Source organism: Scatophagus argus, chromosome 12 (assembly GCF_020382885.2).
Source record: "Scatophagus argus isolate fScaArg1 chromosome 12, fScaArg1.pri, whole genome shotgun sequence".
Lineage (NCBI taxonomy): Eukaryota > Metazoa > Chordata > Actinopteri > Scatophagidae > Scatophagus > Scatophagus argus.
This window is the reverse complement of record NC_058504.1, coordinates 16,631,818-16,701,730: the sequence shown is the minus strand read 5'-3', so window position 1 is coordinate 16,701,730 and position 69,913 is coordinate 16,631,818. Positions and strand designations below refer to the sequence as shown.

Sequence of the window (69,913 nt, the reverse complement as noted above, 5' to 3'; positions counted from 1 at the left end):
ATGAGTGTTCCTCTGCATACAAAAGGGGAATCACAGCAGGGAGCAGAAAAATCAACAGCGATGTTGAGTTAAGTGCTGATTAGAAAGAATTAGCATTAAATTAATTGTGGACAGGTTATCTGTTCTGCGGGCAGTTTCTAAAGATGTCATGATGGCTTCTTTGCTGTGTCATATTCAAAGTGAAAAATGTTTTGACTTAACCTCTTGGGATCCCTCCATCCATTGACACTCACCAGTGACTTCAGCATCACTCACTGATCACTGATGACATATGGTTGGACTTTTTGCTCTTGTGGAAGAGGTTCACAAAGGAAAAGATGCACGCAGTATTAGCTCATGGAAAAATTGTTGTACATTTATGTGTGTTTGTTCCCTCAGAGTGGGACCTGCTGACTGAGAGTAATGTAAGTGGGTGAACCTGAGACTGCTGACTGTGGGTATGGAAAAACTTTGGTCAACTCATGAAAGATCGTGTGTTGATAAAATCTCACATTTCCGTTGAGACGACACTTAGGCACACTGAAGTCTTAACTAGTCCCCATAATTACTGAATTTTAAAAGAAATGTACCTGAAACTGTAAATGTGTTGAAGGTGAAACATGATTCCTGTCAAGTCTACTTCACACCTCACTTTTCTGCTATGTCACAAAGTTCATGCAGTTTAAATGCTGACAGTACAATGTGAGTGAATATGCGTGAGCACATACACAGTCACAAAAAATTATTTTTGGGAAAAAATTTGCTTCTTTCCCAGTGATGTCACTCTAAGGTCATTTTAAGTAACTGTGTCAAAGAAGGACCAATTTAATAATTAAAGAGATTTCTTAGTGAAACACACCTCGGTGTCGTTTTATGAGCAATGAGAAGCTGCATGATGTTTCCTCTGCAGGACTATTACCTTCAAAATCAGAATACTAATATCTCAAAGACGAAAGCTGTGTTTAAATTGTTATTTGTTTTTTAAAGCTTGTATGTTTATTTGTTCTATTTAAGTACACATTAAAAGTCACAGTATAGCTAAAAGAACAAGTATACAAATTAAATGAAAAAACTGAATAAAGGAACATAATCAATGCTAATTCATCTGTACAAGGAACAGGTATTGAAAGGATGGTTTCTGGATTATGAAAATTCTGTGAAGTAGCCACAGGATTTCCAGAGCATCGATGCTGTTCTGGAGCCTTATGGTAAACCAACAGAATTCCCATAACTGGACTGCGGTAGTCACTTTATTACAGGGAGAGACAGAAGATCAATAAAGACAATAGATTTGTAGTCCTAAACTGTCTAGCTAAGTTGTACAACCCAGGCCTCTTTGTCTAACGTAACGTGAACACAAGAAGCATATGTGGGAATAGCATGCTAACTGGCTAACATAAGTAATATCAGGTAATTTACCCATACTGACATCATTCCCATTATCAGTGAAACAATGACTCAGTTGATTTGTCAGCGCATTTATTTCAAATGACTGTATATTGGATATATTCATCTTTCATTATCCAAATGTTTGGATCATGTTTTTGGTGTAATACCAAACAGGAAGTGACATTTCACCTCTCATTCATGAGGCTTCTTCAGCTGAAATGTCTTCAAGAATCTATGCCCAAGTCCAGTTGCCTTTACACAAACCCATATGAATAACCATAACCTGGATAAGTGAGACATCAAATACTGTAAACAAACTATATTGTTAAGATTTTTATGTTAAGGCAATTAAAATCTTGATTAGAAATTATTTTTACATGGAAGTGTTTCTTGAGTTGGTGGTTAAGTTTTTCAGGGGACTTCATTGCTGGAATTAGAAGTGGGTTCATTTTGGGTGCAGGCGCTTGCCATTATCTGCTCAACGTCCATGAATCTTATCTTTCTTTTTTTAAAAACCTTTATTTATGCAGGGGAATTTCACTGTGCCTTCCCCAGACAGGTTGGTCAAACTCAAACAACAAAGAAATGAGCTTCTTTAAAGTTGTGGCTGCAACATCCCCTTTTTATTTACTAACTGTTTCCCAATCATATTTTGAGAAGTTGATTATACTTGTTGTATATTAACCACAACCTCACCAAAACCAGTTTGAACTGCTTGCCTTTCTGTTGTGTCTGTTCTGTAAAATACAAGTAAAATATACACAAAATAAAGATTACTCATGCCAAGTGTTTTCTGTCCCTTGCTCCCCTCGCCAGTTGTTTAAAGCTGATGTGTAATCCTTTAATATATACATGAACGTCTTTTCAAGCGTGTAGTTGAACTAACAGCTCAGATAAGGTAGTTTTTTGACTACATTAAAAATAAAATAGACACACAAATGCAGCATGTAAGGACAAATAAAAGTTTTTTTTTTAATCATTTGGATTTATTTTGTTCATTTTAGACAGAACTTTGTAATTAAAGGTCGGAGTACTTGTAGTTTAAGGTTCAGGTTTTTTTTTTTTCGATTCTAAATGCATTTCTCATTCTTGATTTTATCTTATTTATAGCTGCATTATTAGTTATCACAACATCTTTGTGGCAAGCTCCATAAACCACATACTTCCTTTGAAGGCGCATTTGCATGCATAATTATGCTTTTATCGTGATAAAGATAAAAGATAAACCCTGTTTCATTTCAGTAATAAAATACTAGCAAGAAAGACAAGGTTCAGAGAAGACAATACATACAGTAGTGTACATATTAGTATACATGTAATAGATATGAACAAGGTTGAGCATCCAAATGAAACACTGATATCTTTACCTTGAGCATTAAATATCAATATAGATACTGTGTCCTTGTGTTGAATGTAAAATGTATTAAAAATAATTTCTGTTTTAAAAAATGATCCAGTCACTTATGCTGTGCTCATCATTACCATCCATCCTTATGATGCTACTTAGAAACCTCATTCAGTAATATTGTTACCACTGAACAGCCGTACTGACAGCACACACTGACTTGATTTATTTCCTTTGGCCCCAGCAAGTATTTTGAGCATCACCTAGCACTAAATGTGCTGTATGACAGCCATGGCCCCCTAGTGGTTGGATGGTGGTATTACCAATTCCATGAAAACTTAAACGAGACAGTTACTCACACTTCCCTGTTCCAGCTGTCTAAGATCCCTTTATTTCAGTGCAGTGTAAGTGTTTTTAGCCCTTCTCTTTCAGTGCTTTTAGGGTGACAGTCAAACCTCCAGCGTCATGGAGCTGAAACTCCTCCTCTGGTACATCGTCATACTGCTCGCCCTCATAATCTTCTTCCACATCATCTTCCTCAAAGTCATCTGGATATTCAGGTTGTCCTGGGACATCAAGAGCCTCTGGAGACACTGTAAGAGAGAAAGAATCTGCTAAGTGCTTTGCCACTGAGCTATGAAAGAAAAAATGATAGCAGGATTGAAGGCTTTTGTTTTAATCATTCATTTTATCAATCTGTTGTTGTTGTTGTTGTTGCTGTTATTTCCTCAGTTAACTGATTAATTGTGAAAAATGTCAGTCCCATTCAAGTTGCTCATTCTGTTCGTTCAACAGTGGAAAAGTCAAAGGTATTAGAATCTAAAAAAGTGAAAAGTTGTAAGAGGATGAAATCAGTTCATGTTTGGAATTTTTTGCGTAAGAATGACCTTTAGTTGTATCTAATTAAACATTTCTACCATATAAGAAGCAGTTGTGGAAAGTACAGAAACTCAAGTGTTGTGCTTAAATTTGGCACCAGCTTTGGTATAGCTTATACTTCTAACATTTCAGAGACCTGGAGATTATACTTTTTACTGCACTTCATTTATCTAATAGCTATAGTTACTAGTTACTTTCTGAGATTTTACATAGAAATCATTATAGGCTTTCAGTATACAGCTCAGTGTTAAACATTCTCTTTTTGGCTTATGACCTTTTGGAAAAGAGCAGTGCTTGAGGAGGTACTCACACCTTTTACTTAAATCAAAGTACTAATACCACACTGTGAATACACTCCATCAGAAGTTGAAGTCCTGCATCAAACATGTTAATTACCAAGTGCGTGTATGCATAATAAAAAATGTACTTAAAGTATCAAAAGTAAAAGTACTAATTTTATCCTGTGGTTCTTTCACTATTGTTTCATTAGGTTGTTATTGCTGATGTATTAATGCTGTAGTTGGTTTGTTTTAACTGTCATTTAATTACATTAACTGAACAGGACTGCAACTAATGATTATTTTCTTTTATGGATTTACTAAGCAGAGGAGCAAAAGGATATTTACACCGTGGTATAAGTACTTTTACTCAGGTAGACGATCTGAGTCTTCCATCACTGACAAGATGTTTCACTTTATATTTCCACTTGTGCCTTACCAATAGGCTCAGCAGATTCGCTCCTCATCATGGAGTGTTCACTATGATCCTCAAGAGAGGACAAACTTTCATCTTCATCAAAGTCTTCGGGATAGTCGCAGTGAATCTGTCCTCCAACACACACAGCATCACAATCTTCCTCACTGGTGCTGGCCTCCATAGTGTGTTGTATTTCATCCCATGTGTGGGGCTGACTAAGAACATCTGACTGTGGTGTGGCACCTATGTCTGCGACTTTTCCTTTAATACTAGCGTCACAGCTCTCCCCGTTAGATTCAGTCACAGCAACACAGCCGGTCTCTGTGTATTTGAGAGACTTCAGGCGATCTTGCACATAGGCACCGCTGAGTATGCAGGCAGCACTCGGCCTGTTTTCGGGGTTGAGGTGGAGCATTGTGTGAATTAAAGAAGAGATGTTGTCAGAGTAGACATTATCCACAGGATCGTACTCTCCTTTGGTGATCTTGAAGAACAGACTCAGGAGGTTTGTGGCTGCAAACGGAGGTCGGAGAGCACAGATCTCATACAGCAGACAGCCAAGAGCCCAGATATCAGACTTGGAGCTGTATGGGACATCCTGGCAAAGCTCAGGACTGAGGTAGCTGGGTGTCCCAACACATGTGGAAGCCATATCTGCTGTGTAGGTCATCACTCTGGATATCCCAAAGTCCCCTAACTTCACCACGTCTTCTTTTGTTAGCAGTACATTTGAGGTTTTGATGTCCCTGTGTAGTATTTTAGTTGCGTGTATATAATTTACAGCTAAAACGACCTGTACAAACCACCTCATCACTGTATCCTCTGTGAAAAACTCTTTTGGTTTCCTCTCTTTAACTTTGTCATCTATTGTCCCGCCATCGCAGTAGTTCATCACAATGTAAATAAATCCATCATAAGAATTCACAAAGGCGTCGCTGCACTTTACAATGTGAGGGTGCTGCAACTTCCTGATGATGTCAGCTTCTTGGAGAATCGCCCTCTGTGTCTTTGCTGTCCTTGAATCCTCCACCTTTATTCTCTTCACTGCGTGTAGGCTCTTGCTCTCCACGTGTCTCATCAGAAACACGTCTGCTGCCCCTCCTCTGCCAAGACATAAAACCTGTTCATACTTCTCCATATTTCGCCTGGAGCCAACTAAAAGGTGTCTTTTCGACGAGCAAGCACCGCTTCAACACAACACCGCTGTCAACGTTTGTTGACGGCGTCGTTGCCACGGTAACCGCCTCGCTCTTGAGCCGTGGAACTGAAAGGGAAGATAGCCTAGTTTTCTGTTAAATAGTTTTAAATAGTAGTTTCAGCTGTTTCACAGATTTAGCTACACAAGAAAAAAATGTGAGAAATGAGAAAGATGTGTAATTTGAGATTGCATCTTACGATCCATTACCCTAGATGGCAGTATAAACAGTAAGTTAACCATTCGCTAGTTAAAGAAGAAGAGACACTTGAGCTGTTTGCGCATCTTACTGCGCATGTTAGTGTAAACGCATGTTGCTGCATTTATTTCTGTTCAGGATTGCTTGACTTTTGTGACACGTTTATCTAAAATGCCACCCAAGGGAAAAGGTGGAAAGGGTGGTAAAGGTTAGTGGATAATTATTTATCTTCTGTTAACTGTGTGTTATGAACTGTTAGCTCAAAGTCGGCTACATTTACTAGCCTGTAGCATACAGTGGATACAGTGGAGACGTTAGTTGCCTAGACTTGACACCGTCGTTATTGTTGCTGTTTTTCCCCCTTTTTTTCTTTAATGTTGCGGGTGTTTAATGGTGCTGAACTTCGTTACTGTGTAGGAGGTGCTTCTGGGGGTGCAGACGCAGACAAGAAAGAAAAAGCACCCAAGGGAGGCACTTCTGTGAAGGTAACGAATTTACATCCAAAGCTGCACTGCAAAAGTCAAATGAGACAGAAGGAGAATTTTACCAAGCAATGACTGCCCTTGTCATTTCCTGCTACCAGCAAGCCACTATTGGATTAATGAACTGCAATGGAATTGTGTTATAAGTCTTAAACATGATTAACTTTGATACATTAGCTAAAGTTTGTTAAGTATAATTTCCACAATAGTTAAATGTTTCATCATAACCATTGTTTATTTGTTTATGATGTTTATCCCCAGGTTCGACATGTCCTCTGTGAAAAACATGGAAAATGCATGGAGGCGATGGAGAAACTGAAGGCTGGAGTCCGTTTCAGTGAAGTAGCGTCACAATACAGTGAAGACAAAGCTAGACAAGGAGTAAGAACATGCATTTCATCATCATTTGCTCAGTTTTGGTTCCCCCATTTTTACTGATTGTGAGTCCCAAGTGTGATGGCCCTCTGTATTTTGCCTCTAGTGATGTATTATAAAAATATTATTCATGTTATTACATCTGCTTCCTGTGGTGGTAGACATGTTAGCTGATAAATATGACCTCCTTTGTGGATGGTGAATTTCAGGCTAATTTGATAATAGTTCTTTACTTCTCCAGGTCTGTACATTTTCTCACCACCTGCACCCCACACGAAACCTACACAGTTACAGTGCCCATAGAGAGTATTCACCCCCTTGGATGTTTTCTCCTTTTACTGCTTTTATAAAGGGAATTATGATTTATTGTGAAAGTGAAAACAAATTTCTACAAAGTAATGTAAATTATTTAAAAATATATAATGAAAATAAGTGATTGCATAAATATTCACCTCCTTGAAGTCAGTATTTAGTAGATGCACCTTTGACTGCAATCAGAGCACTGAGTCTGTGCAGATTGTTCTCAGTCAGGCTTGTACATCTGGACACTGCAAATTTACTGCATTCTTCTTTGCAAAACTGCTCAAGGTCTGTCAGGTTGAATGGAGATCCAGCGTGAACAGCTCTTTTCAAGTCCAGCTACAAATTCTCTGTTGGACTGAGGTCTGGGCTTTGACTCAGCCACTCCAGAATGTTCACCTTGTTGTCTTTAAACCATTTCTGTGTAGCTCTCACTGTGTGTTTCAGGTCATTGTGTTGTTGGAAAATGAATCCTCTGTTAAGTCGTAGTTCTCCTGCAGACTGAATCAGATTGTCCTCCAGGATTGGACTGCATTCATTGAGAAGCATCCCAAAAGCGGGATGCTGTTACCACCATACTTCACAGTGGGGATGACGCCATCATCATTTGTGTTGATGTGCAGTGTTTTGTGTACGCCAAAGTCTGATGGCCAAAAAGCTCCATTTTGGTCTCATCAGACCAAAGAACCTTCTTGCAGTTGACCTTGGAGTCTCCCTCATGCCTTTAGATGAACTCTAGTTAAGATGTAATATGAGCTTTCTTCAACAGTGGCTTTGTCCCATAACGAACAGTTGTTGTATGCAGAGTCTCTCCCATCTCAGCTGCTGAAGCTTGTAACTCCTTCAGAGTAGTCATAGGTGTCTTTTTGGCCTTCTTTGTTAGTCCCCTTCCTGTTCAGTCACTCGGTTTGTCAGGACCTTAACTGAACTCCAGAGGATGTTCAGTGACTTGGAAAGGTTATCTCTTGACTTATATTTTTCAATACCATTTTGTCAAAGTTACTTTGGATGTTCTTTTGTCTTCATGGTGTAATTGTAGCCAGGAATACTGATTAACCTGTGACTGGACCTTCCAGACACAGGTGTCTTTACGCTACAATCACTTGAGACACATTCACTGCACTCAGGTGATCTCCATTTTATTCCATTACCTGCACCATTTGGATGGACCTCTGCTGAATTAGGTCAGTCACTTTAAAGGGGATGAATATTAATGCAGTCTCTTTTTTACATTATGTATTTTTAATTAATCAAAATTAATTAACTCAAAAAAGCCAAATTATATTGACCAATTAAAAGCAAAAACTTCCAAGGAGGTGAATACTGTATTATAGGCACTGTATGCATTGCAGTTGAAGCCTTTCAAATGAATGTTTCAAATTCATGCAACAAGCACAATTTTCAGAATATCATAGCTCTTATTTTCAGTGAATTCTTTGAACCCATTTACCTTTTTTTGCTCATGTTCACTGACTTTTGTCCTTGTGTGACACCCTTTTGAGGTACATATACTTTGTGTTTTCTTCATTGTGTCCATGACAGGGTGATCTGGGTTGGATGACGCGAGGATCAATGGTTGGACCTTTCCAGGATGCAGCATTTGCCCTGCCTGTCAGTTCCATGGATAAACCTGTCTACACAGACCCTCCCGTCAAGACAAAGTTTGGGTACCACATCATTATGGTAGAGGGGAAAAAGTGATGTGGTACAGCTTAACACTTTCTATTTTATTACAAATTCTACATTGTGCTAATAATTGTTTACTGTGTATTTCCTGATCTTTCATTGCAATGGTTGCTTTCATTTTTCTGGAATGTTTTAAGAACAAAATTAAACAATCCTCATCTGTCTGCTTTGTCCTTGGTTAAATATATTCCACCTTGCTGACAATTCAACCTGAGAGAATATTCTGAGAGAAAGTTTAGTCTGAATGTTCACATAATTCACATGGTTTTTCAGTTTATGGAAATCAAACCACAGATGACCAAATAAATGCATTTTCAAGTCAAGTTGTACAAAATGTGTAAGCTTTGTTTGTGCATGAGAAGGAAGTGTGAGCCTGACTCCTTCAAAGTCTTTCTAAAGTGTTATCTTGTTATCTGTAATATTAATTCTGTATTCTGGAAGTTAGATACAGTTCGATGTTAGTGCAAACTAAGTACTAAATATGAGATAAAGCACCAATAATATGAATAAAATTTACATTTACCAAAGAAAGTCTTGTGACAAATACAGTTAGTGAGTAGGTTTGCTGCAACCTTAATTTGTCATAAATTGTTTGGTCATTTGGTAAAATAGTATTAATCTTTGGGATTGGACATCTCTGACTCATGGACTTGGAGGTAAAAGAGAAGATAGACTTTCATTTTTTTTTTGTCAAGTCCCCTGATTCAGACAGGCTGATTATTTTTACATCTCCGGTAACATTTACTGATCACGGACGATGTATGCAAATCAACTGGACAGATCTTTATTATTATGGTTCATGGTTATAATTATCCCGGCGAGGCGAGCGAAATGGTCACCTCCAGAGAGCTAGGCGGCAGTAGCCCGCACAGATTATGACAGCACAGTCAGCATCAGGAAAAGACAGTTGACGTTGTTACACCTTGCTAGATGATTGGCGAGGTAAGATGGCGGCGCCAGAGGAGCCAGAATTATCTCAGGCGCAGACTGAAAAACTCCTTCAGTTTCAGGTAGACAGCCTAATTTCTGCACTAACGCGTGTCCATTTGAAACCTCATATAGTCATGCGTTATCGTTGATACAAAATCTCCGTGAATTGGTGGAACCGTGTGTGTTTAAACGCCTTTTGCACAGTGAACTTCGTTAACGTTACCCCCAGCCCCCTAACGTTAGCCGTCAACTTGAGTCAGAGCGACCGTTAGCATAGCGAGCTAACATTAGCTGAGCTAGCTAACAAGTTGGCAGACTTTAAGGGCCGTGGGTGAACTTAAATTGCTCAGCGTTTGTTACGTTTTACTGGAAGACATATACCAAACCCAGCTTTGTTTATCAGCGTCATCCATTCCGAGTTTTTATCGTAACATTTTTCGACTTTACGTTACCGTCAACTTGGCTAACGTTCGGTTTCCAGTGACGCTCCACAACACTTGCTGAGTTAACATTAGCACAGTAGTCATGATCAAGCTGTCGCTGAAGTTTTTTCAGTGACATCGTTGTATTAACCTAATCTTGATTCAGTTTTTGGTTTTGTATCTGTGAGTCATGCGGGTTTCCCATACCGTTAATCTGCAGCCTCTTCTAGATTTCTTAGTCCAACTATAATTGTAGCCCTTAACGCCACCCTGTTTGGAGTAAACGATTTTTTTCTCCGTGCATGTTGACGATAAATTAAGTTTACACAGCTGCCTAACTAAGTGGTTTTTAGACAGCTACCATAACTTTAATAATTTCGTTGTGTTTGACTACCAAGCAAATTTAGTTTATCAAATTTATCAATAATTGACATAGCAGAGCAATAGCATGTATGCTACTGAAAGGAGCCCTGCAACCGTGCTTTTCTGCTGTTATGAGCATGTAGAGGTTTTCACTCTGATGTTCTTTGCCTGTCTGACAGGACCTAACAGGCTTGGAGTCAATGGACCAATGTCGTCGCACATTAGAACAACATAATTGGAACATAGAGGTAAAAGACAGATTTTTATGGCTCTGCTTTATTACTATTCAAATGCTGTGAACTGCACTGGCTTGCTTTGATTAATTTGTTATTCTGTCTTTTTTTTTTCTTGGTTTATTGAAGGATTGACTCAAATGTGATGGGCTTAAATATATTTGTTTTCAGGCTGCAGTACAAGACAGGCTCAACGAGCAGGAAGGAGTGCCCAGTGTGTTTAACCCTCCACCATCCAGGCCATTGCAGGTCAATACAGCAGACCATAGAGTATATAGTTACATCGTTTCAAGGCCACAACCCAGGGTAGGTCTGAAGGCTCTTTTAATGTTTATGCTTTAGGATATAATCTCCACGCACTGCACAAAATAAAGTATTGGATCTCTCTTACAAACTCTAAAACTGCTACAGATTCCTGACAGATAGCCAGTTCTACTGAGCCTTTGTCTGTATATTTCTGTCATTAATAGATACCGTTCTAACATAATAATAAATAAGGTCACTGTATGTTACTTAACGGAAAGTTCAGTGTAAGTGGTGTCTTCATTTTAATTGAATTTTATAGCACAAAATGTAGAAACACCATCTTGGAATTTTGTTTTGTATTTATTTTCTGCTGATTAAATGGTAATAGACTGCATTCTTCTTTTCAGGGATTACTAGGATGGAGTTACTACTTGATAATGCTACCTTTCAGATTTACATATTACACACTTCTGGATATATTCAGGTAATTGAAGCACAGTGATTTAAACTTGGAAGGTAAATTTGTAAGTAAAGGAAATTGCCTGAATTCTCCAATTTTTTTCTCTTTAAGGTTTGCCCTGCGGTTCATCAGGCCAGATCCTCGAGGTCGTGTGACAGACCCTGTTGGAGATGTTGTGTCCTTCATTCATAGTTTTGAGGAGAAGTATGGTCGGTCACACCCTGTATTTTACCAGGGAACATACAGCCAGGTGAGACCAGAGAGAGAGTGCCAGCAACCATATAGAAACCCACAATTTTTCAGTTGCAATTGCAGTATGTTTTCACATTGTTTGTGTTCACCCTGAAATGTACAGGCACTGAACGATGCCAAACGGGAACTCCGCTACTTATTAGTGTACCTTCATGGCGAGGATCATCAAGACACTGATGAGTTTTGCCGGTATGGTATTTACTACCTTATTCATCAGCCATCAGAAGTTATTACAAAGAGCCTCACTGTTGCTCTGTTTTAAATAGTTGGTTGAGTTTATATTTTCTGAAGTTGCAATCTGGTTGGTCTTTGCCACTTGTTATGCTGCACATAAGCTTTAGTGTATATAAACTTTGTGTTTTATATCCATGTGTGCATGAAAGGAGTGTTCCATGTTAAATGGTTTGTTTTGTTCTGCTGATCTGTCGCTTCCCAGCTCCACCTTATGTACAGAAGAGGTCATAACCTTCCTCAACACACGAATGCTTTTTTGGGCATGCTCAACCAGCAGGCCTGAGGGTTACAGAGGTATGAGAATTTGTTGTTATTTAATCCACCTATGGGAATATTTAGGAACATAAATTAGAAATGCTTCAAATTGATTCTGTGTCCTGAGTTGACTACCACAGACTTTTTTTTTTTATAGTATGAACGCATGTTGCGTGGGCTCCATGTGAAAGTGTTGACAGTGTTGCACATGTTAATTACTTAAAGTAATAACTGATTGCCTTTAATCTGTCAAAATGACAGACAGCCTTAAGAGTTTTGTTAAAAAATGCTAACGTTACCCTGGGGTTGAGATCTAATTGAATTAATGAAATGTATGGTAGCAGCATATTTAAGTGTACATGGGTGTGTTTCAGTGTCCCAAGCACTGAGGGAGAACACCTACCCATTCCTGGCCATGATAATGCTGAAGGACCGCAGGATGACAGTGGTGGGCAGACTCGAGGGTCTCATTCAGCCAGAGGACTTCATCAATCAGCTCACCTTTATCATGGATGCCAACCAAACACACCTGATGTCAGAGCGCCTTGAACGGTACTGGAAAAGTCGAAAAGTTCACACTAGATTGCTGGAAGAGAGACATGTCATCATCATTTACAATGGTGTTGAGGTGAAGTTACGTTTTGGAATGGTTTTTGTGAATTGTGATAAAGTGACAGCTTGTGGTCAAGGTGTTCACTTTATTTTCAGTTTCACGGTTACAGTCCAAAACATATAAGATGTGACATTTTACACTGATTTTAAAGGTTGACTTACACTTCATGTGGTTTCACTTTGGTACTAAGCTCGATAAGTTGTGAATAAAACTTGGCTTCATTAACCAGGTTAATTTATCTCTATAGTTATTGCTGGTGTACCGCAAAGTTTCAGAGTTTCTAAAAACAGGCACATGCTTGTTTCAGGGAGGAGAGGAACCAAACCCAAGTGCTAAGACAGCAGCAGGATGAGGCCTATCTGGCCTCCCTTCGTGCTGATCAGGAGAAGGAGCGGAAGAAAAGGGAGGAGGAGGAGCAGCTAAGGCAGGAGGAGGAGAAGGTCCGACAGACTGCTCTTGCTGAGGAGCGAAGACGACGAGTGAGTCTTATTTCCACTAGATTTATGTTGGAGACTTTAGGTAATGAATTATTTAAATGAGATGAGTTGTCTCAATGTACCGGTACACAAATTCTTTCTTTTGATTAACGCTGTCCATTTTTGTTGTGTAACTCCAGACGCTGGAAGAGGAGAAGGAGAGGAAGTCAGAATGTCTTCCCCCAGAGCCACCTGCAGATGACCCAGAAAGTGTCAAAATAGTGTTTAAGCTGCCCAATGACACACGAGTAGAGAGACGATTCTTGTTTGGGCAGTCTCTGACGGTGAGCATCACTCTGAATCAAGGCTCTGTGTATGCCGCCACCGGTACATAAGTCTTATCCTGTGGTGTTCAGTAGTAGATTGACCATGATGTCTATCCTATTCAAATGAATCAATAAACTTGTCCCCAATTAATTTGTTCATCCTAGTAACCATAGTAACCTCTTCACTTTGCCATTTCTTTGTTTCACAGGTAATATACGATTTCATTTTCTCTTTGAAAGAATCCCCGGAGAAGTTTCAGATAGTTACAAACTTCCCTCGCCGAGTCTTGCCCTGCCTCCCGACTGAGGAGCAGCCCAACCCTCCCACGCTGAAAGAGACGGGACTCAGCCGCTCTGAGGTTCTTTTTGTTCAGGACCTCACGGACGATTAATAGTTGACATACCTCCTCTACATGGAAACACATTTTCCTCCAATGCCCACCCTCCTCTTTTTCTTTTCTTCTTTTTGCTAAATGGCCATTATGCACAAGGGATCATTGAGATAAAATCCTAACCTGGAAAAACAAACCACCCTGCATCCAGTCTTTGTTTGGTTGTGTTTACGGGGTTCCCAATAGCCTGGAAAGTCTTGAATTTTATCAAATAAATATTTCTTGAAGTCCTTCCTTGAACTCATCTTTGTATACATATGGACAAAGAAGTGTGTTTTCCATTGTCTGTACAAGTTAATCATTGTCCTTCCTCACCACTAAGTGTTACAGCAAAGGATTAATCATCTTCTGAACTGTACTGAAATAGTAGCATAGCTTTGTGCAAAACCAGAAGCATATCCCAGTTCTGTTCATGTCTGGGCAACTGAGGAAGAAAAGTTGTATTAATACTTACTGATACAGACAAAATGCAGCATGGACAAGTATGGATTTCTGTGGTTGTGTGAATGCTTTGGCTAGTTTTATGTCAAAGAATTGATGTTTGGTCCACGTGTCCTAATTCAACTTCCTTTTGCCCTTAAGTTTACACATGCTTCCCCCACAGTGTCTGACACAGAAGTGGTTTAGAATTGGGTTTGCTGGCTACTGCGATTGTTAATCTATGTGGTGTGGAGAGCAAACGTGCTACTTCAGGGATTAGGTTGGTGGATTTGGACATAGAGGAATTATGGGAACCCTGTTTTAAATGAGCCATGATCTGTACATAACTTAGGTATTTAAAAACCCCAAATGTACTTTTTTTTTTTTTGACTCATCCATGTCCTAAAATGACCAAATGCAGGTTGGTTACTATGTAAAGCAGACTGCCTCAAGCTCATGAATTTTAAAACTACAATATTTAACAGGCCACAGCTTTTACATGTGGCTTTATCTAGTATAGTACAAGTCTGCCCATAGTGTGCCTGTGGTTACTCATAGATGCCTGTTTTGCCTGTAACATCTAAATGGGCTCATGTAAAGATGTAATTTTCCAACTATAAATTAAAAACATTTTGAAAATGTGGGTTTACTGAAAATTTACAACACTTGTGGTACCAGTGCATCATATAAGAAGTTTTTTTCTGTCTAGTTTTGAAAAATGACAGAGCTAATTCAACAAGGATGACAATTTAAGTACACTGAGGGCTTAGCATTTTGCATTTTAATCTTTCATCTTCAGTCAGATGAGACAAGTGTGATATTGGTATACATCATACATTTATTAGTGAACAACCCTTTCAAATCAGCCACAACAATTAAAAAAAAATATGATTGCACTACTTGGTAAAGCATAACTAGCAACTTTCATTTAAAAAAAGTACAAATCTTAAAAATTTCAAACAGTATACAGATGTATATATAATACACTAACTAGTTATGTTAAATGCTACAAACAATATGATTCCAATGGAATGAAAAATTATAACATTAATAAGAACCATTTCCTATATATAATATATATTAGTTGTTTTCTCCCCCCCCACCCCCCAATACAAACATGGAAAAAATGAGGTAACTGTAAATGTGCAAGTACCAAAGCAAAATATCTGCCTAACACAGAACACATGCCCCTGGCTCTGTTGGCGGGTGGGTAGTCTGGTGTTCAGGCAAGGACCCCTAGAGGCCAGGGAGAGTAAGAACAGTAAACCACTATCCCACCACAGCAAAATTCATTGGTAAACAATAAATGGCGTCTACGGAGCAATCAATCACAAATCCTAAATAAATTTTAGCTGCTTATTGGAACACATTTTTGCACCACACAAGCTGTGAGATTATTCAATAACTTAACAGAAAGACTACAAGACTCTATTCTCAGTTGTCTTTAAAAATTACCTCATTACCTATGCCTTAAGGGGAGGTTCTCTTTTTATTCAATAGGGTAGCTGGATATTGTCAATTAAATATTTACTCCAAAAAGAATAGTGCTAACCATTAACATGAATTAAGGTATCTATATGTGAACAATACATTTTAAGATATTGATACACTGAGAGCAAGAGCCTGATAGGCAGGTACAGTACTACACTGAAATAAGTATGACAACACTTTATTCTTTTTTTAAAATCCCTTAAACTATATTGATTTTCACTGACATTGTTTAGGGGTATTAGTATAACATGCTTTAAGAATACATGGGATCCATGACAAACTATTGCATTCACGCGAGTGAGTTTTCATACCTAAAAGCAGAACATCTAGCACCTTTTCACTATGGCTTTTGATAAACTACAGTAGTTTCAGAGCATGTAATTTTCAGTCGTTAGGGCATTAACAGTAACACAATGTTATGTAAGAATTTCTGGATCCAAGACCAGTTTTTTATCTGTTTTTTTTTTCTTTTTTTTTGCTTTTGTCCTATAAAATGAAGTTAGCGCAATAAAATCTTGTAGTCATTCAGTTCTATTACAAATGTGTGCAGTACAATGCATGGCAGTTATCAGCTGAGCGTTAAGATCCAAACCCCTTGAACCCAAAGCCAACTAGAGCTAAAAATCAGTTGGGATCTGGTTGACAAGCATGCATATTGTGCACCATTAAATAGGTCCCCACCAGATTTTGAGATATCCTCCACTATAACACACTTGTTTTACTTTTTTTTGTTTATTTTTTTAAAGTCATGCAAACACCTCTGAAGTAGCTTTGGGTGTGAATTAGGTAGAATAGTGCGCACTGCAGTGCATTTAGAAATGGGATCACAACTGCTATGTTGAAAATATGGTTTGAGTAAAAGAACAAAGGTCAAACAGGTTTGAATAATACAACTGTAATGAGCTGCAGTGTACATTGCCTCTTTTCAGTGAATACTAACAATATATTGTACTGATGTCTTTTTTTTTCTTGCATGCCTGTCTTTAAATGATGTAATATCTACTACTTCCGACAAAACTGAATATTATAATTGATTACATTAAATTATTTATGGGCTGAAGAAAACGACTAAATTCAGATATACCCTTTTCATGGCATCCTTTCCATTCAAAATGGACTGTTCTCCTTTATTTTCATATACCGAGAGGCCCTGAGTGATTTTTTTTTTTTTTAAACTTACAATATATGCCAGCGAATAGATATGTACACATACGTTAATTCTCAAAGCTGTGGGTTTAACTCATTTAAATGGCTTCTTTTTTTTTCACTTGAAGGTGGCACACACATCGAAGACTCACATTCACTTAAGAAAAGTAAAGAAAAAGGCAAGATCCCTTTACACATAAAAGCAAAGGTCACAACTGCCTGTTAGTGCTTACTGGGGCAGTTTAAGAGACAAGAGTGAATGCAAAGCAAAAGTCCGTTTTGTTGCTCTTTTCCCCTCCCACCCCAAATGTATGCTGTTTTCGTTGTTGTTGTTTTAGTGTGAACGCAAACGGGGAAATAGGAGTCTAACAGTGTTTCTACACTACTAAACACTCCAACTTTGCGTCATTTTGAACCCTGTCCTGATCAGTGTGGCATACACACAGCTGGTGTATCACGGAGCGTCACCAGTGACTTCTACAAGGGTTTTCAACATTCTTTTGTCTTCAAACATTTTTATCTAAAAGCATTCACACTGAAGCTATACATACAATTGCTCTTTTACAACACCATTACCATGGCCTAAGACTATGACCTGACCAAGTTACCAGAATATAACACATACCATACGCAAACTTCGTTAGTGCTCTAACTGTTTCCTTCAATGCATTTTCTCTAGAAGATAAAACCAATAAATAAACCTTTAAAAAAAAAACATACTTTTAAAACAAGTGGAAATGACAAAGTATTTTCAGGATTAGTAATAGGTTTGTGCTTGTCAAGGTCATAAGAAGGCAGATCTGAAATATTGAACAGTATAGGCTATATCTGTATATTGGATTTGGCTCACAAACAAACAAATAAAATGCCAAGTCTTCCCAAAAGGGGAAGAAAGTTCATTTTAAATTCGCCACCCTCACACATATTGCTTTCTGCACAGGCCTCCAGAGCTCCATGGCATCAGCACAGCCTCCAGATGAGGAATCTCATTCTTAAGCGTAGTCAGGGTGGAACCACATGCTAGTCTTCCCTCTCTCCGATTAAGCAGGCAGTTCGTTTAGTATGCTTCTTTGCCTCTCTTTTTTTTTTTTCTTAAAATTTTATAATTTTGGTGGCAATGCTTAAAATATTGCTAGTCTGAATCAACAGTTCATGCAAATCCTAGCATGCTGCCCTGTATCCAGTGGTTACACAATGCATTGGCTCTGTAAACAGGACAAACACACACACACACGCATGGACGCGCACACACACACACACACACACAAACTATAAGCATACACACTTGCCAGAGGAACAATGCTGACATGGAGGATGGATGTAGCACTTGTGCAGTTATGCCAGCTGACCTCAAAAAGACGCAGTCCATTAATCCACGACTGCCTTTGTACAGATCTGTATTCCAGAGAGGAGAATCTGGGGTAGAATAAGACCCCACAGTCACACGTCCCATCACTTGCAGTCCATGACCTCAGGCTTAACGGAATCTGCATTTAACCACAGCAAGTCACACTTTCACAATAGCATTGGAAAATCTAAAACAAGTAAGGGGTAAAACTGCTGAAAAGTTCAATACATTATTGCAGAACGCACATCGTTAACAAGTCACTTTGCCCAACACCTACACAAACATGCATCTATGATGGTCAGGCGTCGCCTCCAAACACAGATACCCATGTTGAAGTACTCCTATTCTTTTTCTGCTAATTGCACAAGGTGTCCAGCCCAGCATCCTGCAGCCTCCCCCGACTCACCTCTTCCATTGAAGGACCCCCACTATTTAAGAACACCACAACCAAATCCACTAAAAGAAAAATGAAACCCTGTAAACAAAAGCAGCAAATAATGCATTGTAGGGAAAATCTTTGGAATCTGCAACGACAGGGCAGAGATAGAACTGGCTGGCGAGCCCAGAACTCTGGCTAAAGGCTGTGATAGGCAGTGGGTTTCATGAGACTTGGACAATGAAGCACAGCAGAGGTACAACAGGCTCCAGAAACAATCCTGGAAGGGGCAGGAGTAGTGGGTGGTTAAGCTATATTTACTGGAGCACAGGTTGGGTGGCAAGTGTCCCCAGTTTTGGGACAGACACTGGGGTGTGCAGCTTTCCAGTTCAGCACTCAGATAGAGAGCATTCTCACTCCGCTTCCCGGTGTACGTCCGAGGCATCGGCTCGGCAGATAGGACAAGTGCGATTGGTCTGGAAGTCAAGAGGAAACATGAAGCACAAAGATAATAAAAACTGAGTACCAAAACATTCATTCAAAACAATAAGAACACGGAAAATGTTAAAACTGGCATCAACTTACCTTTAGCCATTTATCCACACACTTCGCATGGAATTCGTGGTTGCAAGGTAATACCCGAAGTAGCTGCCTACACTCGAAATCACTAAAGCACACAACACACCTGAGGGAAGAAAAGAAGAAGTTACCAGGATATACATACATCTATTTTGACTGAAAATAAGGGGTTCACTTATTAGAAAAGGTGGGGAAAAGGCTTACAGCGTTTGTTCAGATAGATGATTCTCTGAGTTGAATCTGTAGGACGGAAGTTGCTCTATATCTGCTTTAGTGAGTCCACGTGGTTTCGCTTCACCTAACCTCTCTGCCAGATTCAGTAGTGCCTAGGTAGGGGGGAGAGAAGGAGAGAGGGAGAGAAAGAGAGCAATTCTGATGATGTTTTGGGTGTCTCATACCATGAACCTCACAAGTGCCAACAAATAAGTTTTAGTAATACATACAACCTTGGAGACACAACATAGCGAAACTAGAATTAACACCTTGTGGTCGTATATGCACACTGCACAGATAAAGCAGTATGGAAAATTAATAAATGAAGATGCCTCTATCAACCAATCAAGTCACTGTTTACATTCATTTATAATTTAATAAGCTGGCCGTTGACCTTTTGGATATAACACGTTGTCAGTTAGACACTGTGAAATATTGTCATAATGAAATTCTAATCATTTCATCCTTGAATTTAAGTGAATGTTGGTGCCAACTGTCTGCCAAGAATGGGACACACAAGCAACGACAAAACTACACAGCTCAGGCCACAGCAGGAGTGAAGGCATGAAAGAAGGAAAGAGGCAGACTGTTCTTCAAAGATGTCTGCCTTTACAATTCATGACCACATATAAAAATGTAAATTTCATTAAACTTTTATATGAATTCTACAAGGTCTACAAGTAAAGTAGTACTTCTTGTGCTGTTAACTGTTCCAAATACTTGAATATATATTTTTGTTTTATATCTTTACATGAAATTCATGGTCATTTTCAGTGAATTATCATGAACTAAACACTTATGAGCAAACTGGTGGAGACTTGGTTCTTCTCAGTGAAAGGAGCACTGACACTGTTCAACATGTGAAAACCCCATCACGCTAACCTCATAGTTCTCCATCTCCACATCATCCACGTCCAGGTCTAAACTGATGGCTGGGCCCACAGCTGTTGGAGGCACAGGAAGCATTGACCTGAGCAGACAGAGAGAAGCAGAACTTGCTGAGATAGCATCAACACAATCAGCTTCACTGTGACTGTAAGCAGCACTCAAATCCCATCACTGAGCAGTAAATAGTCAACATTTTCTTTGCTGCTTCCAGACATACAGAAAACTTAGTATAATTGTGCATTTTATAAGTAAACAACAACATGATTAAGACTGCTACACTGGGTACTACTGCAGGTACTCACAAGAAGTAAGGGAGGAAGCCTGGGTAGTAAGATGGAGGAGGCGGAGGAGGAGGGAGAGGTTGCTGCAACCGGTATCTCTGTCCGCTCACTCGCCGTGGCAGCATGTGGGGATATGGCTGAGGAGAAACACACAGCGATTAAGTGTGCGCAAAGCAGAAGACGACAATGGTTAGCAAACAGTGAGAAATTCTAAACAAACAAAGGGAGTAAAAAGCCCTGAAGAAGATCACATTGTTAGTACTTTGATATATTAAAGTAAAGATATCAGTGAGCTAGGCTTTTTGGTATTATTTTATTCAGCAGAGCGTCACCTGCTTTTCCTTTACTTCCTGTTAACGGTTTGTCCACCTTGTATCCCAAAATCAATTTAGCTTCGCGAATAAACCAAAACACTTTCCGCATTGTTCCAAAATTAATTCAATAGCTTCACAAAGCTTTTAAAATGAACATTTCATCCTGTCGCAGCAGGAAAATCACATGCAGAACAAATATCAATAATAATTCATTCAAGCAATGAATGCATTGCAAAACAATGTCAATGGAACTTTAGCTTTACTCATTCTATTACCCGCTGCAAAATACACCCTCTTGGGTAGGAACTACTGCCTATGTGCCTTTCAGCAATTTAAAAAAGCCCAGACTGCTGCAGCGGCCAGCAGTAAGAGAATGCAGTCACACTTCTGATTTCTGCAGGGTTTGGTGAGTTAGACTGAAGACCTTCAGCACAGAATGCAATTTAATTACCATTTTACAGTCATAACAGCAAAAAAACATGATGTAGACAAAAATGAGCTCTAATCATCCCACATTTTTTCAGTACATTCCAGCAATATTTCATAACAACTCCTAACCATATACACTATATGGACAAAAGTATAGGGACACACCTCTTCATATTATTTATTATTCAGGTGTGGTATGGGGCTGTTTATCAGAGGTTGGGCTTGGCCCTTTGCTTCCAGTGAAGGGAAATCCTAATGCTTCCACATACCAAAACATTTTGGACAATGCTATACGGCCAACTTTGTGACAACAGTTTGGTGAAGGCCCTTTTCTATTCCAGCCTGACTGTGCACAAAGCAAAGTCCATAAAGACACTGTTGGATGAGTTTGATGTGGAAGAACTTGACTGGCCCACACAGAGCCCTGACCTCAACCCCATCCAACACCTTTGGGATGAACCGGAACAGAGATTACGAGCCAGGCCTTTTGGTCCAACATCAGTGCCTGAGCACAAACACAAATGCTCTACTGTATGAATGGACCAAAATTCCCACAGAAACACTCAAAATCAAAATCTTGTGGAAAGCCTTCCCAGAAGTGTGAAAGCTGTTATAGCTGCAAAGCTGTCTGTGTTTTTAGAATACAATGTCATTCAAATCCCTGTTGGTGAAATGGTCGGGTGTCCCAATATTTTTGTCTATAGAGTGCTTCATTAAATTAATGTGACATGAAAAATAAGTGCACTGTTAATTTCCCTGGGATGTAAAGATCTGAAAATGTCTCAGATCCTGTCTTACCACTCCAAAGGGAAGCTCCTGATGCAGAGGTTCTTGAGGAAGATACTGTAAGGGCAGAGAAGGAGGCAGCGCTGGTGGGTGATGAGAAGGAGGGTAGGAGAAGGTTCCTAATGGGTGCTGGTCCCCTCTTAGGTCAACTTCATTTTCTATTCTCTGTAGAGGCTGAGACGACAAAGAGATGTGCAGAGAGGGTTGCTGTCATTGGACTCAACATATGCATATATATTAAGAAAACAGTGATTACATTCTACATCCAACGTAATGCGTTTTTATGGATAAACGTGGGATGTGGAACACTCACCATGCGTGGGTGTTGAGGCTGTAAAGGGACAAACTGGCTCAAAGGAGTAAGGTGCGGCGGCTGGTGGGGGGGTACAGATGGGGTTGGGTGCAATACAAAATGTTCGCTGGAGATCAGGGGTGGAAAGGCTTGATAAGACACTGGCATATGCTGCATGGTACATGCCTGTATGAGCTGAGGAGAGGGCGAAAAAAAAAAACACAAGTGCGGACATTAATTCATGACAGTCAATGTTCTTTATTTTTTTATTAGTCAAAAATCTAATTCAACACTTAAAAAAAACCTCAACTTGAGTGAACATAAGTGATGCATAACTTCAAACCACGGCAGTACTGCCACAGCACCACACTAATCATAACACAGAGGTCCTTTTCCACAATTTAATAAATGTACAACAGAATCTGTGATTCACTGTTCATAATATTTGTGCCAACATGAACCACAAACATCCCGCACGGTAACAGCCGCAGCTTATTTGTTGGTTATGAACAGTGATAGATAGTATGGCTTGGTGTGGTGTGCTACATGGTTGCCACTGACATCTGGGCTCTTCCTTTTCAAACTCACAGGAGGAGGAAGGCAGCAGAGCAGAGAGAGCTGTCCACTGAACATTACCGAGCATGCTGGGAGCTGCTGAGTGTTGCACCCTGGAAGGGGCTGCCCAGTGTGGATGGGAAATCCGTGGGTCGTCACCGTCGTAACAGTATATGATATTGGAACTGATCCCTGGTGCATCTTTTAAGGAGAGAAAAGGTTTAAGGAAAACAGAAGCCTGTCTGCCAAGTAGAACTCATATTCCACTGCACACTCTGTCTGTTTCATGTTAAATCTGCATTGAGGAGGAACACACTTTCCATTATGATTAATAAATGTTAAGAGATTATTTACCCATCAAGCAGTTTTTGTTCTATTACCTGGTCATGTAGATCCACCATAATGGGACTCTGCTGGGGCAGGTGAGCAGCAGGGTGAAGCATGCGTGGTGGTGTGCTGGTGTGGCTGTATTGTCTGGACTCATCTAAAGGAACCTGTTGGTGATGTTGGGAGAAAAGCAGATGATGGAAGTTCTCATCCTGGACCAGGGAACTGTGCAGTACAGGTCTGTCTTGTCTGCCCCACTGGCGTCTCACTGGTGGGCTGCAAAATCACACAAAAAAAGTAATAATTGCCATGGAAAACTCCGTACGTTATGCTTATGCTCCGTGTTTCACAGATCAATACATTATTTTAAAATGACCTCTTAACTACATGTTCTACTTTTCCAAACAGATGTATCAATTAAAATATGCCTTTAAGATGTGATATTTTAAAGATATTTATACTGCAGGTATGTCAAAATGAAATATATTATATAAATATAAATCTTGAAAATGTCGTGGGGATATGAGTCAGAGTTTTTGCATTTTGTGTAGAGTGTGCTGATATGTGGGCCTATGGTGCTTGAAAAATAAACAAAACCCTGCCTGTTGTCCACGAGGACCCCTGTTTATCCACTTTACGACAGTGCTACACTACATTCCACATATACGATTGTGTGTATATTCTGTTATTAGTATTTAAGCCTACAGCCTACTTGTAAGAGCATGTGAATAATGGTTTTATTGTATTTTTTGCTTTCAGTATATATTCCTATACTCATTCTGTCCTGAGATGCTGCCACATTCCAATTTCCCCTTAAGGGATTAATAAAGGATCATCTTATCTTATTTTAACGAGTCCAGTGTATAGTTTGGCTGGACAGAGGCTGTAAACATGCCACATGTAATGATGTGAATAACACTGATTTTCTCTGCACAATGAAATGTTCTGCTGGGAAACTTTGGGTGTTGGTATTCTTATGGATGTTCTTTGCCCACCCACCTAAACACTGCTGTACACCAAGTGCAACAACAATGGCAATGGCACTCCTTGATAGCAGTGCCCCACCCCCCTTCAAGACAATAAAGTTCAGGCAATAAATGTTCAGGAATGGCTCAGGGAACATGACAGACAGAACAAGGTGCTGACCTCGTTCCATTTAAGCATCGGTGGCATGTGCCAGAACAAGCCTGATCTACAGAGGACCCACTTTGCAACCCATAGGACCAAAAGGATCTGCCACAAATGCTCTGGAGCCAGGGCCAGCAGAACATTGTATAGTAAGATATGATCAATGTTGTTGATTTCTGTATGCTACTTTTGCATGTGAGGCAATGTGTGTTGTAATGATTACATCTGATGACTAACACAGGCCATCCATCATCAGTTTTAACAAGTGTTTTATTTTCTAATTTACTTTCAAGAAAAAGAATGCTGTTTTTGCCTGTGGGTAAGGCATCATGAGTCACACACATTTGATGTGCTGCTGTTGAATCTTAAGTTTAGTATTTTATTAAGTTAGATATGACAAAATAAATAGAATGTACCTTTTAAAGAAAAAATGTTTTGAGCAAAGAGATTTTACCTTCTCCTGAGATGCACTGGGTTGTTGCAGGGCTCTCCAAGGAACCTCCTCGGGTTTAAGGGGGCTGTTGGGGGCAGCCTATTTACTGCTATTTCCCATGGTCGCATTGGTGACGTCGTGCAGACGAGTCACACTCTGGGAAAGGAAACCACACAGTAGAGGCACTTGTATGTTGCCTCTGATTGTCTTAACCCTGCAAAAGCACACCAAGCGACAAATTAAGAACCCTGCTTCTTATGCCACAAAGCTCCTTTATAGCTTTAAACTATCAACTGAGCACATAATCTGGTCATTACAGAAAGTCATGAGGTAAGAAATGATGTGGTAGGAAATTCACAAAGATTTTTAGATCCATGTTACACCACACACCCAGCATGATTTGATATAATGTTGTAAAACTGAGTTATATACTAAAAATATTGTCAATTTCAATTTGTTGGTCATTTCCTGTGGGATCAATAAAGTTCTTATCTTATTTCTCTGATGAGCACTCATGGGATATGGACTGGACATTGCTGACAACTCTTCCACTTGGTGGTTTAAATTTGATCTCAAGCAATCTAATTTTAAGTTAACTGTAATTAGGAATTACATAGCATAGCACACACTTCATATTTTACTGAAGCACACATTCCTTTTTTTTGTTTAGGGAAACATTTATTTTAGTGACCGGTGATTACATCGGAAGAGTAAATAAACAACTTACATAACTATAACTACATGTGTAATAACTTCACCACAGTAATTATGTGTACAATAAATATGTGCAATAACTTCAACAGGTCATGTGCAATATGGTAACCTTCAGTGCAATTCTTTGCACAAACCGGTAGTCGCTTTATACTGTGCGTTTTTCCTTTGTGTAGTTTTTCTTCCATGGAAAGGAATTTAGTTCAATATAGTTGTAAATATTAAGAATCTACTTTGTACAGTTTTTGAATATTTTTATATAGGTAGATGGATCACACAGTTTCTCTATATTTGAATGATGTCAACATACATACATGAATGCCGAGTCTGTCTACAAGACCAGTTCACTTCCAGATTACTTAAGACAATTACAGCAGCAGTGCAAAAAACTTTGATTGTTCTTGTTATTTATCTGGATAATATTTGCTTTTTCTTTCTTGTGAAGTAACTGCTGGGTGTTTACAAGATTTAAATATTTGAACTGAAATTCATATTTACTTGCTCTAAAATCTCTGCAGGACGATCAGATACTATTTCACTATTGGAAGCTACACTTACATGTACTATATGTGGTAAAAAAAAAAAAGATCGTGCTATCATCAAATGTAAGAAAAATAACAATACGCTGTCTCCTGCAGGTGTCTAATTAGACTTATTAAAGTCTAGGTCACTGACAACAAATGTCATGTCGTTTTTAATTAATAAAAAGAAAAGTTAAAATCGTATCCCACCTCAATTACACACATTACTTAGTTGTATTTTTAATTGTCGAATTCTACAAAGACCGTTAAAGGTTTTGATTTTAACCAAAATGCTAAAATACCGTGACTTCAGAGGTGTTAAAGTTACAGTGTAATTAATAGAGTATGTACGGAGACAGACTAAATAGGGGTCGCTGTAGCTTAGTTGAACAAAAACATGGAAAGCCATGTGCTCAAAAGACAAAGCAACAACAAAAGACGTGGTGGGCAAGCAAGACCGCTAGCTACCATAACTGTTACAATTTAGGAGGTCACTGTGCCGTTACGCCGTATCTTACATGTGTTATGCAAAGCCCTGTACACACTGTTCCTAAAATGACAAATGTTATCCTTATGGCGCCCGTTGGTTTCTCACTGCCAGTGCAAATTCGACGTTTCCTGATGAAGGAGAGCAGCTCACTTTAGCCAAGCTAGGCTAACGCTTTGTCCAAGCATAAAAGGACTCCCCTGGCTAAGCTATTTAGCCAACATGCTAGTACACGTTACATCTGCTCAATTATCACTGCATACTCTAAGCATGTAACATGCTACATCAAAGTCAGAGTCAGAGACCAACGTTGTATGAACAGGTTTAACGTTAGGTATGTGAGTTGGCCAACAACAGAGTCCACATCTTACTTTCTGAGCGAGTTTGCTTGGTCGGTGAGAAGGGGAGACAGCAGGTGTTTCAGCCTCCGCAACGCTGTGTCCCATCAAGTTATCCTTGCATGTAATCTCCTCTAACCGACTATCACCACCCGATGGACGGTAGCGTTAAGTTACCTGACCATCGATCGACTGCCGTTTTCTCCAACAGATTTTTGACAATGTCGAACAGAGCAGCTAACGTTATTAGCCTGCTAACGCCAGCCAGCTAACACACGCTTCCAACTGCTGTACAAGGTGTCCGTTTGCTTCAGAAACCGCTAAATGGCCTGTTCACAAACACCAGCGTTTACTTGAGCAAGGAATACCGTTATACGTGTAAAAGTTTACGTTAGCCAACTAACGATAGGTAACATTCATTGGCGCGTGTGTGTTCGTTGAAATGCATTGTTATGACGAAACCACGCCTCGTTTTCCGAGTGACCAATAAGTACGCAGCAAACACAGACAGCAGACGTCCAGACAGTCTTTGCTACTATGTATCAAAACAAGCAGTTCCTCTTGTGGCTCAGTGAGAGGTTTACAGGTTTACCAAAAGCTTGTTGAAAACATTATGTAACTTAACCAAACATCTATTGAAGGTAAAAAGTAAACCTAATTATAGAACGGAAAAAATACTCTTACACTGTTTCTCGGTTTTATGTTATCTTGCTCTCTGCAGCACAGCTAATTATTACGGGAGTTTTTGAAATAACAGTCACCAATAGTGGAAAGTGGGTGGGCTGCATTTACTCAAGCAGTAAGTGAAATTGTGAGGTACTTGACTTGGGTATTTCCATTTTATACTACTTTATCCATCTACTGTGCTACATTTCTGGGGTATGAGTATGATGTGTTTGTCTGTTAGTTACTTTTCAAGTAAAGATTTTTCCATACCAAATAAGTTTATACAACGTGATGCGCTGTTATAAATTAAACTAAGCAGCGGTATGTAAAGCAATTAAAACTGTAGCACCACATCAACCGACAGTATATAGTCCAGATTAGTAGGTACATATTCGGGCATCAGTTTGCATTAAGTTAGTATTGAGTATTACTGGTATTACTGGTAATACTCAATCATCCTGCGTAATGAGTTTTACTTTGGCTACTTTTAAGAGTATTTTGCTGCTAATACTCTTCTACTTTTACTCAAGAGCACGAATACAGGACGTTACTTCGCGATGTATTGCGTTACGTTTACTTTTAGTAAGCGATCTAAGTTATCCCGCCGCTAAAAGAAAATACACAGTAAGTACAAAATAACCCGAAAACTTCGAGCTCTTTTCAAAAGTGGCTATTTAAACATTTCATCATCACTGACATAAAAAGTTTGGGAATTTCCATGCTAAAGAACTTCACTTGTGGCAGCCTGTCCCTCTTCAAAGACAAAAACATCAGTGGTCAATTTATCAGTTTCGACCAAAAGTAAAATTGCCTTTGAATTAATTATATTTTCAGGACTTATTCCGTGAAATGCACTGACTCTCACTTGAGGCCACAGTGTCCTACTGTAGACTATCCATCTACCCAGTTATGTAATATTGCACTTGCATGATCAAGCAGGAAACATCCTTCTTCGGCTATTATACGACATTCCCCAGCTATGTTTTTGAAGACCAGCGAATGCAACTACAAAATATTGTATATGATGCTGCATCTGTGGACTATCAAGCGTTGTTTGGCCCTTTAATCTACCCATCAGGCCCAATTTGTCAAGTAGGAGTTAATAAATAATGCCTTTGTTTGTGTTGAATGCTCCACTGCATTGGAGCATATACAGTCTGTTGAAAGCATCGCAAAGTGTGCATTTGACGAAATCCCGAGAGCCTCAAATGACAGCAGCGGCGGTATGCAACTAAACAAACTAATTGTAAACATTACAACATCGCTCTCGGTTGCAGGAAAACAAGGAGGGGCTGGAGGTTGAGCAGGATGACAACCCTCATAACCCGTCGAAACGTCTCCCGTATACACGCACCGTAAATCTCCGAAGCTCAACCGAGCAAACAAAGCAATAACAACAGGAGGAGTGTAGTTACCTGATTGTTAATATGCAAACATCTGATCAGTGATATTTTCCTTGAAATGTTCACATCTCGTTAGGCTAAGTGCGGCATCCTCTGGACAGCTGTTCCCGTGTGGAACATTCCGTGGATTTCACCACTGCTGTAAAAAAGGTGCTAAACATTAGACTCTCGCATTATCACCACAATCTGATTGTACATTACACGTATTTATTGCTTTGCAACCCCCGACATTTTGCACGTTATCTCCACTTTTTAGTTCTGGGTGTGAATATCCAGCCGTATGATTGTTTTGGGTTTCAGCAGTTCCCTGTTACACCCCCCATTTCTGCGTATTTCCACAGCAGGGAGGACTCGCCATGCTGCCATGTTTACCGTAATGGACAGAAAAAAGCGTGTCAGTCTGCCTCAGAAGTTCAGGGTCGCCTGTGAAAAGCGTTTATTTGTATTAAGGGAATCTGTTTAAAAAAAAGAGTAAACAAAGCCTTATCAAATTTAAAAACAGATTACAGGCTGTTTTTAAGAATCCTGTCATAATATGAATCCTGAAGTTTTCCTTAAGGAGAGCTGTGATTACTCTGCTTCAAAAAAGTTGGTAAACCAAATAATTGTTTTAGGTAAGATTTTTTGCTAAAGCTTTGAGGGAATAAGACAATAGGAACAGACAGACAAAGACAGACAAAGTTTCCTTAATGTCAGAGGGATTTGAATATATATCCCATTATCAAGGAGGGCGCCAGACGTTACTTTACCGTCACTGGATATTGTTATATCCTTTAGTGGAGTTGAATGGCCCCACATATTTAAAATTCTTGTATATTTTGGCCACAAAGCTTTGCAAAATGGGTACGATTTCTTCACACAAAACCATATGCAGAGATACTGTCCAGTAGTTATATCTCAGAAACTATCAAGAAAAAACAAGGATATAGACAAGGGCATCCTCTGTCCCCCACTGCTATCTATCATGCCAGTTGAACCACTAACAGTTACAGTAAGAGACCAGAATAACATTATAGGAATGACCACAGCAGGATCATCAGGGTTTATATGCAGATAATATCACTATTTTTCTCAAAGCCGCTGGAAAATGTATCTGGAAAGATCTCATGCTATAAGATAAACAAATCTGAAGTCTCAATTAAACTTTCAAATTATGCAGAAAGGAAAAACCAACCTGAAGATTTATTCAAAGTTGTCAATGCTTTCACACAGGCCCCATGCAGTCCTAAGTGTGGACATCATTTGAAGAAATAATTGATTGATACAGCATATCCCATAATTGGTTATCATCACTTACAGTTGACAAACCTCAACAGAACACAACAAAATCAGCAGCCACCCCCAACACCACCACAAACAACAACAAGTTAAAATGTAATGCTGGTGGTCTGTCTTTGAAAGGGCATAATATTCTAGATGCATAAGCTTCTGTATGCAAACCCTGTCACCTGGCATTGTAATCAGATAAAGAAGTTATGAGAAGCTGGAAGAGAGTCTGTTCAGAACACATTATCTAATTATCTTTAGACACTAAACTTTTCATAATAACTTTGAGCTAATTAAAACATTTTTGTGTTGTTTTTTTTTAAATAACACATATAAGCAGGCAGACCTTTGCGACATCCAAATCCGTCAAAGTGTTTTATTTTCAACATTTATACTTAATATTTGTTATATTTGGTAGGAAATTGAGACCCCAAGGAGCAGACACTGAGACCAGAAACACAGTTTACACAAAGTTTACTGAAATAATACTGAAGTGAACAAAGTACTAGAAACTTCAGGCAGGGAAAGTTCACTACAACAGAGTCCAAAAACAAAGAGAACCAGACGGAGACGAGTGTGTGTGGTCTAGCATTAAAAGAAGCAGATAGCCCACGAAGCAGGCTGGCGGAGGACGGAGACTGAGTCCAAGCAGGCAGGTCAGAAGCTGAAGCAGAAACTGGGCGGGAACCTGGACGCAGCAAAGTACAGGATGAGTACAGGAAAAATCTTCAAGCAAAAGATACTGTAAAATGACCTGATGTGATACCACAGGTGAGCAGCGACAATGTGGCGAAGAAGTACAGATGAGCCAGTCCTTTCCAGCAACCAGACGTTAGGAGCTGATTGCGTTTAAATGCAACACAGATGCGTGAAGACAGCAATCGCAGGAGACTTTCCCCAGGAACGCCCAGCTCCGCTCCAGATTGACTCCAATGTCCACATACACACATACGCGCACACACACGCACAGAGGGAGAAAGCAGGGGAGGAGAAAGAAACAGAAAAACTACAATCTGATCCTAATAATATTAAACTGAAGTGTATCACCCTGATATGATCTTCAACCAGTTTTTTTAGTTCATTTTGTTGTAAGTGGGTGGAGGTTGGATTGTGTGTATGGCTACAGATGTTGTAGTGAAATGTTTGTGTCTTGTATTCCCGTGTATAGATATAGTAAATACATACACGTTAAGTTGTTGTTATAATCAGTAAAGACCTTGTTGGAAAAAAAAACAACACACAAAAGAAGAAGTTGTTTGGACCTTTGTTTAGTAAAAGCAGTGTAAAATAAAGGTCTTACATTCAAATGTGTACTTAAGCAGAATGGCTAATTCCACAGTGTCATATCATTACATACAGCATTATTGGCTCATATTATGTGGTAAAATGGAAACAGTGTTGTAATGTTGTAGCCAGTCAAAGTTGAGCTAATTTTACCTCAGGGAAGTTTAAATTAATCCACAAATAGCTACTTAGTATATCTTTCAGATAAATGTCCCATTGGTCAAAATGAAATGAAAGTACATTTCCTCCACAATGAAAAGAAAAGGAAAATATACAGGACAAATAATGCAGAAAATACTGGAACTACAACCACATCTACTAAAAAGGAAGGCAATGAAAAGGAAAAGAGGGAAGGAGACCCTCCCTTCTCCAATGCCGTCAAAATCAGACACAATAACTGTCAACGCCTTCCAATGTCCTGATGTATCGGCACAAGTCAACTGTTCAACTGTTCAATTCTTACTTTTACTTCATTCCTTTTTGCAATTCCTCTTTTATGCATTATCTTCCTCATTACAAAATTAATATGTCGCTTAATTCACGGGCCAGTGTGCGTCATTACTCATCTCAGTGGAAAAGCAAGACCCTGACTGACCCAGGTTCATTTAGCCATTTAGGTTTGTTTATTTGCTGTTGCTGTTTTTTTTTAAAATATACCTGTGTTTCTGTGTACTGGAACTACTTTGGCAGTGTTTTATAATACTCCCTCCCATTTATATATTTTTATTGCTGTGTCAAGAGTGGCAGCATTATGTTCATTCCTGCAAGTCATAAACCAAAGTTTAACTGGATAAGATTTTACTAAAAGATTTCTGAGATGTCTGTCCTTAATAAAGAGTAGTCTTGCTTCTGAGTATGTGAATGATAATATTTATTGGCGTGAACTTTTGGTTTGTTCTTTACCTCCTCATAAAAGGTCAAGTATTCTGCTCAACTAACTGAGATAATAAAGAAAGCCTGGTGTTCATCATTCTGACCCACTTTCATAGTTTTTCTGCCATTCGACACATTAAGGTCAGTTTAGCAAATTAGCAGTATTATCCTGTTTACAGCCTTTACGGGATGGAAATGTCATTTTGTCCGTTGGTCAGTTACATTCAGTCCACCACTTTGGTCCAGACTGAAATATCTGACAACTATTAGTTGGACTGACATGAGACTTTTTATAATGATTCATGATAACATTTGTGGTTTTCTAAACAAATGTTGTATGAACTGCCATGACTTTTGACGTGGGCATTCATGTCACCCTTCAAGATGAATTGCAGTAATTTTGGGGTGATCTCTTGACAGTTCCTGCAGTGCCTCCATTAAAATTTCATTTGAACCAAACCATTGGATTATACCTGTTTAACTAGTGACATTCCAACCAACCTCAGCTGTACTTTGTGTTTTGTGCTAATCAGCAAACAACACCGCATTAAACTAAGATTGATGAACCATGGTGAACACTATATACTCTTTAAACTTTAGCTTGTTAGCATTATCGTTGTCATTAGAATGATGATGTCAGCATTACATCTCAGCTGTCATAAAGTACACCCTCAGCTGCTAGCATGACTCTCAGCTAATAAAAAACACATGAATCCCTTTTAAAAAGGCAACACCCTTTCTTTTAGGTACTGTCACTGTAACAGCTGAACATTTTACAATGAGCAGCAAGTACATTTCACCTATTGTACCAAAAATGTAAATGCATTCTTTCAAAATTTCAACACTTTGCTGTATCAAATAACATCTTTTTTGTTTGACTGGGGAACAAACTTTTCTGAATACACCAAGTGTGTTTTCACATGTACCTTCATTCTACCTTCGCGTGTGCCTCTATTATAAACAGCAGAAATGAAAAACAATATACTGTTGGTATATTGTTTTCTGTCTGAGTGCTTTTGTTTTGAGAAAAATGTTTGAGTACAAATGAATTGAGTGGGTACAAGAGAAGGTAATCCTTTGTGTGATTTTCTTTAATTAGGAGGGCAGACAGAAGGGGAGGGCTTATTGGGAAGAGCTCATTAGGGAGGTGCATGAATCTGTGCTTTCTGAAAAAGGCACTGGTCCAGTGACTGGCTCTGATGAGACATGTTTTAGAAAAGCCACGTTAGGTTTTCTCAATGGAAGCAAAGAGAATACTGCTGTTCCCATGACAACAGAAGCACCCAATCAAACAAAAGAGCAGTTCAGGAGTGCCTGGATTCTGGTATAGACGTTGGTGACCCAGCATGGCACAATGCCATGTGTTACTGGTGTCAGCCAATGATGGCATGAGGAGTTGTCTCTCATTACTAACCCAGGCTTGCACATCCATAATGTGGCCATGTGTGAGAGCAAACAACAGACAGATATTTTGAGTTTTTCAAAATTCATCTATTTCCCATCAGTAAGGTGAGAGAAGGTTTAGTATTGTGTTATTGACTGTGCATTTCATGCGCATGTTAATCATTAATGTTTACAACTGCAAGACGATAATCACTAGGAGGATAAAGAGCCAAAGGTCTCATTTGACTTCAGGAAAGGAGAAGCTCCTCTGTGAATGTCGGTTGGTAAGTTTGACTGCTGTATTTTAAGTTAGATTTACCTTTTTAAAATGTTGTTAGTAATCTCATAGGTTGGTGACTATGACTGTGTAAAAGAAAGAAATGTAAAAAAAAATGTAAAAGAAATGTATTTCTTTTATGTGTGCTGTAATTTACTGACATTGGATAGTCAGGAAGTACATGCTGTACCCTTCAACCTGGCATGGTCAAATTTCTTGTACTTTACAGTATAAATGCATGTATAGCCTATACTCATTTTTTGATTCAGTTCAGTTTTGATGACTACACGTTAGAATTTAATGGAGATAGCAAATGGTTAATTCTCAAGTCACATTATTAAAATCGTTCCACCAAGTAAACAATGTAACTAGTGGCAACATTTGTATTAATATAACTAACATAAACTCCTAAACTTTCCTGAAAACCTCGAAGGTGACAAACCCCGAGACACATGTCAAATTAATACTTACAAGTGAATCATGACTGTAAAATCAGATGGGAACATGCTGTAAAATTTGACTGATTTTGAATCAACATTAACTCAGGAAAATTAAGGAGTTCTGTTCTCAAGTGAAATGACATTCTCAAAATTTTTTTCCCCACATGTTGGTCACATTTCATTAAAATATTTCACAATTCTTGCTTACACTGTAAAACATGATGTAGACACATTTTCCAGTACCATCTGTCTAATTACCTCTAACGTCAGTATTTATGTCACACGGTGCAGGAACTTGGCTCTTCTCAGTTCTCTCTGTAATGAAACTTTCCAAAATATTACTGCACTTTGCTCTGTCATGTCACAGCAGGTGATGTTGCTTATTTGGGTGTGGCCATATACAATGTGCTGTTAAATTTCAGCCCTGGTAGAAATCAGGACAAGAGCAGTTATCTACTTGGTGTGATTCCCTTCAAGTAACTTCAGTATTTTGTCCAGCTGCAAAATGTATCTGGTTTTGACATTGGTGTTAATTAAATTAAATGATGCTGATGTTTTACAATGAGGAATAAAATGTTTTACATTTTGCTACTAAAATGTGTTAAGACAACCTCCTTTTTGGCTACTAAGAATTAAGAAGTCTACTAAGAAGTCTGCCAATTTAACAGCTAAAAGCCATAAATATTCAATTTGCAAATATATAATTGAGAGAAAACAGCAAAGCCTCACCTTTGAGAGATCTGAGGTGATCATAATGTTTAGCCTGGCTATAGGTTGGTCTACCACTTTCAGTCAGACTGAAACACATTATTTAACATCTACAACATAACATAAAAAATATCTATATTTTTGTTTTTTATTGACAGGTTCTAAACTACTACCTAGTTATATACTAGTTATCTACCAACTATTAAAGAGATTGCTGTGAAATTCTACAATACACAGTACCTGCTAATGCTTGAGGTCAGCCTAACGGAGCCACTAGTATTGCACTTTTATAGTCTTGCTTCATATATGATGATTAATTGATTATTAAAATAGTTGCCAAATAATTTTTTGTTAACTGATTAGCAGTGAATCCACTATATGTATCATCTCTCCATATTAATTTTCTTTACAGACAGACATGGGGGGAATCACAGGAAGTGTGTTGTCATTGTGTCTGTTGTGCCTCATCAGTTTAAGTAATGGTGCGTATTGAGTTCATTTTCATGATTTTTGGCATTATGTATTTAGATCACCACTTAACTTGTATTGTTTGCTTCTGCAGCAAACACCAGCCCTACGATCCACACTTTTGTTTATCAAGTGTGTGAGGATATCCCCAAAGGTATGTGTGCGTGTGTGTCGATGCAGTAGTTGTGGGGACAAAAATATGTTCATACAGTTACATTGTGAGGACGTGTCTTACTTATGAGAGAAAAATGCAAGTAACATAAATCCTTAAATATCAGGGTGCAGACTTGCTTTAAGGGTAGGCTGAGGTCAGGGTTAGGGTTAGGATTAGTAATGTTTATTGTTATGGTTAGGTGTTGGTTAGGCCTCCAGGAAATGAATGTAAGTCTATGTAATGTCCCCAAAAGTGATGGAAACAAGAGTGTGTGTGTTTTCACTTAATTCATTATACCTCAGCAAACACTCCTTATGTGTGTTCCATTGACTTTATTTTCACAGGTAGCCTCGCGTTTACTATAGATGCAACAGATGCAGATAATGACAGGCTGACCTATACACTCACTGGGCCCAATGCCGGATTCTTTGCAGTAGACACTTATACTGGGAGGGTATCAGTCGTAAGGAATCTGGATAGAGAGGTATGGAGTGGAGGAAGTAGATGCCCTTTAGGTGTCATCAGTTTCATTTTGATTGTGTTTGTGTATTTGTTTTCTCAATTTCTTGTTTCTCATTCTCATTCTCATTTTTTCTTTCTTTCTTTTTTTATTCAAGGCTGGTGATGTAATGAACCTCGGAGTTACTGTGTCTGATGGTCCCAATCCTGTAAGTGACCATTCAGTCAGTATTAATCATCCATTTCATATCAGTTTGTTCATTACATTCATACATCATGCAATGTCTTCCAGACATCAGCAGAGTTAACTATCATATTACAAGATGCCAACGACAACAAACCTACATTTCAGGAGGCTTCATATGATATCTCGATCCCAGAAGTAAGACAATTATATTTAAGTTAACAATTTTCCTAATCCATTTGTGTATCAGTTTTTTAAAACTCTGTCTAAAAAAAGCATGTTATGTTGTTAGTACGTACTGTAAGGCTCTGTGAGAGAAAAGCATAAGTTTACCAAGTCATTACTAAAATTATCTTACATGTTTGTTAAAGCTGCCAGACCATTGTATGCTAAATTTTCTCTTTTATTCCTTTTGATTTTATCCCCCATCGGATTCATCAGAACACCCCTGTAGGTACATCTCTGTTTAAGGTGCTGGCTACAGATGCAGACACTTCAAGTGCCGGTGTTGTTTTTTACAGCATAGATGGCGTAAGTTTTCTTCTGTAAATCATGTAATTGATTAATATTATATTATGATGTTCCATAAACCTCACTGAAGCATCATTTGCACTGTATTTTCTAGGTTACTCCAGATTCTGGATTCGGCCTGTTCAGCATTGTAGAAGCAACTGGTGAAGTCAGACTAAATGGCCCTCTGAACTATACTTCACAGAGCACTTTCTATCAGCTGAAGATTAACGCAACTGTAAGTATCAAATTTAAAGATGCCTTTATCATTGATGCAAACATTCCTTGGCCTCTCAAAGTTGTTATCTTGTTGAGAGTTAGATGCATACCCCTCATATATTCTAAATATAAAGCTACTGCCATCATAAGGACTGAAAGCAGAGTGGGGAAACAGCTGGCTTGGCTCACTGCTCCTGTCCCAGAACTAGCCCACAGTCAATCCCCATTTTATACAAAACAGGCCAGTATGAGAGCGGCTTCAATCTTCTCATCTAACTCTGTCCAAGAAGTGAAATAGGACTGTGTCCCCGGATGTCCCAGTGGTTCTTCCTATGTGACAGCTCACTTAAATCAACTTGCACGCACGATATGTTGATAATAATTTAATATAAAAAGCATTCTTTAACATTTACAGATTGATTTGGGATTGTGAAGCACGGAATCAAGTTGTTTTTTTATATAGATATTTAACCTTATATCAAGTGCTTCAACCTTATTCTTAACATGAAAACTTTAAGTGAGAGTACAAAATAAAGGGATTCTCTTCACATGAACGTAGGGAAAAGGGATCTCTGAACCAGCCAAATAACATCTTCATGCTGTAATTTAATTTGTCACAGTGATGATACCACTAAATATGTAGATATATTTCTATGATGATTTTAAAATGTGACTTTACTGGTGTATTATCATTCTTTTAGTCTTCTCCCATCAGGCAGAAGATACAAAGCCCCACTGGTCAAAAAATGCAATCTACAAAAAATCATTCATTCCATCTGCAATCACAGCCCTCAACAGAAAAGGAATTTCTATAACCTGATAATGATTTTACTAATGGTCCTTTTAAGTAGCAATGTGTGTGATTTTAGTTCAGGTTTATGTGATCTTAGGTCTTTTAATGCCTTGTATGTGTGTAGTGATGATGTTGAGCCCTGTTGAAGACAAATTTCTGTTGTCTTGTGGTGTCAGACAAATAAAAATTCTATTCTATTCTGTTCTATTAAAAAATTCTCTTGTACAAGCAGAAGAACTTTTTTGAATTTCTACATCCGACTTGTGTGTCCCATAACAGGATGGTGGAGGCCGTTGTTATTTTGATGAAACAGCGTACTTGTCAAACATCGTTTTTTCTTTCATTACGGTTGTGGACATCCCAGACATGGACCCACAGTTCATTAATCTTCCCTACGTAGGGAGTGTTGCAGAGCATTCTCCTGAGGTGAGTGCCAATGGATTTTTAACACTCCTGCAACTAAAAATGTGCCTGGGTTTTTGTTAATTTCCAGTGAATTCAAAGGAAATCAACGTTTTACTATCAGTATACCATCAAATGTATTCAGTCAAAAAACATGCTTTACACATTTTCATTTTTTTTCATATTTTGTTGTGTGACGTCTGCTTTTAATTCTGATGTACATGTAACTACGTGTTCTTGTTTGAGCCCAGGATTTAGCTTATTTGTGTGGTGAAGCTTCTGCAAATCATGATGTGATACGACACAAATTTACAGTCCTCTTTGGCTTTGTGTTTAAATAAGGAGACTTTCAACTGCTTCTGGTTTTAGAAACTCTTGTTTTCTTTGCCAGGGCCAGTCTGTGTTACGAGTATTTGCCATAGATGGGGACACAGGAGTCAACGATGATATCATCTATAGCATTCAAGGTGAGCCACGTCAACTTTTAAAAAAGAAGTTCAAATAATTTGTTGTTTGCACTGAGTGAGTAAATAAGAATTTTCTTGTTTGTGTTTTGGACATCGTTGACAGCTTCCACAGTGGATGGCCTGTTTACAATCTCAAGTGATGACGGAGTCATATCTGTACTTTCAGCAATTGACAGAGAATTAATTGGTGACGCTGTCACCCTGACTGTAAAGGTACACAATCCTCATTTCTGTGTAGTTAATCAAATTTCTCCCTTGTATAAATGTTTTTCTCCTTTAATTCAAGCTTACCTTGATTTAAAAGAATAGTTTAACATTTTGCCAAGAGTGAGAAGAAGATTGATACAACTTCTCACGTCTGTATGCTATCCAGTTAGGGCTATGCAGGTGATTAGATTAGCCTAGCATAAAGACTGGAAGCAAGGGGAAACAGCTAGCCTGGCTCTGTCCAAGGTTTAATAACACCCACCTAGCACAAGTTTGTGCTGGTTGCCTGGCATCCTCATGGTGCCGACAAGACAGCACAGAATCACTGCACCCAGCCAAAAACATTTTCCAACACACAGCTCTTCATTAAACATCAAAAAGTTGTTTTTCCATTTCTGTTTGTGTATGGATTAAACTAATGGGAAACAACATCATAATAACACAGATTTAGAGATGCTGCTAAACAGATCTTCTCATCTAACTCTCTGCAAGAAATCTATTATTCCCATTCAGTACCAAAAAGCGTAGGGAACAATGCTCAGAGAAATACATCAACAGCTTTGCATCAAAATGAGGCAGAAAAGTAGAGATATTTAGTGATAAGTGTTTTCTCTCACCTTAAAGAACACGTTTGAAAGACAGGAAGGACAGTCTGCACCTCTAATGAAAAAGGACTTAGCATGAGGGGAAGAGCGCAGGTCCAATAGAGGTGTCATGGCCAGGAACCTCAGGGAGTGAAGCTCAGCATGGGGGCTACTTCTTTATTTTCAGAAGGAGGTGAAAGAGCAGAAAACAAGCTGATGAGGGGTGTGAGAAAAGCAAAAGACGCCAGCTGCACTCTGTGAAATTTAAGGTGTGATTTTAAACAAATATATATTGAAGTTTCTGCCCTTGTTCTCACTTTAAGTACTTCAAAACATGCAGGGAAGCAACTGAGAGGAGGAGAAAAAAGGAAATATGTCACTTCTCTGGGGTGATGTATTGTGCTGTGTGAAGGCTGCAGTACAACTGAATCTGAAGACCAAAAAATAACACTTGAGTCTTCTTGAGTCTTGACAATCTTAATTAATTGAGAGGATTTGGGCAAATGTTGAGATGATGATGATGATGATGATGATGTTTTTATTTATAATTTTAGGCTATGGAGTCAAAACAGAACATTCATGGGGTCCAAGCCAGCATCACAACAGATGTACTGATCAACATCATCGACATCAATGACAACAGGCCACTGTTTTACAAGTGTGAAGACCCTGGAGACGAGCTGTCCTGCGTGGAAGCGAGTGACTTTACAGGAGAGGTCTTTGAACACTCATTAGGCGCTATTCCAATTGGCATGACAGTTAAAGATCTGGATAAGGTAAGAAGAAGAAGAAGAACAACAACAAAACACAAAAAGGTCGACATTCTGCAACTAACACATGTTTCCCTGTGATGCTCAGAGTATTGGTAATGAATAATTATTTTTGTTGACTTTTTTCACAGACGTCCAGAACCCAGCTAATCCTAGAGGGAGCTGACAAGGATGTGTTTTCTGTGGAACCTCAGCTTGCTGTATCAGACAGTGTTGTTCAGCTTCTGGTCAAGCAGCCCGAAAAACTGGATTTTGAGGAAAGACAGGAAATTGTTGTAGAAGTAAGAATATTTTTTAAAATATAGTCCACAAGCCTCTGATAATACCATTAGTTTTCGTCATCAGACCTTCACCAATCTCAGATGTTTCTGTTACTTGTGTTATGGTGCAGGTGATTGCTATAGATAATGAAGAATCCACATTCAAGTCCACTGCTACAGTTTCTATTACTATCAAGGACTCCAACGACAACAGCCCCACATTCCCACAAGACACCTATCAGCTGAGAGTGGCTGAGCACTCTCCTAATGGCACAATAATAGAAACAATTACTGTAAGTCTTTTCTGATCTTGATTCTCCCACGGAAAGTTTGAGCTTGTTTGTAAGAAATTCTCGAATGGCACTCAGAGGAGCACACATTGTCCTTTTCCCCCCAGGCAGAGGACCCTGACACAATGGATCAAGGCAAGATCACGTACAGACTTCTTCCAGACAGCATGTATGCCTACACTCGACCAAACTGCATTTTCTCCGGTTATTTGAATGCAGCCCCTGTCTACCTTGTGCCCAGTCCATGCCACTGAACAGTCTGCATCTCTGTTTCAGATTACTGTATTTCGACGTGAAGCCACATTCAGGTGAAATTTACGTGAAAAACCAAATCCTGTTGGATCGTGAGGTCAGATCTCTGTATTCAGCGACTCTGCAGGCCAGAGACACAGATGGCAAGCCAGGCACCACAGTCCTGGAGATCACTGTGACTGACATCAACGACCAGCCCCCAGTCTTCAACAGAGACTCTTACCTGGTGTTTGTTGAAGAGGGTGGACAGTTTGAGCTTAAGATTGAGGTAACTGTGAGAGAACAGTAAGAAAACTGCAAACACTTCCCTCTCATAGCTAGGTTTTGAATGACTGAAAAATACTTGCTGCGTGTCTTCAATTTACACACATTAAGTGTCTGTCTCAAAAGACAGAAATAGTAAAAACGCTACCATGAGTCAAGATGGACAAAAAAAAACAACTGATGCAGCTGAACCAGAGATACACTCTTTCTGGCACTCACTTTACCGACAACACAATTTAAACAGTTTAGTCGAAGATTCAGTTACATTATGCTCCTAGCATCCAATATCGCCACAGATGTTTCTCTTTTCAAAACTTCGGCCCCAACAGATGCTGACTCAAGCAACATGATTTGACCCAACTGCCAGGCTTCATGCAGCTCCCCCTGGAGACACAAGCTTTAATACAACATTTTATACATTTACAGTAGTTGTCCAAATTCTTATGGAAAAATTTCCTAGAGAACTGGAAGCTGTTGTAGCAGGGTGGTCACATACTTTTGGTAATGTAGTGGACTTGCAACATGGAGTAAGAAATGCACTTCTTAACCATTGTTTCTAATGTTTGTCATGTCAACAGGCTACAGATGCAGATGACTCTGGTACAGAAAACAGCCAAATAGTGTATGGAATTGCACCAAGTGAGTACAGTGATAACTTCACCATTGACCCGAACACCGGCGTGTTGAGAAACAGTGGGATCCTTGATCTGGAGGCCCTGGACCCAAAGCTGAACGGGAAGATCGAACTCAATGTAACCGCTACTGACAAGGGTACTCCCCCACTGTCTAGCACAGTCAAAGTTATCATCAATATAGAGGTAAGTTGTCTTCAGTTTGTAGCAAATTATTGTTGCCGTGTTGCTACTGACGCTGCCACTCCAGGTGAGGATGATAACAGTTTTCTTTTCATGCATCCCAGGATGTCAATGACAACTCACCACAATTTGAAGAATCCTCTTACACATTCTCAGTTAAAGAAGGGGAAAAAGGTCAGTATTTATTTTTCTGAAACACTTTCAACTGTTCACAACTGTGTGACCAGATTTAACTGTGTTTTTCCATCCAAACAGGTGCATATGTTGGTTCTGTTTACGCTAAGGATTTGGACCAAACGACAGACTTTAACCGCATCTCTTTCAGCATCATTGAAGGAAGTTTTGGTAGCTTTATCATTCGCACCTTTGCAGAGGGGGAGGGGCAGGGCTACAGGGGAAATATCATGGTGGACCCAGACATTGAGTTGGACTACGAGAGCACCCACAAGCAATATAAACTTCAGGTAGAGGCAACAGATCTGGAACAGAAGAAGGCTGTAGTGATGGTGGAGGTCAATGTGTTGGATGTTAACGATGAGAGGCCCGAGTTCAAGCCATTAGCGCCTGTGACAGTGAAGGAGAACACCACCGGTGGTGAAGTCGTTGGGAGGTTTGTAGGGTTCGACAAAGACGGAAACCACTCCCTGGTCTACGAGCTGGAATCCATGAATTGCAGATGCAGTGGCTCCATGAAACCCTGCAATAGCTTTATTCTGGAACCAACAGGAGAAGTCAAAGTCAACCCAGAGCATTTGCTGGATTATGAAGAGTGTGACCAAGTGGTGATAGAGGCTCAGGTGGTGGATGAGTACACAGAGAAAGGAGAGAACAACAGTGTCACAACAGGTCAGCACTAGGTTGTGTAGCGATAACAAAGCATAAGAGCATCAAATAAAAGCAGTAAAAGCATAAGATTGTCAAACACATACCTACAAACACACATCTTATGTTACTCTCTTATTTTTATCCAATATTTCAGGAGAAATGGTGATCAACATTGAAGACATCAACGACAACGCTCCAGAATTCCTTTACTCAGATTCTGTTTTTGGTGAGTTTATATGTGAAATCGTCCAACTGCAAGGAAATTTTAACTTAACAACATTATTTGTTTGTTTGTTTGTCTTGTGAGCAAGTGCATTTCTTACCTTAGTTCAGTTTTTTCGACTGGTGTGTTTTACCTGCAGTAGATGTTGGCACAACCTCAGAAGCAACAGGAGTACCATTTTAGGAAGCTAAGGAAGGCACTTCCTTAGACAGGGGGCAGCACCAAAGAGTACATCAGCCACCCATAAAAGGCATACCTAAAATAAAATCTCGATATATCCTTCTCACCCAAGTCACTAAACTCCTTTGACAAAAACACAAATTTTACTTTGCCAAATATGAGGGTTTATGTTCTGCTGCTGCAATAATAATTTACAAGACAAAAGTCACACATTTGCAAAAGCAAATAACATTAACATAACACATATATAATAATAATAATAATAACATTTTTACATATCGAGGCAGTGGTAGACTAGCAACACCTGTGTTCTGCAAGGAAAACAAATGTTTTTACATTTTTAACAAATGTAAAAATTGGAAATATGACACTTTTGGGCTGAATTTAGTCATTTTTGCCTGTTTTTGTGTATTATATTATTATGCTTTGTAAATTTTAATGTTGATTTTCCTCATTTAAATTTTAGTTGTGGTGTCAGAAAGTGCAAGTGAGGGGACATCGGTTGCAGCAGTCTCTGTGAGTATGGACAAAAAACAAATCAATGCCATGATTTCAGCTTGTTAATCGGGTATGTGAAAGGATGTCTGGACATTCTTGCTTGTATCTTTTGCTGCTCTCAGGCGATGGACCGCGACTCTGAAAAACATCGAGGCATTGAGTTTACAGTAACGGCAGTCCAATTTGAGAACATTGACGGCACTGTAAATCAACAGAGGACTCTGTTCAAAGCCAAGACCACACAGCAAAAGGAGATTTATTTTGGAGAGATCCAGTGAGTACAAAGTTATCAATCATGTGGCCTATCTCATTCTGCTCAAAACATGTGTTTGGGTCAGCTTTCATTTTTACTTAAGGATGAATTTTGAATGGGCCTACTGCACACAGTCCAAGAGGGCCAAAGGGTCAGCGGGCCCCTGGACCAGAGCCTCTGGTTGAAGTGTTAATATTTCTAGATGGAAATTCAATCACAATGACCACAAGGAGAAACAAAACAACTACAAAGAGACATGGCAACAAGAGAGAGAGAGAGAGAGAGACTCAAAATGACTACAAAGCGAGAAAAGAGTTTGGTTTTATGGCCTTTTGTATTTTGGATGAGGGTGTGGGCTTATACATGTTTGTGTCTGGGGGATCTTTAATCTATGGTTGCACTCAGCATTTCTTTCACTTTCCACAGATCTACTGAGGGGCTTGATGTGACACTGAAAGGGAAGTATTTGGTAACAGTAACTGCAACTGACAACGGCGGTCTCTCAAACAAGACCTCACTGCAGGTGAGGACACAAGCAGACATGTCACTGCATTTTCATTCATGTCCCACAGTGAAGGATCCTGTCTGTGCCGCAGACACAGAGATGGACACTTCAGCTTGTGTTAATGCTTCTGTTCTTTCTGTTTTACAGATTTTCACAATTGATGAAACATACAAAGTTGAACTTGAATTTTCAAGATCTGTAGCAGAAGTTGATGAAGAAATTGATAATATCATCAGGTACATTTCTACATAACGTATTATAAAAGAGAGTTGAAGGTTTTCTGACTTTTCACTTAGTTGACACTTAAATCTGTACTGCTTCTCATCGAGGACTTGGTATTTTCTTTCTCTTCATTCATTTTCACTCTTCATTCATTCATTTTCTTCATTTCCAGGGCGCTTACTAGTGCCACCAAGGCTTCTGTTAAAATTGTCTCAATCAAGTCGGCCACTTCAGAAACAGCCAGGTGAGTTTTCTTGTCATCACCTCTAAATGTAAATCACCACATATCAGAATAAATTATACAGCTGGATAAAGTCGGAAAACTTATAAATCTTATTCTTTTAAATCTTTGAAATCATTGGCTGGTGTTGACAGGAAATCCCAAATAATCATCAGATTTTCACTTGCAGGTATATCCTGTTGTCCACTAGGTGGTGCCAGTGTTCCTGTTAACAATGATATCTTTGAGGATACATTATTTGCTGATAATTTAGACCATAGCAGCAACACAAGAAGGGATTAGTCTTTAAATGACTGAAATATTTTATTTAGGCTCATCATTTTATTGGTGTAAGTATGTCATATTTTTCTCTCAGGGCTTCAGGTAACACAATCATAATGGCATATTTTGTCTACTTCAACGGGACCGCTCTCACCCGTACAGAAGTGGAAGAGAAGCTTTCTGATCCTGAACATTATCTTTCACTGCAAGATGTTGGCCTCACGAACATTGTAAGTACAAGCAGCTGTAGAGCTGAAATTTTATTTTCTGAAAGGGTCTCTTTTATGTCATTTTATAGTTTCTTCTGGTTACATGTTGAAACTTCATGAGAGACACATTACATGGCCTGTTTTTTTGTCATGTCTTCATGGGTTAACTGCACCAAGTTGTACCTGATAGTGAGGAGACAAAACTTCTATATGTTCAAATTACTTATTCAAGTGAATTGAAAAACTGTGACCACTAGAAATACATCCTGTGAAATGTCCAAAATATTAAGCAAAACCACAACATATTGAGTTTCATTCGAAGGCTAAAATGAATGACAGTTTCTTCACATTTTACATTTTTTGTGCCTGAGAACAAAAAATCAGTGTTGTATTTTATTTTGCCTCTGATTCATTTAGCTGAGGTGATTTTTTTTAATTGGGAGCAGAATGTGCAACTAAGGGGCATAACTTTTGGGTTTGAAGCCTGAAATATTGTTTTAGTTTAATTAATCACTATTAGAATTTTTGATGTTTTACTACAATTTCCAAAAATATAGTAATCAGAATTTAATGACAAGGGAGTTTATTGCAGAATAGCAAGATATGACTGAATGTCTCAGACTTGAATTGTAATCATTTGGCACATGTACAAATAAAGATACAACAAAATATGACTATTATAGCATGTTATTTTGTTTTAGTTATATATTCATGTAATTCATTCATTCATAATTAAGTGATTCTTGTAAGATGTTGAGAAACTTTGACATCTGACTATGACATGTAAATGAAACATTATAAATCCACAGAGAACAATATATTAAAAATAGATTTCTTACTTCTGTTTCAGGGGAAGGCTACTGTGGTCCAACAAGATACAGACGCTGTGAAGTACATCCTGCTGGGAATAGTGGGAGGCCTTGTCATCGTACTGGCTGTTCTCACAACTTCCCTGATGTGCACTCGCAGAAAGTAAGAAAAGGGATTTAGAATAAAGATAGGGATAAGAATTGATTAATAACCATGTAGTTTATCAGGGTAAATCCACACTTCCTGGTCATCACTTGATCTCATAGATGATGTAAAAACATCAGAGGGGTACTATGTCTGTTTACTGACCGATTCACTCCATGCTACAGTTATAAGAGGAAGCTGAAGGCATCTAAAGCCATGAACTCTGCATCCATGGTGACTTCGGACAACCAGAAAAGTGGTCCCGTGGTGCCTGGAACCAATAAATACACCATGGAGGGGTCAGGAGACAACAGTCTTAATAAGATAAACAAATCAATAAATGATATGAAAAATAACATATTTCTGACTGGGTATATGATTATTTGCTCACAGGGCTAATCCTGTGCTCAACCTCAACATCGACACAGCCATGGTCCTGGACTTGGACATGGAGAGCTCAGATGTGGACAAAGTCAGGTAAAGATAAACTCTCTGTGACTATCTGATGCTATCTGCTGATAGCAATTATTTGCTCAGTTACAGTTTGATGTGGTGGCAGCTCACGGGGACACATAACCTCACCCTCCACTGTGCAGCAGAGGTGCAAATGCTGTCTTTCTGAAATGATTAATTGTACATGTGGAGATAACTTTGCGCCTTCTTTTCTTTCCCCAATTAAGTCTGAACTCCCTGGACTATGGCGATGACATGAGCATTCCTGACAAACAAACAAAATCTGCCAAGGTTGGTTTACATTTTGAAGTCCATCCTTATTTGCACTTCTTAGAATATGGTCTAATTTTAAAAACTTGCCTGCTCCTCATCAGTGGATGATCCAGGAGGAGGAGGACAAGAACGATCCACCAGAGTACATTGAACCTCTCAGTGCAGCGCTGGCTGAGCAGGGCAAGAAGAAAGGCACAGACAATCCTCTCATGGGTTATAACAACCATGCATTCAGCACTACAGATCTATGAAGGGAATGATGACTCTTGAATTCTGCATGTAAAACTGAACTCACATCAGCTTTATCTAGACAACAAATTGACCAGAAGCAATGGGAAAGCAAATCAAAACAATTGTTTGTTGCACATGTGAATCACTTTATTTTTGTTAATATTTTAAGAAACAGTTTAAAAACTGTTTGGTTTGCTTTGAAATAAACGGTATTATAAGTCACGTCAACACATGATGCTAAGTCTCATTGCTACCGTAAAGAAAATCCAAAAAGAAGAAACAAAAATACTGCATAATGTAAATGTATGAATTAAATCATTATTTATGACTGCACATCAGTCAAAATGGTTAGCCTTATGCGTGTTTTATTTGTTATTTGTTATTTGCTTTGGGTTTGAGATACTTGTTGCTGAAATAAAAACCAACAAGCTTCAGATTGAAAAGATATATATTTTTTTTTTACTGACATCTAAATGAATGTATAACCAGTGCAATCAGTCATTAAAATCAATCTCTCCAAATGTTGATTTAATTCCACTTTCATGAACTTAATGTGTGAGCACCAACATCACAGACACTGCACAACGGCTAAATCAAAACACACTTAAAATAAGTTTCATCATATAATTTACAACTGAATCACTAACAATGGCATAAAAGTACAGTAAGTAGTAATGAATAAAAGTACTCCAAATCAGAAGTTATTATTTTTCCTCAAATGATCATGATGATGATGCTTGTCATCAGTTCTTTGTTTTATATTTTACACAATACAAACATGTCAAAACATTGTGCCATATCCAAAAAGCAGAATATCAGATGTTCAAAAACCTGCACTCATTGCAAAAACTCCTCCTACACACACGTCGAGGCAACATTTAGGCCAACTTTAACTTCCATACATTCAAAACAAAACAACCTTCAGGTTGAATGGCTGACCATAAGGTCATAAATCACTATTAGAGACCATCGCTCTGCCATCATCTGTCTCAGCTGAAGTGTGCTTCACATTGTCGGAGGTGCATAAAAAAGCAACAATGGCTAAAATGACTCATGGACTATTGATTGGCCTTGGGGAAAAACGAGCAAAGAGAAAAGCTCATGATGACATTGATATATCAGCCTTTTCCAAGCATGGAAACATGAAAAACAGCAGCAACCCCCCCCCCCCCCCCCAAAAAAAAACAAAAAACATTTTGTGTGTCTGATTCTCAGTGACCAGCGCTCCATATTAGTAGTTGTAGTTGTATATTAATTGCTTTTGTGCTTCTTTGTCTCCTGTGAGGAGGTCTCCTGCTTCTCAAGACAATGCCACACTGAAGTAGCCCAGTGAAATCCTCTGTATCACTGCCACATACATCAGATGTCATGTGATTTTTCAGCACAGGATTTTTTTCTTTTACATTTCTTACGTCACTCTGTGGTATGGGCCTTGGAGCAACAATGTGGCTGCTGCATATTCTCCATTATCAGGCGGAAGGGGTTTCTTCTGCGTCGGCTCACCTCCCCATCCCGCTCTCTCCTCTTACCCGCCCGGCCCTGTCCTGAACCCTCCTGGGTACACTCTGAAGACAGGGGCATGGCTGAGGGGTTGAGTGGGGGTGGGGGCGGCATGGAGGGCTGCCTCTTTTTGACCTGCTTCTCCAGGTGTTTCTGGATGGCTGAGCCCAGGACAGTCACCTCCACCACAGCCCCATACACCTCCCACGTCATCCCCTTTTCATCCCAGCTCACCTCCTGTACCGGCTCCTCGCCTTTCTCCTTACAATTTCTTTCTTCCTTTGTGTCCTCTTCAGCTGCTGCCACCTCTTTCTCTTTAGTGGCTTTCTCCTGCTCCTTCACTACTTCTTCTTCTTTGTCCACCAACACACACTGCTCCTTTTTGTCCTCTTCCTCCTCCACTATTCTCTCCTCTATACTAGTTTCCTTCCTTATCTCAGGAAAAACTGTGGTGGTGGGAGTTCTTGGCGTCATAGGTGCAGTAGCGACAGAGCGAAACTCCACCTGCTGACCCACCTGCAGCTCTACGTCTTTGGTCGCTGCACTCACAGTGGTAGACCTCCCGCTGGGGAAGTAGAAGGCTTGGTCACCCTCAGGAGGGGTCATGGGGCTGGTAGCTGCAGACTGACACTGTACCACCTCTAGGCTCACTTGTGTGCGGATGTTGTGGCACCCAAAGGGAGCTGGAGATTCAGGGACTGGATGCTTCATCACGGAAACATCTCTAAGTTCTTCACTTCCACCACTGTTTTCTTTTACGTCAGAATTTTCACATTTCACCCCTGTTTTTGCTTCATCACAAGCAGAAACAGAGGCTTCTTCAGTTGTTCTTTGTGGAGACTTTGTGCTTGAGTTGTCTGGTGCATCATCAGGAACAGCATATTCTTTGTGGATATTTTCCTTTCCGTCCTCCTTCTTCACTTCACTGCTGCTTCCTCCGAGTTCCTCATATTCATCTATTTTGACCATTTCTGGTTCTATGGGATACAAATATGACTCTTCTTCATCATTGTTGTTATAGTGAGTTACCATGATTGTAATGTCTTGATCCATACTTCCCATCCTTGGCTGCTTGCATTGCTGATTGCTATCCTCCAGATTTACTTGTGAATATATTAACCCAACGGTGGCAGGGCAAGTGGAAAGACTCTCTGGAGACACGCTGCAGCTGAAGGCTTCACTCAGCTCTTTTGATGTGGTAAATTTCGAATCTCCAGTTATCTCTGACTTAGCCTCTATTGGTCTTTTTGCCAAGGGGTCACTTTCTCTCTGTCCCTCATCTTTTTTCACATTCTCCTTCTGCACCATCTCCCTACCAATAAGCTCTGGGAAAGCTGTGGTCGATGGAGTCTTTGGGGTCATGGGGGATGTGGCAACAGAGCAGTACTCCAACTGCTGACCCACCTGTAGCTCAGCATCTTTCGTGTTAGCAGCTACAGCTCCAAATCTCCCAAAAGAGCTTGGGAAGAAGAAAGAGTGTCCGCCCTCAGGAGGAGTCATGGGGCTGGTGGCTGCGGAGTGACACTGGACCACCTCAAGGCTGACCTGTGTGCGCATGTGGTGCTGGCCAGCAGGAGCTGGGGAACACGGATCAGAGAGGCCTGGAGTTGATGGTACGGGCACCAAGATATTCTCAATTTCTGCTTCTTTATCTTGGCCATGATCCATGTTTTTATCCTCAGATGTTTCCCCCTGAATTTCACCATCTTCCCCTCCATCACTCAGGAACCTGTTAGAGATTGTTGTGTCATGTGTAGCTGCTGTTGTTTTCTCAGCTTCAGGTTGTTGTACCACAGGGATAGCAGCAGTCTGCATGGAGTCTTTAACTCCAGGATAGTCTGATTGGTCAGTGTTGTCACAAAGCCCTCCTAAAAGCTCTTGACGCTTGGATACTGGATTCTTGTCTGTCTCTTCATCGTAGCTGGCATTCATGTGAAGTTCTGGCTCATAGCCCCCTTGGCTTGTTGACTCTTGACTCGTGTTAATCTGAGATCCCTCAGGCACAGCACTGACATCTGAGCTGCCTGGACACTCTCCATCATCTGCCTTCTCACAAGGCTTGTGGTCCTCTCTGAGACCTCTCATCTCATCCTTAAGACTTCCCATTCTGCATTTAAGTGTTGAAATACCTGCAGGGCATAACACAGTACTGACACACTGTTTTTGCTATTTGTAATACATAAATATGACTACAAACCCCAGCATGAGTGGAGGGAAAAAATTGTTTCTGTAATAAAAAATATTCCATCATAGGGTAACAATTTCAAGAATCCAAACACTGACATCTAACCGAATTACATCACTGCTACTATTTAATGAGAATGATCACATGCTTGTTTAATGTTCTAGGACACTGCAATGTGGGATATTTATTGTTCTTAAACACGTGATTACATTGCATTTTAAAACATTTGACTGTTTGATGGATCCTGCACCTGTCTACCCTAAAAATATGTCCACATAGTCAAGAGTCAAGTTATGTTTTAATCTATCATCACATAAAGCCAAAGTCATGCACTGAAATCCAGAGTGATTGTCAAAATTTAACCATGAAAACCAGCAGGACAAATCAAATTGCAGTCGAGAGCAATAGACATACCTCAGAACTTTAGGTCAGACTGAAGTCGCTCCATAACTGTCTCTCAAATTTGGGTCAGTCATAGCAAATCTCAACGTTGATCAGGACCCACATCTGTCCGTTTACCTCCCCTGTTGATTGATAGTGATTGCAGTGGCTACAGGTTTGTCTCTAGAAGAATCTATCTTAGGCAGTCCTCCCTCTTTAAGCTGTGGCTGTGTCTACTGAAAAGCTTCACATTTCCAGTTTCCCTGGAAACCACGGTCGGGTGCTGGCACTGTGTGGTAATGTAACGACAAAATCTCTGTTCAGCTCTCTAATCATCTCTAAATCATAGTAATTAACTCCAGGTTCTCATAGCAACACAATTGCAACTGTGTACAGAGAGATTAAACTTGTGCATTGGTGAACTGTTGTGGTTTTGGTGGAGAAATTTTAGAGAAACATAAAATGAGATAAAAGCTTTCATGTCATGACAGATGATCAGCATAAGGGCTCCTGAAGGGAGGGTTAAGTAGGCAGAAGAGGGACTTCTCTTAATTATGCGCCACTACTTTTAAATAAGACAGACAATGCGCTGTGAAGGCCACATTAGTCTGAGCAAGGAACTCATCGTAATAAAAAAGTAAAGAGATCAAAAAGGCACTGTTGACTGTCAAAGTTGTGGTCAGTGGAGTATCTGGGGTCATGGGGGGACGTGGGGAAATTAATGCAAACTGAGTTTGGAAAGAAATTAATGAAACATTTGTGAAAAGTGAGCAATCTGCTGCAGCAGTGAAAGTATGTAAAAAAGAGCAGGAGACATCGGCCAAAGGAGCCTGGAGGACATTGAGCTGTGCCTCCCACACAAACAAACACTTGTAAAACACCACCTCTTTTATACTCATTCCTCCCTCCAGCCTCTCCACTTTGTCATGCATATTTCTCTTGAGCTTCGGTGATTCTGCTGCCTCAAGTAATTGCGTGAGGCAGAGGAAATAATTTTATATATTTGCCTGATTTTTGTCTCCCCTTGTTTGGTTTTACTGTAGAGGTGGGCTGCAGTTTGGCCGGAACACTGTGTACTGACAGAGGTATTCTCACCATTAATTCAAAGGCCTCCACCAATCACTGGCTGCCACAGAGATCTGTTGCCTAGCAACCACTAGTGTGATGGAGGGAGGTGTGCAGCTGAAGGTAGACAGCTCAGATCACATCCTCATCAGGAGCCATCAGCCTGCCAAAGGCCATCCTCTCAGTGGTGTGTCTGTAATAATGACCGTGGTGATTTGTTGTTGAGCACTCTCCACAGCGCAAAAAATAAAAACAATAAAAAAAAAACAAAACAAAACAAAAAAAAACGGAAGCAGTACGTCTGCAGCTACTAACAGGGTTAGCTCCACGGTGTGTAGCAGGATATCACATTTTACAGACCTCAGCAACAAGTTGGTATCTGTTTTTATTTCCCAAAATAGGTCACATATAATGAAATATATAATAAAGCAAATAAATAACAAATAAAAAAAAGTGAGATGAAAATAAGAAAAAAGACAATTTATAAAGATTTCTTTTTGGAATGTTAGCTGTATGTGTCTTTTTTTTTTTTCCAGGGCTGACCCCAACATACATCCATCCCAACATCATTACTTGTCTACAGCCTGGATGACTAGACAAGTTTGCTCCAGTATTTCAACTAAAATCGTTCACTTTCAGGGATTATTTTGTCTCCAGTTTCTGTCCAAACTCCTTGATGGTGTCCGTGGCCTTGTCTGCAGCTTTTCCTATAACTGCTTCAGTCTGTCTGCTAGCTTCTTGAGCAGCTTCAAAGATACACAGTGAAGCAGAAGAGAATTTAAAGAACAAATCATCACCATTATGCATAAGGTATTAGGCTTGATTAAGATACTCAAACTCACATGTAAGTCACATATTTAAATGTATATTTAACATTCTGTACGTTTAGAGGATTCAGTCATTTCAGGAGCTCACTCCTTTCTAAAAGTAAGATTGCTATTATAAGCATGAAGCTTTAAAGACAGAAGAATCTGCTCTTTACCTGTGCTGACTGTTTCTTTGGAGGAGTCTGCCACCTGCTGCACAGCTTCTTGAGCTGCCTGCACTGTAAATACATCACAGGGATTAAAAGTGACTGACCTCAGGAGGAAAAACTATTGCAGTTACTTTTGCTTTTTCAGAAAAAATAAATTGATTTATTCGACTAACAAGTGTTTCCTTTTTCAACCAATAAAGACAAACCATCGTGAAAGTAAGACCTTTTCACTGTCACCACACATCACATCGACCTGCGTCATCTTACAGCTGGCGCTCTGTACCTGCACTGTCTGTGACTCCTTTTGCGGCCGATTGGCTGGTGCCTTTCAGGCTCTCAAAGGACTTCTTGAACGAGGCCATGGCTTCTGTCTCTGTCCGTGCAGCGTCCAAACATCCATCTGAGCCGACAGCATCGGGAGCGGCTGTTTAATACCCGCTGTTTGAGCCCAGCACCACCAATCCTGCACGTTCCAGCCGGATTAACCCAAACAAAACCCACCCCAATAGGCCTGATCAGACTGGCATCCCAGCTATGGCAGCTTCCTGCCAAGGGCCGGAGCCTGCTCAGCACATTTTACACATCCTCTAGGCAAACCCCCAGACATGAGTGAGCAAAAAAAGAAAACCTCGTTTAGACCAACAGGCAGAAACATCAGAATTACAAAAGGTTTTAGATCTAAGTGATCGAATGTGAGTTTAAACATGATCAATACATATACAAATATGAACAATAACAAATGGTTTCTTTTTTTACTTTTTATTTACAGAGGAATGAATGTCTGGCTTAACACATAAAACTTTATATTGACAAGTCCGGCAATTTAAAGCACATATTGATATGACAACCATTATGATTTCAAGACATAATATATTGACTTTTTAAAATCTTCAGTACACACAAACACACGCACACACACAAACATGTATACTCTGTTCATTTCTAACAGATAGTTTACTGGAATGATTTCACAAGCAACTATAAAGATACAATGTAAAAAACTCTTACTTTGAAAATGTTCAAAGAAATTTGCAAAAAAATGCAAAAATAAATAACCAACAAACAGGCATTGTCGACACTTAAGAGGATATTATTATTGTTTCCATATCTGCTTGCAACCGGACGTATTTATTTTTTTCCACTCCCAATGTCTCACTGGAAGATGATGAACATCTATTGCACGTTTCTAAATACAGATACACACAAGTACAAAGTCACAAGTCCGGCTCTGGTCTCATTTCATTGGGAGGGAATCAAGGAAGTGAGACAGAGCGGACGAATCCTACATCTCAATAAATACCTACACCCAACACATTACATTAATAACATGACATTTACAATATATAATAATAATAATAAAAGATTTGTCTTGAAGGAAGAACATTTTTCAGTGGGAATGCTTTTCTGTTGTTGTTTTGTTTTGTTTTTTTTGCAACGGGGGTATAATTGTAATAGTTTCAGCATTTGTCCTTTTTATTATTAGAAATATTATTGTGCTGCTGGTTGGATGGCGGCTCGGACTGACGCATTTACGCTTCTGGCTCGTAGTCCTGGCTCTCCTGGGAAAAGAAAAAGTGATTTTTAAGAGACAGGCGGGTCTGCAGCACAGAGAAGCTAAAGACTCTAATTAAAACTTAATCGCATTACATTCAAATGAAATCGGTTTAAGAAGAATAGATATGATAAAAGGCACATGACTGCTCTCTGCTGAAGGCAGTGATGTCACTCCATCGCAGCTGCAAGCTGCACTACTGTGTTAGTGTCTCTGCACAGCCAGCAGAGGGCAGCATGAGCCTACACCAGCTTCAAGGACGTGTCGTGAGAACATTCCCAGCATCCTTGTAACCCTGCACACACCTCCTCCATGCTCATGATTATTTAAAAAAAAAAAAGCCAGGAATGTGTCCTGGGTCAACTGAAATGCTCACAAACCAAGAGTGATACTGGATTATATAGATTTTTTTTCTTGTCTCCAAATCCTCAATGAGAAGGCTTAGTTCCCCCTGCAGCACTCTGACTCCATATTTACAGCAATGCAGGGAGGCCCTGACATTACCCACAATGCACGGAGGCAGAGAGCGTCATCACCACACCCATTCAGACAGAACTCACGCATAGCAAAGGATGGGGGAGGGGAAAGAGATGCGGAGGAGTAGGAGAGAGATGGAGGAGGACGTGGATGATCCAAGCTGCTGCTTCAAAGAAATTCACTTTTAATTTGCATCTTTGGGAATTTCTGCATTTTTGTCCTTTAACCGATTAATGCAAGAGTGTGAGTGAGAATGAAAAGAAAATCCCACCATATGTACCAAACAAACTGAACATTAGAGATCGCGCTGAATTTCATTAAATCTTCCTCCAGTCGAATCTGATTATGGATATTTTAATATATAATAGGTTTTATAATAGGAGTATAATAGGTTTCTACAAACATAACTGTGGCTATGCCTTAAATCACTGCATGTACCAGTAAAACATTTCAATATTATGTGCACTGTGTGATATTTTCATTTATTCTTCGGTATTTAAAATCTGTCTCCACAGCAATAGGTTGTGCACAGTTTGTCTCGGCCCTGACAGCCAAATTCCAAAAATAACCATCTGTGTCAGACTTGCATCCTTCCTCCACACATGCACACACACACACACACACACACACACACACACACACACACACACACAAATGCTCAGTGTAGGTAGCTGGTGCTATTTTCACTGTACTCACTATGTGGCAATTGGCTTGTTTAGGCCTCTGTTTTCATTTCCAGAGAAAAATCACCTCAGTGTGAGCTGTAGTGTTCGTGTAGGACTGAAGTGGAGGGCAAGTGTGAAGAGCTAGTGAATTGCAGTACAGTTAAAATGCGTAAGCATGCAGAGCTGGTGAATACTGATGAGCCTCTGTTTACTGTAAGTGAATGGGTTCGTCCTGGACTGCAGTCTACAGCTTTACAGTTTTTTCTCATAAAAAACACAAAAGCTATATACAACCAAATTACGCAGCCAAATGCGGAGATGTGTACGCGCTTTGTGTCGTGTAGGCCGGTTACCTGCTGGGTCTCATCATATGTCTCGCCTTCTGGGTCCAGCATTGCCTCTCCCTGGCCCTCCATGGCCTCCTGCCCATACTCCTCAGGCTGCAGAGACAGAGACAGGGAGGGAAGGACAAAAGAGCTACAGTAAGAAAGGCCACTGTACATATTTGTAGCTACTTGAACTTGAAAGATAAGGCATTATTATTAAATCATCATGCTTTATGTTCCTTCTTTCACAAAAAGAGAAGTTTGTGACTCTCATGCATTTTGATTACATTTTAGTCATGGAGTATTTAAAAAAAAACAAAAAACAGATGATTTAACAAACACTTCTGTTCTGAAGGTTTTTGTTCCGCTTCCCTAAAGACCCTCTAAGCCAATTGCATGAAAAAAATATTCTATCTGTTGCACAATAAAACAGATTAGTAGGCTGAAATGTGATGTGTCCTTGCTCCTCTTGTACAACACAAGATTATTTAAAAATTCAAATCTAAAATAATATAAAGTAACATCAATATACACAAATATAAGCCATAGAAATCTTCAAGCCTGAGTGAGGATATTTGTCATTTCTACCATCTTAGTCCAGATTATGAAAGATAACAAAAAATCTTTTCACCATGCAGTGGACTGAATGTTAAAAGTCCTTGGGTCTGTCAGTCCACCACTTTGGTCCAGTCTGAAATATCTGAACAGCTCTTTAATGGATTACCATGAAATCCAAATCCAAATTCACACAGAATGAGTTGTAATAACATTTTCTCATATTTTCCCTAAACGTTTGATGTAGCACCATCATCAGGCCAACATTTAAGTGTCCAACACTCAACTAAAGTCTCCGCTGTATTTTGTATTTAATTCCAATTAGTACATTTTAATATACTAACATGCTGAACTAAACTAATGTGCTTTACTCGTGCATGACATTTACATTTAGCTCAAACACACACAGCTGCGCCTTAAGTTCAGCCTCACAGGCCCTACACCCACATGGCTGTCCACTCTTAGCCAGACTTGGCGGATATTTATTTTTCAGAAGATCATCCCCGATGTACTTCTCTCACCTCACCTCAGCCCGAATCAGATGGATTTTATCTGAAGACGTAATTCTTTAATAAAGAGGTCTAAGAAATATGTAAATTTCTCTAAAAAAGGGATAAATAATTTCTTAAATCAGCTGGGCACTGTGGTTTTCAATAAAAAGTTATGTAAACAATCAAGCAACAGGGACTATTTTTGCCTGTAGACCAGTTCACATTTGGTTCTTTACAGCAGGGCAGCATCTGTTGGTTGACTATGACTCTAGCGGCCTGCGTTAATTGTAGTATACAAACATGTCATCAAGGGCAACAATGTGGCTCAATGACCGTTTTAACAGGATGTAAAGTACAAAGATGACACTTATTACAGGATTAATTCATTGCTGATGTGGTCTTTTCATGGATTTGATTGACAATAAGAAAAATATCTAATTTCTCCAACCTTATCTTTTAATATTTTTTAATGTAAACACTTGACATCTTGGCACTGTTTAGCCACAGTGGGTGTAAACACACTGGATCGCCTTCTGAGAGCTTCCTGAAGCAAACAGCGCTCCATCATTGCTGCACCTGTGACCGCGAGCCCTGAAAACAAAGCTAGTGGGTCACCACACATTTATTTTTAAACCCAGCACTAATCAAGTCAATTAGGTCAGAGAAGAACAGACAGTAATCCTGTGTACTCTGCCGAGCTGGTGCTATTGCTTTAAGCCCACCAACATGATTACCACGGCCTTAAACGCAGCACAATGGGAAACCACCACCAAGACACACCTAATCAGACGGACCATCGCCTGAGATAAAGTGAACTTGAAAAGGGCTGTTTATGTGATTATAACAGAGGAGTAACAGACGTTTTGTGTCTCATTGGTCACACGAATTCAGTCGAGACGTGAGCACAAGAGAAACCAAATCTTCAAACCGTGTAACACAAGACTCTTTGTGTAAAAACTGGTTATTTTTTTTTTCTTTAAAACATCTGCAGGATACAGTTAAACAGAGAGGATGTACAAATCCAGCACAAGTTCGAAGTGAACAAAATGTAACCCTGCACATCATAACGATGTTTAACAGGCTCTTGTCAGGGTGTCAAAATAAGTAGTTTTATCACTCAGATAGCAGCTTCGAGAAGCCAATTAGAGCAGTCTGTCAGGGGAGAGTTTCTGACTCTGGCTTAGGACAGGACAGCGACCTCATGCTGACAGCAAAAAATAAATAATCTGTGAATAAACTGTGTTATCACTCAAATGTCCAAGCCATGTTGATTTGTTCCATGTTCTATGTTTGTGTCAAATATTTTCCATCTCTCTCCTCCAGTCTTCAAGATCAGTGTAAATAAACTGTGTGAGGACAGAAAGCTGTGAAATTAAAAAAGGCCTTCAGGGGTTCACATCACAAGAGCAGAACTCAAAGGAAATAAGAAAAGAACAAAGGAATAAAACAGATGAGATGTGAACTAGTAACTCTTTTTCACACTGACATAGAGATTCATCAGAACATGTTAATTACTGCTGTCTGAATCTGGCTCTGCTACAACCACAATCCTGTCCAGACTTTAACGAACACACCTTTGAGCAAGTGGCCAACTGTAAGCGAGCCTTGGATCTGGAACCAAGGTCTCTCACCCGACCTCAGGCACATGTTCACAAACATAAACAGGTCAAGAAGAACACCTAAACTGTTGTTGCAAGTACATGGCAGCGTTTGCAGTCATTTTATTTCATTCAGGCAATTAAAGGGGCACTTCATTTTTACAGGGCTGTGAGGGTATCAACAAAGATGCTACTGTGTTCCTTTATGGGAAACGTAGCATCCAGTGTTTTTGAGTTTGACTAATACAAGGCAAACCAAGGAAAAATTCTGAGCCTGAAAACCTGTCCAAGAGGATTTGTGTACAATGTACTGAATTAAATATAACATGAATTTCAAATTAAAACAAGGCTAACACCAGGGATTAAATGTCTATCAGCCACTTTGATTTTCATCACTTTTTTTTCCAGCTTTGTGAAAGTTAAACATTAAATTTGTGGAATATCCATCTAAAGAACCTTTTCTATCAATTTGCGGCATAAAGGATATCTGCATTTTAAGCAAGTATACTTGCATCTCTGCTGCCTTTTGCATAAGAAAGGAGATGTATAAGAAAGGGTTTGTTCAAGTTATAAAACTAATATTATCTAACTGTACCGCTTGGACTGAAGGATGAAGAATTACTCAGCTAACTGAAAACAGTTTGTGAGTGACAAGAGAAAATTTTATCAAGCAACACAACACTGTTTTTCTGTGCTTTGTTACTTGTACTAATTATCATTTGTTGTTGAAAATGTAATATATAACTTAATCTTTTGGACTGTTGGAAGGACAAAAAAAACAATTTGTAGATTGGGAAATGTCTAATAGTTATATTAATATAACCATTAGTTATTGTGTTATAAATAATCATTAGTTAGTAATCATCAGATAGTTACAGCCTGAGATGTTGATACTCATACCTTCGGCTATACAGTTTTGCCAGTTTGCGTTTCTAGACAACGGAGTCGAACCACGTCAGTCAGCACGAATGTGATTTCACTGTGAGGAGCTGACTGATTTCCTGTGGGTGTAATATTTTGTCTGATAACAGGAACACACTGAAGAACCTAAGCCTGTGTGCTACACTTCACTATGTGTGTTATGTTATTGTGTTAATGGTGACTGTAAGGGCGCACATACATTCATGTCAGCAGGGAACTCGTCTTTTTTCACCAGGCCAGTGGCTGCAACGATGTTCCCGACTGCTCCAGTGGTCTTCTCAGCCACTGCAGAAACACACAAACATCATGTACATGTGTAACATTATCTCAGCAGATGCAGCAGACTGATTAAAAGCCTGCACAAGATGTTTGCCCTCACATGTTTCTCAGTTGCCATTTTCTAGTTAGGATCAAGTGTTTTTTCACTGTAATCAATTGAAGCGTCTTACTGTTACAACGATGATGTTTATGTTTGACAAACAGATGGAAACCTCACCTGTGCCCACGCTGTCTTTGGCCTTGCTACCTGGATTGAGAAAAAAAAAGAAATTCATGTTAGTGCCTTACTTGTTCACATTTAGCATTTTAAGATGAACTGAGTCTGTGTATATGTAGATACAAGAACTTCCACCGAACTAACCACCGAAACACTGCTTCCATTCATGTAAACAAAAGTTTACGCAGTCTGAATTTTAACCTGCCTTGGACCTTTTTTAAATGCACCATTTCTGGGAGCCTTATTCTCTTACTACCTTGACAGCATGATTTATGAAACACCAATGCTACTGCAGCCTAACATGATGAAAATCTGCGTTTAATCAAAGAGCACTGCAGACTGCTGAATCCTGTTCATAAACGCTCATGATAAACGGTGAAATGTAACCAACATGATTAACTTTTAACTATCTTGACCAATCAGTTAGTTTTCATTTCAACAAAGCAATATCAGTTTGCTTTCTTAATGACAGGGTGCCACAGCTCCAGATGTACTAGAGAACAATCACAACTGCAGCAACTGGGTTTCCCTGCACTTTTACTGTCAGGAGTTGTTCGACTTTGCAGCCAATTTCTGCTTTCCATTGAGCTATTTGAGCAACCTGTTCTGTGCTCACTGCTCCTGATCACTCAAGCCTTGTCATCCTCTCTACTGTGGAGCAGTCATATGCCTTATTGGTCCCGGAGGGCCTTTAAAAGCCAACCAAGGAGAGATGAAATGATGATGAAGCACAGAACCATCACTACAAAAGACGAGCCTCAAAGCAAAACATACATCTAAGGGGATGCATCCATTTAAGTGCAGCTACTGCACTACATCTACAGTTAACACAAAAGGATGACAGCTGGTGGATAGGATTTAGAAATATCAATAACTGCAAATGACTTGTGCTATTTTAACTGAAGCTCGTTGTTGTGTTGTGCTGTTTCTTTTTACATAAAAACACAATCTGATGATTTTGAGAAAAGTGTTCAAGGCAAGTAAAAAAGAAAAAACGAAATTAAGTCACCTTAGTTGTTATAAAATACCTGAAAAATACCCAAAAAAGACTGAATTCCTAACGATGTTACCTTTACATTAGCACTTATGCAGATACAGTGCTCCTCTGTGTCAGTACAGTACATAGATGCTCTTTGAATGAGACAAATGAATTAGCTGTGACATTCAGTGGCATCTAGTACAGCAGGGTTTTCTCATTTCCGCCTCTCCTTCTTGCCTTACTCAGGCTTGACTGCTCAGCTCAGCTGGGTGGGCGGACTGCAGCAGCAGCAGCAGCTGTCAAAAGGTGGGCCACAGACCTATCAGATCACTCTTACCCCTCCTCCAAGAGGAACCTTCAAGCAAATCATATGCAGCTTTCTAGGGCACCACCACGCTCAACAAGCAGTACGCAGAAAATCTCCTTTGCCTTTCTGTGTACCACAGGCAGAAGGCAAGACGAGACGATGGAAATAAGCCTGCACGTGTTTTGTTGGCAGGCTGACATGTTTGGCTGTCTGATGGTGATGAGTGACAACTACACAGTGCTAAATGTGTAAGAGTAAGTGGGTTCCATCAAAATGAAGACATGTGTGACTACTTCTTCTGGAATACGCTTGAATGCTCCAAAAACATACTGTCAGTGAATCAATGGTCTGAGCTGGTGACTGCAGACCAACAAGCAAGGGTGTCACTGGAAATGTGCGCCCTCTGACAACAACCCAACAACTGACAAAATAAATATCTGTAATGACTGGTCCATTAAAGCTCCCTGAGTCATCTAACTGTCCCCCCATTCACCCCTAACAGGCCAACTGTAGACTGCCAGTAGATATATAAAGTTGGTGAAATATATTAAATCAAACATAATAAAACAAGTGAAATTACTTACACTTAATTGTGTGGTACAAAAACTCTATACAGTAAGCCTTCAGGCTTTGGACTGTTGACAAGCAACAAACAAAGCTGGCAGCCACGTACTCATTGTATTGATTATTTTCACTATTTTACATTTAGAAAGCCAAAGATTATTGAGTGATCAATAAAATAATTACTAGATTAATCGCTTATAAAATCAACCATTAGTTGCAGCCCCAGACATAATAAAACCAAACTATATAACTCAAATTAGGTGCTATAAAATATGGCTGATGGCTGGTATTGAGTCAACAGAACTGACTAGCATTGGTTATCATGACGCTAAAATTTTATTTCATAATCATTTGACACTATTAAAGAATAATCCTGAATTATTGCCCAGCAACGCAGATTATTGAATTATGCATATCCCTGCACTCACAAGTGAAACATAATACTAGAATACGATAAGTGTCTTTTCTAGTGTTTCACTTTGAACGCAAGATGATCAAAAAGATTAAAACTACAGTTTTCATTATACATTTTCCCTTTTTTATGAACCTTTCTATCCACCTCCACGTCACATGTGTTCATCTGAATAATGGTTGAAAGCAAGAGAAACAGTCTGGGACCATAAGACTCTCGGGAGCTTAGCACAAAATCTGTGAAGATATCTGTAATGGTGTCCATTACAAATGAGGCTGCACTGCAAAGGACAAAAGCAGAGGCCTTTAGTCTGTCTGCAGGAGGTGACTGTGGGCTTAGACTGTTTTACAATCTGCTGCCATCCAATACACGGACATGTGGCAAGAGCTGCTCCCACCATCCTGCTGCCCTACCCCCACCCCTGTTTCCATCTCCTGCCTGTGGCCCAGTCAAGTCAGGCGAGAGGGCATAAGGACATTCAGAGCCTTGCATCACGTCATCTACGTCAAAAGCCCAGCGTATCCTTTCAAAGACTACTGATAGCTGTGACAATAAACCGTTTTTGACACAAAGGGTACAAATGCTGATAATCTAAATACTGCATTGGCCTGCAAGAGCAAACCAAACACACAGGTCACCTGTCAGGTTGACTGATTTATTAAACTAGCGCTGCTATGATATGCTACTCCAAACTCATCAAAGGAGTGCGTTCATTCAGTAACTCTCATGTTGTACGCTATAAAATGTTATCATTTTAGCTTACACCTCACATTGAGTCTGTTAAAATAACTATACTTACACAGAGGAATCCATGAGGGAGTATTATGATGGTCAAAAGCAGTACGCCCAGTCTGCTGGCTTCTTCCAAGTGTGAGGGCAGAAGGATTCTGTTATTTATCGTGCTAACAAGGGAGCTCGTCGTATAATTTAGCCATTCGTTCCAGGTCATGTGGAAAGGCTACATCTGCCAAATCATAAAATATTCCCTCTGCTGATACGTTGCTGCCCCTACACAGAGCAGGAACATCAGCGGTCTCCGTGGGCCCATGTATGACATGCATGTAAAAATAACCTGCAAGCACACATTTGTGATCTTCTTACCTACAAACATTACTCCTTCTTTAGTCTTTTCAGCCGCGACTGCAACTCCTTCCTTGGTCTTCTCTGCGGCCACAGCCATCCCCTCTTTTGCTTTAGACAAACCCTTCATAAACACATCCATCTTGGCCGAGCTACTGTGGAGAGATGGACCAAACCCGCTGTCAGTCACAGTAACTACTGTCAGTTTGATCTAATGATATGCACACTAACATCTGTAATATCTCCTATCATTAACAAGCGGCTATAATTATTATATTTCCATGTAATATCTCTACAAACCCCCTATGGATATGGGTCTATTCTAAGGCCACACGTTAAGGCAAAAGAAGGCAGCACCGCCCCCTGTGGTACATCCATAGAACTGCAGTCCAGCTATCAGGCTGTAGTAAAAACCTTCTGTTCACTCATGCATTCAACCCGCTTTTGCCATTCTCGTCAAGGCATGAAATATTCAAAGGCAAAAAGATTTCAATGAAATGGTTAATTGCGGAGTCGCTCATTAATTATTACTCGCTTGTAACGCTACTCTCAATGGCAGCGAGATGACAGGACTGCGCACCGGGAAAAGGCGCAGGCCCCCCCACTTTTTGTTAAAACGGACTGCTCACCGTATTATACCGGAAAGTGACATGTATTGCAAAAGCTACACAACGTTGGTGTGGGAAGGGAGGCACGATGTGCACTATGATATCTGCACACATCACGGTTTTGAACGTAAAAATCATGCGGACGTCGTTTGAGTTTGAATAAAACAGACCAGGCAACATTTTGACAGCTCGAAATATTGTCTTGCATTAGTCCCTGATGGTTCACAATATCTCACGCGTCGGGTCGAGAAAGAAACTACATGTACCATTTCACGATGTCGACCATTTCTCACGTTTGCATCCGTGCCTGACTGAATTTCTCTGCCTCTGTATTACATTCAAATACACAAATGGATAGACTAACAGTAATCTGATACGGTGAGCAGGAGTATTTATATGCATGTGTATTTATGTTGAAAGCTAAGTTATTCAATGGACGGTCCGAAACCAGTGCCTTAAAGTGACGACGTTCACATGCACGGTCCTCAAATGGTGGTGACCCCTGTATGCTTGGAAAAAATAACACGATAAAGGAATGCAAGAAAAAAATGGGAGTCCTTACCTATTTACAGATAGTCTTCTACTTGTCCCCTTATGATTCAGGCGCGCAGTCGAGACAAACTAACGGGAGATATTTTCAAATGATCACTAGGTGGGCCTTCCTCGGGCTGATCTCCACCAACAGGGACGTCCCTTTTCAGAGTGAGCTGAGACTATCATAGCACACACACACACACACACATCTCTCTCCTTCTCCCTCTCTCTCTCTCCCTCCCTCTCTCTCCACCATCACTGGTTCCCTCCACTATTGATCACCCCCACATGTCAGCCGGTACAAGCAGGGAAATTGAGCTTCACAGAGCCGCACCGTGTCTTCCTGTTCCCCTTCTCCTGCTACAGTTAGACCCAGTGTTCATGACGAAAAATCATTGTGAGTAATGTGTCTGTAATGTGGCGATGGGCATAGGAAAGGCTTGGACTAACCGTTTCTATTGCCTACTTGACCTACTGACTGTTCTCGTGGATTCCATTTTGGATTTAACTTTGTAACAGCAGTCACCCCCTTGCTGGTTTTAGATATGTAAGATATGTAACTATCATACATAAGTATAGTGTCAATTGGTTTATTTTTTAACTGCCCCAATTAGCCATTAAGACACAGGTGGAAGACCTTTAAAACGAAACGTCTCACTCCTGTTTAGTGTTTCCAATTCTGGCCTGCGTAGAACTGTATTGACCAAACAGTAGCATGATCTGAGGGTGATACCATTCTGTGTAAGAGATGGGGGTGGGTTGATTCAAGGCTGTGATGTATACTGATTTCTTTCTTTCTTTTTAAAAAATAAATAAATATATAAATGGTCAAGCTAGGGGTCTTCAATGATGTTCTGAAAAGAAAGAATCATCTATAAAGTCAGGCAATGTAATCATTTGAATGACCGTAAATTAAATAATTCATAATTCATCAATATCGGACGGGTTTTTCAGTGCAGTGCTATTAATACTTTCCCCTGCCAGCCATTAGTCCACATAAAGTCACACGGTGCAATCTGCTTTACTTATTTAATTAACATTCAACGCTATGCGGTCACGAGCATATCGTGTATTATGTCACTGCAGCGAATGTGCTTCAACCAATCAGAGGACAGAATGACCTCAGATCGAATCACGATTTCCCTCGGGTGAAATATCGAACATTCCATCAGGTCGCGCTGCTGTGTAAAGGGCCAGATTAGAACCAGAGAGGTCTAACACTAAACGGCACTCACACTGCTGTCGCTGGACGCTACACGTTTCTCCATCTTTCACTGAGCTGATTTACAGCCTCGACGGGTTAACTACCAACCCTTCTCTTTTTTTTGCCCCTTGTCTGACGTCCGTTCAGTGACGTCATCCTCGTAGTAGTGGGCGTGTGACTGCAAAATCCTCCTTCTTCCCCTTCGACCCCCTCCCCCCACACACCCACACCTCCAGTCTGAGGAAACCCCTGATAGCTACATACCCTTGAATTTTCCTGTTCGGTCTCATCTGGTCTCGGCGAGCATGAGTAGGCAGACTGGGGCTATTTACCGGCATCTGTCCATTGTGTGGTATATCCTGCAAGAGGGTGCGACCACTATAAAACTGAAGTTTACCATGTATTTGTTTCGTAAGGAGAGGAAATTAACATTACATTAAATATATTTTTTGTCGTTTGGGCTCTAGAGTTATTAGGTCATTCAACCTCTCATCAATTACATAAGTCCATTACAAGGTCTGATTCGTTGGCGACCATAAATTAATCTCGGCTCTGAACAGTAATATGAAGGCAAAAGCTTCATCTGTCACTGAGTCAGGCGCTGTCCGTGGTGCTGATCCGCTTCAGCCAATATTACAGCTTTTCAGGGTGGGTTTTGACACGAAACTGGTAACCAAAGTCTTCCATCAGCACATTGCAAGCAAACTTTACATACATTTAATAAAGTTTTAGTAGGTCCACTTTTAAAGCCGCATTCAGCCCACAGGCGCAGGTGAATCATTTTGGTTTCCTCTCTGACTGACTTTTCTTATGAGCCGCATCTGCCCTCTTGTGGCCTTTTGTGATAATAGCATGCAAATCAATTTACATTTACAGCATCCTGTGTTGACATTGCCTATAAATAATAAATACAAGAGCTGAGACCTCATCATTATGTTATTATAGTAAGAGACACACTCTATAGCTGGGTGCTTGCAAACATGTGGCACTTCCATCTTAGCACCTTTTGTTAAAAAAGGAATGTTCAAAGTAGTCTGACCAAATGAATTTGATTAACTAGAACAACATTCCTTTTAGTTAAATTTAGCTCCTTATCAAAGTGAGTGCATAGATATTTGCACATGCATTTTATTAGAAAGCACACTGAGTTTGCTTTTTATGAAGAGTTCTCTATCAATAAAATCCAATCCAAGAGCTGACAAACAGTCTCACTACCAAATACCACTACTAAGTTGATCACTTGGCTAAAGGAATGACCAACATTTTTTAATTTTTTTAATAATATCACCAGATGACTTTTAATACTTCGAATACTGTGATAAAATGAAAGCGATGGCAAAGTGAGAATTGTGATAACGTCCTGGTTAAGAACATATTCACCATTTAAAAAAGAAAGAAAGAAAAGAAGGAAAACATTCTTTCAGCTGGAAACAAAACTGGGCCAGCCTACTTTATGTGGAGTCCTTTCACAGGACGCAGCTGAGACTAAGCTGCAGTACAGAGGACATCTGCAGATTCACTGAGCAGTAGGATGCTCCCCTCAAAGGAAAGTACTTCATGTTTGGCCAAAAACTTGCTAAATTTGTTGCCACACTTTTTGAAGTCCCTGAAGGGGTCTGACAAAGCTAGTGACATGACTGTAAAAGTATGTTCACTCAGACCCATTTGGTTGCAGGTGCTCCTTATAACAATTTGTGTCAGCCAGTCAGTAAAAACATTTACTGTTACACACTATAAATGACTCACCCTGGCAGTTTACCAGGTTCAATGCACTTAACAGGTATTCACTTCAGCTGTAATCTCATACGGACATCACATTGGTTTTCAGGTAGAATGATTCTCTCAGGTTTATTTGATCATTTCACACACACCCTAACTGGTACAGCTTTTGCAGTGACATGAAGATCCACATACTGAGCAGCACTGGCATCACTGATTTTACATCTGTGGTCAAGGTGACAGCAAGTCCTGACCATGTGACATCATTTAAACTAGAAGTAAGGAAGGATTCTGGTACGTTAACACAAATACAATGCATGCTGGGAAAACTGGACACAAGCATTTGCCAAAAGAATGTAATGTCAACAAGCCCACAAATACTTCTGAGGTAGTCATGGGGTACTTTTCCGATAAAAGCAATGAGTTGATTGGTGGTCTAAATGATCAAAAATCAAATAATCACTTTAGGCAAATCAACAGATTTTTCATCATCAATTTGAGACACTTCTCAAGTCAAGTTTAATTTGTCTGAACTTCAAATCATCGGTTCACATCTTGAAAATGAAATAACAAAACACATCAAACATTGCTTTAAACTGACAAACAAACACATTTCATTGAGGAGCAGTAGACTTAATGAAACTGATCAGGGGAATTTAAAGTGTTCTGCCACTCTTTGACTACTTCTAAGATTGTCTTGTCTTGTCTTGTCTTTCTCTGACAAACGCCTCTATGTGGTAGTGTGTTGTCTGACAGACAAGCTGTCTTATCCGGATCTTTAAAAAAATAATTATCTTTTAGGGATTTTTCAAACAATGTTTACAGATTAAACTTCATGTTGTTTTAATTATTAAGTGTCTGCAGCTTCAAAAAAAAAAAAAAAAAAAAAAGATCTAATTTATGGGACTAATTCCAGTAAACACACAGTTGTACTTGGTTCTGATTGGCTCCCCTCTGTGAAAAATTCCTAAAATCCTTCCAGTTAACAACCCTCTAATGAACAGTTCCTTATAAAAACCTCCTCTCAGCAGGCTTACCTTATTTGAATTAGAACAGCTCGCTGTTTGCAATATAAAGTTCCGGTGCCGAAGCCACTGAGGACATGGTTTTCTGATCCATTTAACAAATACCCTTTCACTACACTACATTAACTTGCACAGCACTTTAAAGAAAACAACTCATCATGAGCTGAAATCTGAAATCAAAGTCCTGAAAATTGAATAACATCTGCTTCTTAACCTCCAGTTGTTGCAGACGATCTGCTCGGTGGTCCGCAGCAGAGGATTGTGGTTGCTCAGGTTGGTGCTCAGTTGTTTAAGTGTGAATGAATAGCAGGGCATATCTGAAGTAGACTGTGTGAGCTCCACAGACCCAGCAGGCCAAAAATAAAGCTGATTCGCTATGTGTTATATTCTGGGTAATAAAATGTGAAATAAAATGTTCCCCGTGTGCAGTTCTAAAATCGCTGGCACAGTCAGATTTCTCGGTCGGCAGCGGTCCTTCCAGCCCCCAGTGAACCCTGCCTTTTATCTATCATGGCTTCTTTATGACCCGAGTTTCTGCACGATGCTTTTCCTTTTACAGATCCATTAAGTGGAGTCAGTCAGTCATGGTAAACATTATATAATTCCAATCAATCTCAGTTATAAAATCTTGACATAGTAGGCCAAGGCCATTCTACAGCTGAAATTTACGGCTGTTTAGACTGCAAGTCATTTCCCTGTGGCTTGTGCATACACGCTGCATCTACCTTCTGGAGCCGAGTGAAAATAAAACCCTGGTTGTGAGGGGACTTCACATCTGAGTTTAGCTCCCTGTTTCGAGGAATCATGAGTGATTGGGTACATTTACCGCTTCAGACT

General features: G+C 39.6%; 7 protein-coding genes across 15 annotated transcripts; 3 read left to right on the top strand and 4 right to left on the bottom strand.

Moving 5' to 3' along the window:
• Positions 1-2,105: 2,105 nt before the first annotated feature.
• nek12 (NIMA-related kinase 12) lies at positions 2,106-5,729 on the bottom strand. The gene is made up of 2 exons (XM_046405321.1): positions 4,310-5,729; positions 2,106-3,306 (listed from the first exon to the last, which is right to left on the bottom strand). The coding sequence occupies exons 1-2, from the start codon at positions 5,424-5,426 to the stop codon at positions 3,128-3,130; spliced, it is 1,296 nt and encodes a 431-aa protein (XP_046261277.1). The 5' UTR covers positions 5,427-5,729; the 3' UTR covers positions 2,106-3,127.
• pin4 (protein (peptidylprolyl cis/trans isomerase) NIMA-interacting, 4 (parvulin)) lies at positions 5,730-8,854 on the top strand. Its single transcript, XM_046405323.1, has 4 exons — positions 5,730-5,890; positions 6,100-6,167; positions 6,426-6,545; positions 8,382-8,854. The coding sequence occupies exons 1-4, from the start codon at positions 5,854-5,856 to the stop codon at positions 8,538-8,540; spliced, it is 384 nt and encodes a 127-aa protein (XP_046261279.1). The 5' UTR covers positions 5,730-5,853; the 3' UTR covers positions 8,541-8,854.
• A 529-nt stretch (positions 8,855-9,383) lies between these two features.
• faf2 (Fas associated factor family member 2) lies at positions 9,384-13,898 on the top strand. Its single transcript, XM_046405315.1, has 11 exons — positions 9,384-9,535; positions 10,420-10,488; positions 10,645-10,779; positions 11,127-11,203; positions 11,291-11,429; positions 11,535-11,620; positions 11,868-11,959; positions 12,295-12,472; positions 12,841-13,012; positions 13,150-13,293; positions 13,485-13,898. The coding sequence occupies exons 1-11, from the start codon at positions 9,473-9,475 to the stop codon at positions 13,665-13,667; spliced, it is 1,338 nt and encodes a 445-aa protein (XP_046261271.1). The 5' UTR covers positions 9,384-9,472; the 3' UTR covers positions 13,668-13,898.
• Positions 13,899-14,853: 955 nt separating this feature from the next.
• On the bottom strand, positions 14,854-28,937 carry rnf44 (ring finger protein 44). Of its 9 annotated transcripts, none has more exons than XR_006844811.1 (12): positions 26,764-27,241; positions 24,695-24,887; positions 23,166-23,388; positions 22,819-22,986; positions 22,252-22,425; positions 21,951-22,112; positions 20,431-20,546; positions 20,123-20,210; positions 19,232-19,353; positions 19,034-19,133; positions 18,770-18,924; positions 14,854-18,211 (listed from the first exon to the last, which is right to left on the bottom strand). XR_006844811.1 is itself a non-coding variant. In XM_046405317.1 (11 exons), the coding sequence occupies exons 2-11, from the start codon at positions 24,799-24,801 to the stop codon at positions 18,862-18,864; spliced, it is 1,323 nt and encodes a 440-aa protein (XP_046261273.1). In that variant the 5' UTR covers positions 24,802-24,887; positions 28,812-28,937; the 3' UTR covers positions 14,854-18,861. The 9 variants fall into 9 exon arrangements, 5 of the variants coding, with proteins under 5 accessions (XP_046261273.1, XP_046261275.1, XP_046261274.1 ...); XR_006844813.1 differs by having other exon boundaries at positions 14,854-15,323; positions 18,010-18,924; positions 26,764-27,240; XR_006844810.1 differs by having other exon boundaries at positions 14,854-17,929; positions 18,074-18,924; positions 26,764-27,240.
• A 4,668-nt stretch (positions 28,938-33,605) lies between these two features.
• Positions 33,606-48,298, top strand: cdhr2 (cadherin related family member 2). Its single transcript, XM_046407055.1, has 30 exons — positions 33,606-33,889; positions 35,443-35,512; positions 35,593-35,652; positions 35,955-36,136; positions 36,270-36,320; positions 36,404-36,493; positions 36,737-36,826; positions 36,921-37,043; positions 38,097-38,243; positions 38,611-38,686; positions 38,790-38,899; positions 40,032-40,253; positions 40,379-40,528; positions 40,639-40,800; positions 40,905-40,966; positions 41,074-41,317; positions 41,892-42,131; positions 42,233-42,302; positions 42,384-42,974; positions 43,108-43,179; positions 43,823-43,872; positions 43,977-44,128; positions 44,534-44,848; positions 45,007-45,078; positions 45,431-45,566; positions 46,396-46,517; positions 46,685-46,798; positions 46,893-46,976; positions 47,180-47,243; positions 47,327-48,298. Exons 1-30 carry the CDS (start codon positions 33,773-33,775, stop codon positions 47,474-47,476), a joined length of 4,188 nt encoding a protein of 1,395 aa, XP_046263011.1. The 5' UTR covers positions 33,606-33,772; the 3' UTR covers positions 47,477-48,298.
• Positions 48,299-48,663: 365 nt separating this feature from the next.
• On the bottom strand, positions 48,664-51,799 carry LOC124068313 (G protein-regulated inducer of neurite outgrowth 3). The gene is made up of 2 exons (XM_046406468.1): positions 51,556-51,799; positions 48,664-51,085 (listed from the first exon to the last, which is right to left on the bottom strand). The coding sequence occupies exon 2, from the start codon at positions 51,060-51,062 to the stop codon at positions 48,870-48,872; it is 2,193 nt and encodes a 730-aa protein (XP_046262424.1). The 5' UTR covers positions 51,063-51,085; positions 51,556-51,799; the 3' UTR covers positions 48,664-48,869.
• Positions 51,800-54,306: 2,507 nt separating this feature from the next.
• Positions 54,307-65,331, bottom strand: sncb (synuclein, beta). Its single transcript, XM_046407033.1, has 6 exons — positions 65,157-65,331; positions 64,008-64,141; positions 60,645-60,674; positions 60,348-60,433; positions 56,611-56,697; positions 54,307-55,122 (listed from the first exon to the last, which is right to left on the bottom strand). The coding sequence occupies exons 2-6, from the start codon at positions 64,126-64,128 to the stop codon at positions 55,093-55,095; spliced, it is 354 nt and encodes a 117-aa protein (XP_046262989.1). The 5' UTR covers positions 64,129-64,141; positions 65,157-65,331; the 3' UTR covers positions 54,307-55,092.
• Positions 65,332-69,913: the final 4,582 nt, after the last annotated feature.

Bases quoted from the DNA above. Each gene is read 5' to 3' on its own strand.
- nek12 (XM_046405321.1), bottom strand. From the start codon at position 5,426: ATGGAGAAGTATGAACAGGTTTTATGTCTTGGCAGAGGAGGGGCAGCA. The intron at 3,307-4,309 runs GTAAGGCACAAG...TCTCTCTTACAG, and splicing joins CGAATCTGCTGAGCCTATTG to TGTCTCCAGAGGCTCTTGAT.
- pin4 (XM_046405323.1), top strand. From the start codon at position 5,854: ATGCCACCCAAGGGAAAAGGTGGAAAGGGTGGTAAAG. The intron at 5,891-6,099 runs GTTAGTGGATAA...GTTACTGTGTAG, and splicing joins AGGTGGAAAGGGTGGTAAAG to GAGGTGCTTCTGGGGGTGCA. The intron at 6,168-6,425 runs GTAACGAATTTA...GTTTATCCCCAG, and splicing joins AGGGAGGCACTTCTGTGAAG to GTTCGACATGTCCTCTGTGA.
- faf2 (XM_046405315.1), top strand. From the start codon at position 9,473: ATGGCGGCGCCAGAGGAGCCAGAATTATCTCAGGCGCAGACTGAAAAA. The intron at 11,204-11,290 runs GTAATTGAAGCA...TTTCTCTTTAAG, and splicing joins ACACTTCTGGATATATTCAG to GTTTGCCCTGCGGTTCATCA. The intron at 11,430-11,534 runs GTGAGACCAGAG...TGAAATGTACAG, and splicing joins ACCAGGGAACATACAGCCAG to GCACTGAACGATGCCAAACG.
- rnf44 (XM_046405317.1), bottom strand. From the start codon at position 24,801: ATGCGACCATGGGAAATAGCAGTAAATAGGCTGCCCCCAACAGCCCCC. The intron at 22,987-23,165 runs GTAATAGAACAA...TCTCCTTAAAAG, and splicing joins TGGTGGATCTACATGACCAG to ATGCACCAGGGATCAGTTCC. The intron at 22,113-22,251 runs GTGAGTGTTCCA...TTGTCGTCTCAG, and splicing joins AGCCTCAACACCCACGCATG to CCTCTACAGAGAATAGAAAA.
- cdhr2 (XM_046407055.1), top strand. From the start codon at position 33,773: ATGCGCATGTTAATCATTAATGTTTACAACTGCAAGACGATAATCACT. The intron at 33,890-35,442 runs GTAAGTTTGACT...TTTTCTTTACAG, and splicing joins TCCTCTGTGAATGTCGGTTG to ACAGACATGGGGGGAATCAC. The intron at 42,132-42,232 runs GTAAGTTGTCTT...CATGCATCCCAG, and splicing joins AAGTTATCATCAATATAGAG to GATGTCAATGACAACTCACC.
- LOC124068313 (XM_046406468.1), bottom strand. From the start codon at position 51,062: ATGGGAAGTCTTAAGGATGAGATGAGAGGTCTCAGAGAGGACCACAAG.
- sncb (XM_046407033.1), bottom strand. From the start codon at position 64,128: ATGGATGTGTTTATGAAGGGTTTGTCTAAAGCAAAAGAGGGGATGGCT. The intron at 56,698-60,347 runs GTATGTGCGCCC...CTGTCTCTGCAG, and splicing joins AGTTCCCTGCTGACATGAAT to CCTGAGGAGTATGGGCAGGA. The intron at 55,123-56,610 runs GTAACCGGCCTA...TTCTTTTCCCAG, and splicing joins CATATGATGAGACCCAGCAG to GAGAGCCAGGACTACGAGCC.